The sequence below is a fragment of the Cupressus sempervirens genome, chromosome 3, assembly GCF_028749045.1.
Source record: "Cupressus sempervirens isolate cs-2001-9-10 chromosome 3, ASM2874904v1, whole genome shotgun sequence".
Lineage (NCBI taxonomy): Eukaryota > Viridiplantae > Streptophyta > Pinopsida > Cupressales > Cupressaceae > Cupressus > Cupressus sempervirens.
The window spans coordinates 511,964,852-512,036,940 of NC_143120.1; the positions used below are offsets into that span (position 1 = coordinate 511,964,852).

Here is a 72,089-nt window from a genome sequence, read left to right on the forward strand (position 1 = left end):
ATCATAAAATATATAGACCATGAAGATCAAATGCTGAAAGTTTCAAAAAATATTGTGTTTTCATTTGTTTGAAATTTAGTCAATAGTGCAATTTGTAGGGAGGATAGCCGCATCCGAAAGAAACAATGTACCCACTGCAAATATCACATAGTAATTGCACAGTTGCTGGAGGCACGGCAACATTTCCGAGTGTAGGAATATGAAGATCCCACTGTTCCCAGGAAAGATTTCTTTCGCTTCATTTTTTAAATAATTCTTTGTATATTGAGAAATGCGCATCTTTATCATTTGCGGTAACACAAAAGTTACATCAATCATATAATGGACAATGGTAAGGCAATGTGTTAGAATATCAAGATGGTAAGGCAATGTGTTAGAATATCCCCTCCCACTCTCAACTTTCAGGAAAGATTTGGGACTGTTCAAAATAAAAATCCAGGACTAGTATAGATGTATATTGATATATTAATCCGGATTTCTCTCCTATATCAAATGATAGCCTAGCGAAAATATACAGCATGAACTTGCATCTTCCGGTCAAGGGCAATCTTTACAAGCTGAAGATAAAGGAATGGCTCTATTTGTATTAACTTTAAGAAATATGTTTTCCAGTAGCACAGCGCTACTAGCAAATACATATTTCAGGCGACAGGACGTATGAGTTTTCAAACTTATGCATGAAACCGGATTGCATACTATTATAACAAACGGTATGGCTTTTTGAGCTAACATATTTTCAGTTTATTATAGTTCTCATCGGATACCAATTTCTCAACGCTAGTGTTTAAAAGTCAATAGTATCCAATCTTTCATAAAGCTAGAGGAGCAACAATTCGCAATGCTAGTGGTAGGAAATTAGAGTTTTGAAGGGGTTACTGCAGATTGTTTTTTCAGGCAACAAGCCGTCTGAATTCAAAATTATTCTCCAATAGAGTCCAAGTAGCATGCTGTTTAGAACAAATAATATAGCTTTTTGAACCAGCACATTTTCAGTTTGCCATCAGATAATTTTGCCATGCTAGTGAGAAGAACTCGAGATTGTACAGGGGTTATTAGTGGATACATATTTTCAGGCAACAAGAAACCTTAATTTTCCAACTCATTCCCTAATAGATAACTGATTAAGTGCTGTTTATAACAAACATTTGACTTCTGAACCAACACATTTTCCGTTTACCACACTTCATCAGATGCCAATTTTACAATGCAAGTGATAAGAACTCAGAATTTCCAACGTTCCATAAAGCCAGAGGAGCCAAATGAGCAAGCTAGCGTCTCTGTTGATCTTGCACATCCAGTCTTAATGATTTGAAGGAGTGAATGGAGAATTTCATTGCGAACTACTCTGTTTTATTAACCTGTTAGACATTTTAATACTATTCTATCAGTTCTGTAGGCTTACAGCCTTTTTGTATCATACCTGAATTCTTTCATAGACAGAAGCTCTATATAAAGGGGCGTTCCCACCAGGAAAGTGGTATATTTATCAAATTATACATACATTACAAACTTCTCAAATGCTTATTTTAGAATTAGAAAATTTATAAAGAAAAGTCTGAGATGTTATGAACAAATCCTTAATAAACGGCAATACTTACCTCCAACAGTGTCTTAACAGCAGTAACTAATTGCCGAAGTCAGATGTGAAATTGGAAATTTCAGGTGTGGGTGTGAAAAAGCAGCTTTAAAAATGGGAAAATTTGGGTTGTATATAATAACTGCCACTAAAACTAAAGACACCTCCTTTCCTGAGATATTTCAGAGTTCAATATATTTATCCAAGTGTGATTTGATTAGTTTCAACTTTTCGAATACCAAAATCTGACATTTTTTGTTTTTCCCTATACAAAATCATCATTTTAACTAAGCCAAGTATGCAGAAACTGATTGCAGTACATTTACACAAACAGCTTTACGTTCTGAAAGCTTTTCAATTTGGAAACACCAGTGAAAGACTAGCCGCTAAATACATAGCATCTCAAATCAAGCAACGAGAATATTTCGACAAAGTTGACATTTGAAAGACAACAGAATGCAGAGCCAAAAAAGGAAAACTTGAACCCCATATATTTTTAGCGCAGTGAAAGATACCTGAAAAACATGAGAAAGTGAATGAGATTTTTTCCTGGTACTAGAATTTGTTGTGGCTCAAATACCACTGTCAATGTATTGCTGAGCAAATATTGTGATGATGTAGCTCTCTGACTTGAAGGTTCTGTCAAAATACATTTTTAGACTTGTTTTTGTTTTTTAATTGCACAACATTTTTTCGCCACTTATTTCAGACAGAATAGAATCTTTATAGTACCAATTAAACACAACACTATTCACCCATAAAGGAAGTTAGTTAACATGCTCAAAATGCTCGCACATTGCAATTATAGCAAATGAAAATTACTTTGGGATTTCATTATGGACTAATTCAATTCTTGTCAAAGCAGAAAATTTTGATGATCTCAATAAGACACTATGTTTATTGGAAATTTACAGGTGTATTCTGTACTGCTTAAATGAAACTTCATTACTTGCTGAAAATGGATTCATACACGAAAACAAGAAGAAAACATCAAACCACAAACAAGATCAAAGCAAAGATTTTAAGCTGGAACTCAGGCGTGCAGAAATAAGCTGGAGGTGGCAGATTCTCAACTCCTATCATTCTTTTGGCCGAAGGATTTGAAAGAGATCATTATAAAGCATACTTAGCTATCTTCCCATTGTCATACTCCTCTCTGTACAAAACTATTATTCCTATAAACAACCAAACTTTCTAACACTCGTCTATTTACAATTGGGATTATGATACAAAAAAGAAACATTGAGAGTGTTATGGAAAGCACTAAAGAACTCGCAAATGTTATGGAAAACTGAATATCTTTCCGAAATTACATTGGCTGTGAGTTTGAAATGAGACAAATTGTCACAATCATCAGGGTATAACTGCTATGAAAGTAACGAAAACAACATGTTACTGACAAACCTGCTATGACAGATTCACAGATACAAAACTGACATCATGATTTGTCTGGAGATTTTGTCACTGAAAAAACTGCTCATGAAGTGAACCGCTTTCTTACAATTCATACCTCCACTTTTCAAGAGTCTGTAGGTCCACCGAAAGCTTAGTAGTTTTAGGAAACATAAGAGGCATTTGCACTCTCCTTAATGTACCTTTTTAACTTGCCTAGGTGTCTTTTCCTTGTAGCCAATCTGTAGACTCCTTTGGCTCCCCCTTCTTGGCTCTGATTTTCTTCCCCAACACCACATCTGACAACTCTCCGTAGCCATTAAAGACTTAAGTCTTCAACAGAAGGTGGCAATTGTTCGTCATCCAAAATGGATGGCTAATTTAGATAAGTCCTTACAATTGACTACTGATTGAATCTACACAAATAAGGTCATTCAAGCCCGACAGCATTCCCTCCAGTCTACACTGTGATGGTAAAATAGTCCAAATCTTTAGAGATTTTAGTTTCCCGACTTATCCTTGGAGTGCTCCCTTGTTCAAGGAAAGCTAAACCTTGCCTCCCACAATGAATGGGTATTCTTGGGTGTTGTCTTGAGACTTCTATAGCTACTTATAGACTTTGAGATGGCTTTGATTAAATCCTCTTAATGAGCTTTGTTAACCATGTCACCTTTGATTCTAGTTGTCCCTTCTCTTCTCCGCCTTAAGTAATGTCAAGTGCATTGATGGCCACGTAGCCAAAGTATGTGTCAAAAAACTTAAAACCACAAATATTTGATAACTTTACAAATTTATTAAACACTTGTTTTGATTGGCTCCCACTAGCAAACATACTTGCATCAATGGGATGCATTGATAACCTGTTGACGAGAACAAATAAAATATATAATTTGATAAAATAAAAACAAGGTATGAAATATTTAATATTTAACATGTTTTTAAGAAGTTACCTAACCAAGCTCTTTTTCTGTTGCAATGCAATCAAGCAAAATAAACAATGCAGAAGAAAAGGTTCAAAACCATTTTTGTCAACCATAACTCTAGTATTCAACATAGTTATCTTGTAGAGCTTATAAGAGGCACATCCTGTAAGAACTGACTGTATATCTTTTTAAATTGTAAACATAAGCCAATTGTAATGCCTAGGCAACCCAAATCCTCATTAATTAGGAAATAATTGAACATGTAAATACTTAATAGCATTCTTAAGACATTTTATGTCTACCAAAAACGATTCTCAAGACAAATAAATGGAGTAGCACTAGCACATAAAATACAGGATTGACTTTGGCCATTGTGGAAATTTATTCACGACACTATCATGTAAAATTGAACAGAATATAAAACAGTCAGAGCTTGATGACATTTTAATGCAGTAGCAATGTGCATGTAAAATACATGGTTAACCTCAGCCATGACTGGATTTTATTCATGCCAACATACATGATGCAAAATGGGATAGAATATTAACTATGCAAAGCTTGATGGCCATTTGGTAATCTTTGTAAATTTCATCCTAATCTCGAAGAATTTAGCACTTCTTGAAACATCTCAATCATCAACTCCCTGTCAGCATGCTGAAAAAATGCATTCAAATCTTCTCTAACATCGTGGATCTTTCCAAAATCAAACAGGTACATCAAGCATCCTTTCTTGAGTCGACTTAGCTGAAAAAGCCAGGCCTCTTGCAGCCTCTCAAGAACATTTTTTGAATCTATGTCCTCCAAAAGGCTCTCCTCGCAAGATTCTTTCAAGTCCCCAATATCATATTTATCAGCAGCTCTCAGTAAAGCTATCCTGTGGTACCAAAAGTCCTCATGTTTGATACCACCATAGATGTAGCTTAGAAGAGCCATACAAGCTTCAACAGATATGTCTTCGATGTTAATTACTGATGATTCCTTTTCTTTGAGATCATGTAAGAACATGCTCTCAAAAACAGGGGATCGAGCTGCCAAAATAGCCCGATGTGCTCTAACACTACCATTAGCAGTATTAATAGTTACATCTGTGTGAAGACCATCGTCCAACATACGGGAAAGGCATTTTAGCGCACCATTAGTTGCTTGCAGCTGCATTGCTCCCTCGTTAGGCCATATGGAACATGCATCTGCACCCTTTAATAGATATAATAAAATGTCAACAATGGAAACAAGTTCAAATTCCAGTGTCTATACATAGCTTCCATTTAGCATGAGTTTTGCACAAAGTATTGTCTTATATATTATCTACAGATCACAATCTTCTATGTATAAACACAAAAAACAAAGGCTCATCTCTTACATTTGTTGTAGCAACTTTCAGGTCTAGAAACTCCACGTCAATGACCAATCGTCCATGAAAACTACTATCTACAGGCCATACAAAGTCCTCACTGCTGCGGAGCAACTTATTATGGACTGTATCAATATAATAAAGGTTAGCTTGAGGAAAATGAATATTAAGCTCTAATCATCAATCCTAGTCATTGAGAGGGATAGTCAATGAGAAATGTGGCCATGAAAAAGATACACAGTTACACATTGTGATATTGCTATCAGGATTCAACTGTGTAGTTTTTTGAGTCAAACTCATTGACCCATGTTTCATTAATAGTGGTTCACATGAATCCATCTCTCATCACAATGAATGGAGCACTTAGCACTCATTGCATCTAGGTGATGCTCATAGAGGTGAAGCATTGGAACTTTTGGGAGGTCACTCATCCAAGTACTACTCCAACTTGAGTGTGCTTAACTACGGAGTTTCCTCCATGGTTAAACCCACTCTTCTTGCAAGCCCATTTGCAAAACCTTCAGCAAGTGTTGTGCCTTACGAACCTTCATTAAAAAGCCCCTTAACAACACTAGAGTGGGTTTTAACCATATCAATTGATGAGCTTAAGGGGCTTTCTAATGAATGGTTCATAAGACACAACACTTGCTCAAGGTTCTGCAATAAGGCTGGCAAGAAGAGTGGGTTTAACCATGGAAAAACTCTATAGTTGAGTGTGCTCAAGCTGGAGTAGTGCTAGGATGGGTTTGTGAGCACCAACTACATGCAATGAGTGCTAAGTGTTCTATTCATTCTCATGAGAGATGGGTTCATGTGAACCACTACTCGTGAGACATGGGTCAATGCATTTGACTTTTAAAACTTCAGAAAGCAATAACACTATTTGACTTCCTGTGGAAAATATCTCCTACTTATCAACAATTACATGTCCACTAATAAGAGGGTAAAATTTTAAGTACCACAGTTAGTGTCATAGAATGATATAAGGACAAGCATGAAATGAATTCAATTTTATTAATTATCAGATTAAAATAACTTCTCGTATCCAAATGGTTATCATAGAGTTTCTTTCTCTGAGTTATCCCAATTGTACAATGATCTTTTTTATGACTGGATCCGAAAAATTCCTATATATACTATAATTGCTAATGTGAAATCAAGTGTTCAGAAAGAAAAACATTAGAAAGGTTGAAATGGTGCCTGCTAGGTCTTGTGTTTTAATAATTAACACAATTGCACAGAGAGGTGGAATCTAACAGAATGTGATATGTTCACATTTGTGCTATGTTGTGATTTCATGTTTGACTGTAAATACAAAGACAAGGATTTGTTTTCCCTGTGACCAATGATGGATATGGTTCCGCATACCTGCTTGTCAAACACATAAATTATAATCCTAATGCATGTCAATTTTCAATAAGGCCTCTAATCCAAAAAGGTAATAAGGTTATTCATCGTGACTTCTGTTCAGCCTGAATCTTTCATCTTCCCATGTCCTGATTAAAAAGTAGAATTGTTAGGTCCCTGCCAACCAAAAAAATCTTTTTGTTGTAAAAGAAACGTCTTGAGTTGATAACATAACATTTCATGTTACCCACACATTGCTTCAATTTTTTATCCCTTGAGGTTTCAACCTCACTAAAAATCTTTGTAGGAAACTGACCTGTGTTAATCCATCTCTACACTCAGAAATTGATTCCTAAACAAAAAGCATGAGCTCATAAATAGAACACAAAAGAGCGTACCTGGGCCTTGACAAGATAGTTCGGGTGGACCATGGAATACAAAAAGGCAAGAGGCTAAATGCTAAAATGCAAGACCTGATACTATAGACCTAAGAGTAGTGAACACAGTTCCTGGCAGGGTTAACCTATATCAAACACTTAAACAGAACATGAAAGCCACTTGAATCAGCTAAATAAATTCAACCCTGAACATTAGAACCACCTCAACAACAAAGTTGGAGTACAGAGAGAACGAAAGACGCTATATACTCATGTCAAATGTGAGGAATTTAACTTTTGAAGTTTTCCCAAAGCTTTCAAAACTGCATGTTTTGTTGTCAAACACATTGACAGAGGAATCGTTATGTAAAAAGACAAGTGATTATTCTAGTTTTAACTTAGATAGGATTGTTCTATGATTTGTCTATAAAAATACATTTTTGCATTATGAAAATAGAATTACTATGGCTTAGCTTGTATTCAACAGTCTAATGACTACAGCATACAAGCTTTGCCTAATGCAGTCCTTGTATAGTAAATAAGTTGTCCAATCTATGAAACAAGATAATCCTTCATTGTGATTTTGATTGTGAAGATGTAGGAATTTGCAAAAGGGGATACGTATCTTACAGATGTCGTAATTATTATCATCATTGGTTATTATGTGTTTAGAATTATAGTTTGATGGGCACTTAGGAGCAATGGCCCCAATGGCATTGAGAAGCAGAGCCCCTTGCAGAAGTCAAGAAGCAGTGCCCCCAATAGGGCTGACAGGCAACACCTTGGTTGCATTCCCTATTGCGATACAGGGTGGAATTGAGGGGAGAAGCCCCACCACCAAGCACAAATTAACACCTTGAAAACCACACCACATGGGCTTTTCTGGCAAACACAATTTTCACAATTTTTTTATAAATCCTAGTGGACATGTTATAAACCAAACAAGCATTGAAAGGTAACTTTTTTTTTAAATGAACTTGAAATTATCCTTAGGTATATTAACGGACAGCAAGCCTTTATTGGGACAAATGAGAGATGTCTGGATGTCTCCTAGCCATCCTAGGGATGGAAGACGGTCCCTTAGCATATCCTACAACATTTTTGAAGCCCAGACATTTACTAGATTTGGCATGTAACAGAGACAAAGAGGGAACATTTCCTAGGTACCCCTGAAATGTCCTCTATAGGAAACAAAGATAAGATGATGGGGAACACATCCGTAGAGAGCACTACCAAATAATACTATTGGAAGTTGGCATATCAAGAAGGAACTTCAACAAGACACTTTGGCAGCCCATATTTGCTACTTTCACAACCCAAATCTCAATATGCTACACCATAAAGTCAGCTCCTAGGTGACAATATATTAATTTTAAATATTTTACTGAATATATCTTAGATACTGCAGTTCAAATAAAGCCATCTTATAGTTCAGAATTTCATCTGTAGTAATGTCCTCATTTTTGGGTTTCCAATGAACCCCATTAGTATGTTGGTACCTGATATTTTAGTTCCGTACTCTCAATGGTTATGAGGGAAAATAATTAATTTGAAATTCTCCAAAAGAGCACATTAAAAGACAACTTTGATTACTTGCTTATAAAAAGAGATCAAGTACTTTAGGAACCATTAAGGATATGTTAAATTATGAAGTGATTATAATTCATTAATTTTGTAAGTTTCTTGAGAAGATTATAAGAGGGTTGGGCTTCTCATTTTGGGATAGACAGGAGATTGAGAACATGCTATTTCTTTCTGAAGATTTTTGAGGTTTCAGCATGAGACCAAGCTTTGCCTATGGGAAAAAAGCTTGAAAAGTATTTGAAGCTGAGGACAAAAACCCTCATGCTTCATTAGAGTGCTCCCACCCAGGGATCATCAAAGTGCTGAAGGTTGGAGATAGGACAAAAACATTCATTGTCAGTACATCTTTGAGAATTCAGATTTGCTAGTTCAGTTCGGTAGGAAGCTTGTGAGCTGTGAGCTTGTATGCTAAGGTTGAAGAAAATTAGATAATTTTGTTCATGAGCTATTGAAACTTGAGACTTTTTGTTCCAGCCGTGCCCTTCATACAAATGCAAATATCACATAAGAGGAGGCTTTCCTAATTTTATTCCTAGGGATAACTTTTATTCCTCGGGCTAACATAAGACGCGGTTGATATATAATTCGATGTGGTGGGTGTTTGGGAATCATGAGTCTACTTAAACTAGCTGTGTGAAGGAGGTTGATGGTGGTGTGAACGAAAATGTACTTATCTATGCTTCCTTGGTTGTTATTTTCCAGTTTGGTTTGGGGGCGCCATTTTGGAGGTTTCCATGTGGTCTATTTGATGAAGCTGGACATGTGGAATGATGAAGTTATCAACTGGACACAACTTGGTCAGCCTATAGTAATCGCTAACACCATTATCGGCCATGAGTTGTAAGATTATTGATATTTTAACATTTGTATGCAGTTATCATATGCAGAAATACATGTGATTTCTGAACATTATATAATACCTTCAGTTGATGCTGACTGTATTCAGCTGCTTATTCAGTGTAAGGCAATTTCATATTATTCATTTGTGTCTTACATTTGAGTATGCAAGATATCAGTCAGCTGGAAAGTCTGTTGCTTGCAAGCATCAATGTATTTGTAGACTTTATTTGAGCTTATAAATGTTTAATTTAATTGCAGCAACTCCTGTGTTAGCTTGTTCTCATTGCAGAGAACTAATTTTCAGTGTAGTTGTTCTTCCTTCTATGTTTTTGTGAATGTCTTCAATGCAAGATTCAGCCTAATCAAAAATGGTACGGTAAAACAACATCCAACAGAAAACTTCGTAAAATATTTAGTTTGAAAACCTTTGAAGGATGAATGCAATGGTTTGACATATTTACTCAATGTGAAAAAAAAAAATTGTATCTTACATCAGTCCAGACTCCAAAGCAGAAAAAGAGACATAAAAAGTGAGCTTAAGGAACAAAATTCATAAGTCAAAGGAAAAGATATAAATTTTAGCTAGATAATGACGTAGCCAAATTCCTGGCTTCTAGTTCATAATTTGTACATCATACAGTAATCCTCATTACAAACATAACATATAAAGAAGATTTCTCTAGATGTTGAGAACTTATCTGGTGTACTTGAGCAGACAATAACATGAAAGTTTAATAAATTTGATGATAATTCGGAGTATTGAATGACAAGGGCATGTGCAATTATTCTAGCAGAACCTCAGTTATGGATTGAGTGTCAGTAGATTATTGAAAAATCAAAACTCTTAGCATACAATATGTAAGGCCTCAAAAGTTAGATTATATTATAGATTTGCAAGGCTCAACCATTAGATTGTAATAAGACTCGTATATACAACATCTTTAGAGTATAGAAAGCACCTTCCTAGTATTTTCTGAACACGCATCAAGAAGAACTGTCTTCTTTTTGCATTATCTAAATTAGAAGCTAGAGGAAGCGGATCAATTGACTGACACAGTCTGGGGAATTTAATTAACAAAGGGTCAATTGGTACAAGCATAAATATTCAACAGTAAAATAAGTGAAAAGTGACCAATTTTAGACCTCTAAACTGTTCTTCATAAAGCTGAGATATTTGTTAGGAAAAAGGGAAGGATCCCAACAGTTAAATAAGCTTAAAATTCCATGCTCCAGAATCTAAAATCTGGATAAGAAAAAAGTAGCCAAAAAAGAGGTAGAAGATTAAAAAATAGACATGTAGCATAGACTTGAGTTCTTCTCTTTCATAGATTTACATACCTGGTGAAGTCCAAGGCCGCCGACTTCCTCCTACATTGAAGATGCGAAGCACAAATGTTGCAATTGGTGGCTGTTCTTTTGAAATACGACCAGCCTCGGGAAAAAGGCGAACATATAAATACCTATTCCTCTCAATTGACAAGTGCCTGAAGATCAATGGCATGTTAACAGCCAGCATGTGACTAATAACTACAATACAATAAAAGTGTATCTTAAATGTAACTATTTTCAATTTATTAATCTAAATAAAGTCCCCAAATGTGTTATTATAAATGCTAAACAGAAAACATGAAGCAAACAACCAAAAAGTAAATCATAAAGCCTCCAGAATGCCAATACCATACATATCAAGTTTTCTGAAGGTGAAGCAACCAAAGTTGAAGGAAAACAAGTTATATATAGGTATATGGACTTGACATTGTGGGTACAAGTCATTTATTTTCAATCTGAAATTCATAATTCATCTTTTCAATGTCAAGATCTAGCTTCCATTTAGCAGTTTAACTTTGATTACATAGAAACAGCTGTCTTACCTGCTCATTGCAGGTTTGCTATCTTTGATGAAGGTGGATTGACCAACCTTTTCCATTCACTATTTCAGTTCCATATTTGGAAAATGCCTGTCCATTTCTACCTTCATGAGGCATTCAGCATAATGATGAAGTACTCCCCTTATTCCACCAAACATACACAACACAAAAGGGAAATAAATAGAAAATTGCAAGAACAGAAACACTTGATTTATATTATCTTCAATGAAATGACATTACAATACTTAGAAAAATAAAATGTTACAGCCACATGGGCATTTTCATTACAATAATCTGCAAGACAAAGCCACAATCTACACTTGTGGAACTCAGCCCTAAAACCCTGAGATGTTCCCCACTCTAAGGGTTATCAAACTGACTCTTGACAATTCGTTAAACACTTAGCATGCAATCAGAAATGATGCTTGAAACAATTCACCAAGTAACGGATGAAACTTGTGCAGTAAAATACCAACAATAATTTGGGAAAGAAATTGGCTGTTATCAGCAATTTGACTTGTATAAACTCTAACGGAAATAGCAATTATTGCAATGTTCATACAACAAGCAATGTAATCAAAATAATTTCTTCAATTATTAATGTGCAAAAATATTGGAACCTGGATCACCAAGAATCGCCAAAATGATGCTGGAGTTTGAATGCAAACGTCGGATCCAAATAACGCCCAGTTCCCGCTGTGTAATTAACCGTCACATCTCATATTGCAAATGTCTGAAGTGGGCGGCTGAAACTCTGTTAATATATAGTTTGCAATCCGGTTACACTGTTATCTGGAGTGATTTACGCAAGAATGCCCTTGGATATCCTTCGCTAATGATCCAGACGGTGATCGGAATGAGTGTTGGCGTGATTGCCGGTGTAAACAATTTAATCGCATAAACCTTAACTCGAATTGCGTGACAGGCCCAAATCTCTCCTTTAATCCTCCGCCAAGAAACGATTCCATCACTTGCGATTGCTTCAACCTTGCGATATTCACTGGCCCTCTAATGACGAAAATGCCATGAAGAAGGACGCCTAGCTCGGGTGAATTAAATCCTGCTTACTTGGAGGTGATTCATGGCTATTAATTACCACAAAATTTTTAGCCCTCTAACCTGTTGATCTGGATCGCAGTCTTGTCCGATACCAGTAAATTCATTTCCCTGTCTTCCCTTCAATTTCCTCTAATCCTGCAATTAGGTGATGGATAGAAATGGATTCTTTTTAATCAATCAGTAATGCAAGAATCTTCAACTCGGCCTTAGGCCACAAATTTCTGCCCCGTTGAAGTGACTGTAATATCACTTCCAGATTGCAATAATTCAGATGATATTCCACATCCTCAAAATTGCTTACCCATAGAAGTTTTCGTTCCCAAGGATAAATCTGAAAATTTGCAGACCAAATGACTACAAATTGCTCCCACTAAAATTGAAGTCGAATCCACAATACCGCTTGCTTCAAATGGGTGCCCCTTGCCCTCTATTTATTTACTTTTTGAGAAGTCGCTAGAAACTTCCAGAACAACTTATTATAATAACTTATTATAATGTATTTTATTATTAATTAACTTTATAAAATTAAATAAATAACTTTATAAAGTTAAAGTACAATCTCAGTTCGACATTAAAACAAGTAGGCCCCACTTACTAGATAATAATTTTCTAGGAGCAAAAAGGTAATCATCTGTCAACAGAATGACTCTCTCTCCCAAAATCATTTGCCTACAAGAGTCGATGATAGGCAAATCCTCGGTAAAAGTTATGTCACTTAAAAGGGGACATGACAATCCGCCCTTCCTGAAATTGCTTGTCCTCAAGCAATCTCAAAGCTGGATGCTGCAAAATTGTTTCATTTTTCCAAGTGGCATCTTCAACTGGTAGATCTTTCCATTTAACCAAATATTCTCTGATTACCCTTCTGCGGAGCTGTTTTTCCCTGCTTTCCAAAATGAATTCCGGCACTAAGATCAATTTCCCTTCATCATCCAAAGGAGGTAATACTGTAGAAGGTTTCACATTCTGTCCCAGCGCCTTTTTGAGGCGTGACACATGGAACACATTATACACATTACTATCTGCTGGAAGCTCAAGCTCATAAGCCAATTCCCCTATTCGTCTGGTCATCCTGAAAGGCCCATAATATCTAGGCTTAAGCTTTTCTGACCCACTTCTTTTAAGAGTAGATTGCCGAAAGGGCTGAAGCATGAGGTAAACCATGTCACCAACCTCAAAGCTTCTCTCAGTTCTCTTCTGATCTGCATACTGCTTATATTGATTCTGTGCTCGAGCAATGTTATCCCAAAGAGTGCTAATAATGTCTTTACTCTCTTGAATCAAATTCCCGGCACGTGGAACCCGGACATCCCCCATCAGCAAATCAATAAAGCTCGGTGCATCATACCCATATAATGCTCGAAAAGGTGTCATCTGAAATTGACATGTGAAAAGTGGTGTTGTAACAATATTCACACAAATAAATCCATCTTACCCAAGCCTTCTGCTAATCAGCCAGCCTTCCACCCACTTGTTTACTATCTCCGTCTGTCCATCAATCTGCGGGTGATAACTAGTACTGGGTGTGAGTTCAGTGCCGCATAATCGAAACACCTCCTTCCAAAAATGACTCAAGAATCTACTATCCCTGTCACTGACAATACTACGGGGTATCCCATGTAACCTGAGAACCTCTCTGAAGAATACCTCAGCTACCTGTACTGTTGTATAAGTCATGGTGATGGGGAAGAAGTGAGCATATTTCATTAGTCTATCTACCACCACATAAATGCAATTGCGTCCCTGAGAACCAACTAATACTTCAGATGCTATTAAACATATAGCTTGGAAAGAAGCTATGATAGAAGAATACCAATCGATTATGGAAAATGATGTTTGGGAAATTTCTCCTAGACCTAAAGGAAAATCTGCTATTTCTTCCAAGTGAATATATAAAATAAAACATGTTGCTAATGGTAGTATTGAAAAATATAAAGCCAGATTTGTAGCCAAAGGATTCTCTCAGAAAGAAGGGATTGACTATAAAGAAACTTTTGCTCCTATTGCAAAATACACCTCTGTAAGAGCATCAAAGGGATGGAAAGTATATTAGATGGATGTAAAAATAGCATTTCTAAATGGAAAGATTACAGAAGAAGTATATTTCAAGCAACCTGAAGGATTTGAAACTCATGATCCTAACATTTTTGTTTGCAGGCTCAAGAAAGTTCTCTATGGGCTTAAGTAGGCTCCAAGGGCTTGGTATGAAAGAATTGATAAGTATCTCACCGGCTTAGGATTCTCCAAAAATGAAGCTAATCCAAATTTATATTATAAAAGCGATAAAGATGATATGGTAATTATGATACTGTATGTTGATGATTTACTAATAACAAGTGATGATCATCTCATAGATCAATGCAAGAAAGATCTAATTAGAGAATTCGAGATGAAAGACTTGGAACTCCTTCATTACTTCCTAGGACTGGAAGTACAGCAAAATTCTGACAGCATTATACTTAATCAAGGGAAGTATACATTAGATATTTTGAAGAGATTTGGAATGTGGAATTGCAAGTCTATGTCTTCTCCAATGGAGACTAATCTACATAAACTTAAAGAAGCGGCAACAGAATCACCTTCCATAGATTCTACTCTACAGACAGATGATTGGGTCCCTTGTGTACTTGGTAAATACAAGACCTGAAATTTGCTATGTTGTTAATGCCTTAAGTCAGTTTATGTGTGAGCCAAAGGAGATTCACCTAGTTCCAGTTAAATACATTATGAGATACAAGGCACTCTTAATTTGGGGCTCAAATATGAGAAAGTTGATTTAGATTTACATGGATTCACCGACTCAGATTGGGGTGGAAGTGTTAAAGACAGAAAAAGTACTTCAAGATGTTGTTTCAATTTAGGATCAACTATGATATCTTGGATATGCAAAACGAAGTTTTCAATAACTCAAAGCTCAACAGAAGTCAAATACATTGCAACAACGATGGCTTCTCGAGAAGCAATTTGGCTAAGGAAGTTACTTGTAAGATTATTTGGGGATTATTCATTATGATAATCAGAGTTCCATCAAGTTTTCGGTGAATCCAGTTTTTCATGGCAGGTCCAAGCATATCAAAATCCTTGACCATTATGTAAGAGATATGGTAGACAGGAATACTGTAAAATTAGAATGCATTTGCACTGCAGATTAAACAGCAGACATTCTCACCAAACCTCTATCTAGAGTGAAGATAGATCACTTCAGGAAAAGACTTGGTATGGTTGAATTGTAATCCATTTGTATTCTTTAAATTATTAATAAAATAATTTTATTTGTCAGACTATTGACTGTTATGGGCTCCACCATCTGTATTCATAATTTAAGAGGTGATGATCTCTGAGATAATGAATACTTGTATAAAAGACATTATGAGAGATGACGATCCCTTAGATAATGTATTGAATAGTATAGAACTACTCTTAGATCTAGATGAGTTCAAGATCATGTGTGATATAAGCATCACAACTTGGATAAAGGAAGAATTTATTCTTCAGACTTTATCCTGTTTTCTGGTATATCTTAACTCAAGATCAAGTTGTGATGTAGGATTACCAGTTCCTATGAGTCACAACTTGGATAAATGAAGAATTTAATCATTCTTCGGATTCTATCCTGAGTGTGTTGCATTATATGCAATATTGACATCACTAGTATAAGTGATGAGTCATATCACAAGATGGTTATATGACTCAATATCATGTGTTCCATGATACTATTTTCTCACGAAGATTCAGACAGATATAGAATATCAATCTATGCTTATTCATCGAAATTGATGATACTAAATATGTTGTCTCTCAGTATGATTATCAAGTTAAGAGGGAGTGTTAAGTTTATAACAGTGGTAATCTACTGGTCTGAGAGTGCAGACCACACCTAGTCTTCTTCCTTTCTAGTATCATTTAAAGCATTAAATATATATCTTACACCTCTTGTGATGGGTGGCAATTTCTGAAGTATATTAATATTAACACCAACTTAACACATTGTGTTAGTTCTTGTCTATGGTTAATCATCTTCATTAGTCGCCAAATTCTGGGAGAGGAGTTTGAGCAGACCTAGAGAGGGTCATGTCCCTTCGAGGGACATACCCTTTGGTCATGATATTAAAGGAGGGTGTTTATTGTAGTTTGAGGACACACAATAATCACAAGTCTACTCCCTTAAGCAATAATACCAGTTCGAATTTATTGCAGAGATAAATAATATTCAGATTAGAATTAAAACTGACAACTCTTCCATACTTCAGAATATTAAGATCATATTCAGGCAAAAAGGATATTATACAAGTCTGAATTATTTAGTGCAGAATTTGCAGAAATTTTGCATATATATATATATTCTCTCATATAATAAACTTGTATCTCATATGCAATTATATATCATATATAATTATAGATAGTCATAGGTTTATCCAACTGAAGCTACCAAACATCAACACTCCCTCTTAGCTAGAGAAGATAAACATAAGACATATTATACCATTAGTAATATGGGAAAAACATATTTTAAGGACATCTTTGAGCAGAAGATCTCCACTATTTTGATATTGCATTTGATATCATGAGCATTGGTCTCCCAGAATATCGACATTCGATATTCACTAAGTACTCAAAAGTTTTGATATCTCATTTGATATCATGAGTATTGGTCTCCCAGAATATTGATATTAGATATTCACCAAGTAATCAAAAATTTTTGATATCACATATGATATCATGAGTTTGGTCTCCTAGAATAGATGATATTCACCAAATACTCAAAAGTATTCACCAAATAGTCAAAAGTGTTTGATATCACATTTGATATCATGAGTATTGGTCTCCTAGAATATCAATAATATTCACCAAATACTCTAAGTAATGGCCTTCCAGAATGTTGAGATGCAAGATATTCACCAAGTATCATGATTAATGGCCTTCCAAAACATAAAATCGGATGATATTGTTGAACTAACCACCAACGTTCCCCTTCGGGATCCGTGACATGGCTTAACCACCTTTTGTGTTCTATAAGTCTAGTGGTTGTATCGAGCATTGATAGGTCAATCTTTTGGTGCAATGACAACCCTAGTTTGTAACAAGTGGTATCAAAGCTTGGTCATAGGTTTGAATCTCCTCTAGTAATATTGAGGGGGGGATCGTTGGACTAACCACCAACATTCCCCTTCAGGATTCATGACATGGCTTAACTACCTCCTATGTTCTATAAGCTAGTGGTTGTATCAAGCATGGACAGGTTGATCTTTTGGCGCAACAGCAACCCTAGTTTGTAATAGATATTAACCAAGTACTTTGTGTAAAGGCCCTCCATAATATCAATTTGCATAACATTCACTGTGTACTCAAAAATTGTTTATAAGGTATGTGTACATGCATTCTCATAATGTTTACCATATAAACATCCACCATGAGAAGTATAATCTATCATGATTTGCATAGACATCGTAAGATATCCATCATAATAGAAAATTAAGTTATTGTAAGATCATCACTTTTCAATAACTTTTGCAAATACAAGTGACATCATTTAGAAGTCGTCACTTCCTCATGATGTACACTAGGGGTAGGCTCATTAAATCATGCAATCACACACATGATACCAAAAGTTTACATGAAGTCAAAACTCCCTCTAATTTTGATATGGTCAAGATCTTCAAGAATCAACTGAAACATATCCTCTATCCACTCCTTCAAATGAATGTGTCAGACTCCCTCTAAACATTAATCTTCTAAGCTTCTTACCTTTAACAAAGTGTCAGACTCCCTCTAAATCTGATATCAATTATTTTTCTTGCAATAACAATCTTGAAGGAAAAGATCAAGGAAAATAGCTCTTATAGTATGTATTGAAATAAAAATAAGAGAGAGTCTGCAATGAATAAATAATTATAATACTCAAGTAAAATATGTATCTACAAATCAACATCTTTAATGCAATATTTCTTGATTCATCCTCTTGATCCTTAGGTCAATACTCCCTTTGAAATTTTAAATCTGAACTATATATATCTTTTATATTTTGCACACACATTCTCCTAACAATTCTTATTTCTTTATATATATTTTAATGAGATTAGTGTAATTGGTGTATTTATCACATCAGGACCGTCTTGGGTCTTACATCAGCCAAGAGACAGGTAATTTAACTTCCTTGAGTATGTGCCTTCTGTCTTTTCTTTACTCATAATTAGCTGGTGTTCATGTGGAACAACGTTGTGTGATAATGTATGATCATCTTACCATGTATCGAACATGTTTTTACTGTCTTATTTTCCCTTCAATATTCAAGTGGGTTTGAATCCATGTATGACATTAGACCTTCCTACGGTCACTATATCATGTGACATGTTTGTCAAACGCTGCTAAAAGGATAGGGTCGGATTTCCTTGATTCATTTACTAGATTATGTCGTGTTAACATGTGCTTCTTGGGCATTCCCCTGAGATAAGTCATTCAACACCCTTAATTACCTCTTGGATGTAATATATGGCTCTCAAAATTCAAACGGATATTTGTAGATGTTAAACTCATGACCCCCCATACTCTGAACATGCATAGAAAATAAACTCACAAAGTTTTCTTTACATAGAGATCGTGCTGCTGAGGGGAAAGTTCCACAAGCGATGATGAAAGATGCTCCTCTGTGTAACTTTGGAGTGCTTGAACAGGACCGAGAAACTCTCATGAATGAATTTCTTTCCTGTCACTAACTACTCTTCAATGAAAACAATAAATCCCAATAATACCTTCTATAGCGAAGTGGTCCACCAAATGGTACGAAGAAATGCACTGATGTTAACCATAGGCCAATGAACAAAGTGGATATATATTCCATACTCCAAGTAAATGCTTTCACAGTAACTTCATTATGTGTTTCCTTCAATAGAGTCATATATTACAATTTATAAGATTGTTTTTATGACATTAAAAATGATTTCCACTGCAAATATTATGCAGACTTTCACAAATATGATGTTCAAGAATCAATACTATGACTCTCGTTCAATACATTTATCTATCCAAAAGTATGCTGACTACTGCTAAAAAACTAATTTTGATCCAAGAATAAATATAAGCCATTGGATTATAGTTTCTAATATATGCCTTATTACTAACAAGTCTAGGAATCACCTGCTCTGATACCATGTTGATTTTCAGATCTGCTGCAAATGTATTAACACTGCCATAATGTTTGGTATTTGTGTTCCAAATGGCAACATCCTCTAATTTATAATGAGCAAAGGCTAAGAGACATGTCCCTTTATGAGACATGTCTATTCGTTAATTTGATAATTAATATAATAATAGTTATATATATATATATATATATATATCATTATTATATTAATTTCTCTCATAAAATAAACTTGTACCTCATATGTAATTATATATCATATATAATTATAGATAGTCATAGGTTTATCCATTTGAAGCTACCAAACATCAACATTTTTCTTTTGATTCTTTATGGCTCAACTTTTGGAAGTCATAACGTGCACCATTCAGTCGATTGACTATCATAACCCCATTTCAAAAAAAACTCAAAGCATTCTACCAAATTGAGGTTGCAAAGCACCACTTGAGCAAAATTTGACCCCTTTTCGGAGCCTCTAAGGCCTTCAAAACTAATTTCAAACTTTTTGTGCTACCGCGACAAAAAAAAAATGAAGTATCTTTGAAACCAAATATGATCTTGCCATAAATCTTTACCAGCAGGCTTATATATCCAAATGAACCTCCAAGGAAGCAATTGGAACAATCCATGCTCAAATGAACCTACTAATGATAGTAAACTTGCCAAAAATAGTAACCCTGCCCAAAGATAGCCCTTATTGAAAAACTAGAAACTATTTTTGGGTGACGCAAGATTGTTGTTATACCCTAGATGCTCCTACATCAAACACCTAGGATAATTTGAGAAGTAACCTTATCACATCTTAGGTGTGCAAAGAAGAACCAAGGCCATCAACCTCATCTTTGATAGCCACGATAAATCTTCGACAGGCCTTCCTTCCTATTTGACTAGATACTCTTCATATTGTACTGTTGCTATAAAGATTCAATTGTGTTCTTTTTTTTAGTCAAACTCCTTGACCCATGTTTCATGAGCAGTAGTTCACATGAACCCATTTCTCATGAGAATGAATGGAAACAGTTTGCACTCATTGCATCTAGGGATGCTCACAAAAGTGAAGCACAAAAATTCCCTAGAAGGTCATCCATCCTAGTACTACTCCAACTTGAGCATTCTTTCCTCCATGGTTAAACCCACTCAGCTTGCAACCCTATTTGCCAACACAACTACAAAGAACTCTTCATGTTTCATGTTTCTTGTGCTTCTGCCAACACAACTATCCAAGATGTCTTTCATCTCCTCCATAGCAAAAGTAAGTGATGGAATATTCCATTGTGCTTCTATTATCTTATCTTCAATACTTCCTTCATGATACTATTAAGACAAATTGTCATTGATGTCAAAATAGAATGTGCAGCGATCAAAATATTTGTAAACATCTACTTCTTCAAGGATTTCTGTCAAATATATAATATAAAAGCAGCGTACACAGAATATCTGGACTTTAAACATTAGTCTAGTATATCATCTCTTCTTATTATTCAAACAACATGCTATTCTGGAAATAATGGTGAGACTGAACATTTATAACAATAATGTTATAGTAATAATGAAAGAAGCATGGAGAAATATTTAACATTGCCATTATTTGTATTAAACTCAACAACTCAACATAGATTCTTGGTTGAACTCAACAAGAGCCATTGTTTTTATTTCTCTCTAGTGGCCTGGAAATACAAAACCAATTGTCTTCAGCAGCAACTGTGAAACAGTTTTAAGCTTCCTGTCAGGCTTCCATGAAAACATTAAGACAACCTTTAATATGCTGTTATATGTAGGAAACAAAAAAAATTCTAAAACAGGGGAGTAGGTAGTTGTAGCATGCCATGTCAGTCAAAGTGCCAACTCAGAAGACCAAGTCATATTTCTTAAAACTGAAGATAGCATATCTTATTCATCTTTGGTGGCTTAAATAGAAATTTATCCATGTATAATTCTATAGATACATTTCTTTATCGGGCCTTCACATATCGGAACAATGTTTTTAATTAATTGTTTGTATTAAACATTCGATGATGTGGCTGAAGATTTATAAACTTGTTCTTGATTGGTGCAATCTGGTATGTTTTAAAGACCAGAACATGTTTTAATATTTTGTCTATGGCTTTGGTGGTGCAAATTAAGCCATGCAAAACAGAGGTTAATATGGATGTTAAAGAGAAGTTGGTAACTTTCAAACCAATCTCTCCTAGGCCTTTCAAAAGTGATGTGGGACAGAGATTGGATTTTATGCATTCTACTTTGAATAGTCACGGTGTAAAACAAGAAGTTTGAATAAGCCTGAAAGCAACTCTGTATATATATATATATATATATATATATATATATATATATATATATATATATATATATATATATATATAATGTTGCAGATTGGATATGTAAATTTGCAAAAGGTGTGAGAGATTGATGCTGAACAGAAGTATATGTTTAGAAGAAAGAATATACTGTCAGTTGCTGAAAGATATCGTGAATCTCTTTGGACAAAGCTGAGAAGTCCATAACGTTCTGGATAGGCATAAACTGCAGATAAAAAGTTCTCAACTCTTCAGGAATTATAATCTTGCTTGATGCTATTGTTTTCAAGCACACAAATGTTTGCAGTAGTTCAGTGTGTAATTCCTTTGGGCTAAACAGGATTCTCTTTGTTGATTAAAATAGCAAAGGTGATCAGATACACAGAGAAGTTCAATCTTTTCCCGATCATTCATTTCAGTTATACAGAGATATCATGTTATGTGATCTGCTTGGTGACATCAGTTTGCAGGCTTATAAATCAGTTTTTTGATAGGTTTGTTTTCAGTCCTGCCTAATTTTGCAAATGTGATATAGTGAGTTTGATCATTTTGTTAAAATACCAAATCAGTTTGAATGTTCTGAGTTAATTCTCAGGTTGATTGTTTATGTATGCAAAATTGGTGCTTGAGAAAAATTGAGTAGGTGCTCATATTTGTAGGAGTTGGGGCTCTTGAACAGGGTTTTGGAGACTTTTTGGGTTGGAGCCCTTAAAGATTGTAATTGGATTCAGATTTGTGAGGCTGGATTAGGACAGTAGACCTAGCAGCATTCTCACCGCGGTTTTTCCCATAGTAGGTTTTCACATCATATCCTTATGCATAGTGTTTTTGATCTTATGGTATTTCTCGTGTGTTTATTTGATGCTTTAATTTTACCATACTATCTGAGGTAACTGCTTATAGTTTGGGTTTCTCACTTAGAGTGTCGTTGCTATAAGTCATAAAATAACATTTACATAGCTATATCAAGAATCACAAGATATGTCATCACTGAGTGATAGAAGCAACACTTTATCCTATTGATAAACAATATATCCTACAAGATCATAATATGACTAGTCTCAATTGAATATCACACTACAATTAATTTATAAAGAAAGTAATAATATATCATTCTTATACTACGTAGTATCAATAATCATGATTTGAAGTAAGGGTTCCCAGAGTCTTTTGGGAAGAAGCATCCAAAATTTCATTCTGTGATATAATCATCCCTAATTCTTAAGGTTTATCTTAGGGGGGACATTACAATCTGTGAGTTGTAGGGTTTTCCTTTTGTGTGTTTGTCTTGTGGCCATGAGATTTAGTTGTCCCGGAAAAAATCGTGAATCGACACTTCTCAAAAAAATCGCTGATTTTTTGTTTTCCCAACAAATTTGGCGAGTTTTTTGGTTTACCAGTTTCATTTTCAGCATTTGGAGGCTTGAGGAGTGGAGAGAAGAAGGGTTCCAAGGCATTCTTAGGTGATTGCAAGCTATTGACGACAGGTTTGAGAGGATTAACTCATTGCATGCATCTTCTCATTGAATTTTGCAAAAAAAATGTATTTTTTATTAAATTTGAGCGGTATTTTAGGTCCCTGAGTTTTTCCCTGGTATTTTTGAAAAACTGGCTGATTTTTTCCCAAATAAACTTTTTGGGGCTTGGCAAGTTGTTGCCGAGTGAGAGTTTTCCAACTATGCTTTTAAGATCATTTCTCATTGTCTTTATAAATGCTATGACTGTTAATGAACCTCATGAAACTGAGGCATCATTACTTTGTTGTTATAAAAATTAATATGCCCAACGTCAATGTCCCTGACTAAATACTTGTCATAAGAAATAAGTTATTACTTTGTTTTATCTGCACCTTGTTGGTTAGCTATCTTTGACTGTCGGTATCCTGCAGCAGTCTAGATCATGTAGATGCCTTAATACTCAACTGTCTGTCCATTTGTTTCATGTGACCATCATTACTAAATCTGATCTTGCATGATCTCTGCATATTCATGGCCTGTTACTCCTTGATACTTTTTCCCACAATACTGTAGCAGCATGTATTTTAACATTACATTACTAATATGGCTCCTTGTACAGTATAAGAGATGGTATGACTATTTCTGTTGATGTGTCACAACTGGTTCTTCATAACTTTAAATGATTTGAACTTTATGTCTTTGTTCATTCTCCAAAGCTGTACTCAATTTATGGACTTTACCTCTTACAAGTTACCATGACATCCTTCGAATTGAGTTTACCTGAACTTATCCATTGTGGTTCATGTATCTGCCTTATACTTTAATGGAGTCATCAGTTCTGATCATTAAACACTATCCATTCCTCTGTTTATCTGTTCTTGAAACTCATGATTCACTTGATATGTATAGCTTTATAGCCCGGCCACCTCTTTGAAACCCTTTCAGCATTTCAAACATTATCACTCGCAATTCAAAACAAGGGAGGTAAGAAACGAAACAAGGATTATTGATGATGATGGAATCATGGAGGAGATCAATTCATTTTCTGAACGAAGGCATGTGGAGGAATGAATTTGTACAAAGGTGCAAGAATGAAGAAGAAATGCTGCTGTGAAATTTGAAATCAAAGCTTAACATTCTGGAGAAAACCAGACTTCGGCAGAGCCCAAGTGAGGTTGAAATTCTGACCTCCTTGGGGCTCAAAGAGCCCAAGCAAGGTCAGAATTCCAACCTCCTTTGGGCTCCAAGCCTACCAACCTTCTTAATCTCATCAAGTGATTGGACAAAATCGAAATGAAAAGAGGTGTTTTTGTGTACATCGAGAAAATTCTGAGTGTTGCAATGTAAAATCTCAAGGCCAAGATCAATCAAATAGAGTGCAAGGTGATGGATAAATGAATTCTAAGGTTGATGAGGTGTAATGACAAGATGAAATCGCATGAAATGAGAAAATCTGAATTAAATTGAAGGAAGAAACAAGAGAAATCAAAATGTTTAGTAAAGTTTGAATGTGGATTGATGAATTACCACAGGCATGAGCCTAAGGTAGGTTGGAATTTTGACCTCCTTGGGCTCATGAAGCCCAAGGGACACACTTGGGCTCCAGCATGGGAAGCCTAGGCACTTCGAGCTCCCCTCGTAAACCTTGGCTTCAATTTCAAATTGCAAGTCGGCCTCGTGGAGATGTAAATCATTAAAAGTAAATACAATTATTTATTGATCATGAGAGATGCATTTAGGGAAGAGTTGGCCTTTTAGGTGGAGGTAAGTGAATTCAATTTAATTTAAATTGCCAATTACAAGGCAGGACGACCTCTTCCAAATGGACATGACACTTGGCCAGAATTGCATACATAAAGGAGATCAGAATTTCACTTCAACACACCTCATTCAAATGCCAAGTGATACCAAGCAGATCAAGGAGAAGGAATGCAAAATTAGGAAGGGAACTAAAAATCAGAACATCGAGTGATTTTGATCAAATTACATGCAGGAATGAAACAAGGCAATCAAGGATTTTAGTTAATTCTGAATTAAAGAATTCTAGCAAGTACAGATCAAAAGTTATAAACTCAGAAGTATTTTGCATCAAGTATGTAAGCAGATGCAAGGCTGTGTCGTTGCATTGAAAAGGATTCATTAATATTTTGAAGGATATAAAGTTGTTTAAAATTAGAAGTAAATTTCAGCAAGTTTATAATCAGGCTAGAGATTGAAACTGATATTTTTTTGACATGGTATGCTAAAAGTTTGTTGAGATGAAATTCTGAGTTAGGAATTTTAGATTGTTTATTGGAATTTCAATTAGTTTGGTTTCAAGAATGCAGTTTAATTGGCATTCAAAAATCATTTTTTAGAAATTGTAAAGGTTTCATTTTGCAAGCTGGACGTGTTAATGATATGTCCTTGACAACTCTTCTTGTTTTGCAAAGTGAAATGGAGGAAAGACTACAAGCATAACGATTCTTTGAGGATAGAGATCGCTTTCAAGACATTCATCAAATTGGCAAGGTGGTTTGTTGTTGAAGGTCAAAATGAAGATGCAAATCCTAGTTTAAGCTCAAGCCATTGAGAGGAGTGCAAGCAGAAGGTAGCTTTCAGTATGAGGATGGTAAACAAGTAAGATGGCATGGAGCTGAGTATGTTGTTTGAAAGGATGGTTTCAAAATCAAGGGCAACTTTCACACCCCAAAGAGGAGTTCAAAAAGAAAGTGCAGCATCATTATTACATCTACAATGAAAGAGATCATCTCAAACTTGAATTTCTTTCAAGAATCCAACTTATATATTAAATCCAACTTCAGTAACCAAAATAATGAACCATGAGAGGAAGTAAATCATACGCAACTATTTATTGACTAGAGAAACCCTTGCTCAGAGGAAAAACCCTGGTGGGGATGGTACCCACAAGATAGTGTGCTAATGTAAATGTTTCATGTGAAAGGATGTGACCCTATTAGGAGCCAAACACAATGTAATCAGTACAACAGTCCTGGTTAGAGGATAGATCCCTGTTAGGAGGCCTTGAGCCCTTGTTAGAAGGTTCAAACCCTGTTAAAGGCTTGCAGGAAGACAATTGAAGCCACTATCCAAATTGCTTCAGTCAAGAAGGAAGAATAGATCTTTTGGATAACAAAACCAATATTTGAACTAATCAATACTATAACTCAATTGCCAATACAGTTCCTTTGAAGTTCCTAATCCAACATCCAACTCTACCTTTTCTCTGCTCTACTCTAATCAAATTTGCATACTCAATACATAGCTATCACATAATAACCACTATATAATATCACACTTACTCTGAAGGAAAACATCTTTCCTTTATACTTTGTCCTAATAACTAATTAGGTCGGCCTATTAAAGATTTCCCAAAGTACAATGATTACATAGGACCTCACTAAGGCACACATGCCTTCTTAAACATCAATACAATTATTACAATAGTGTTCCCACACATTACAATACAATTAACACTCCAATAAAGATCAACACATTTCACTTACAATATTAACTGTCACTAAAACACATTGCACGTTTACTATCCGCGACCTCTCCAGATTAATCCCCAAAATATGTTATCACGAACATAGCATCACAAACATATCTTCAATCATGATCCAAGATCGCTCCTCTTAATTCAACTTCACTGATAAGATACAACCAATCAACTAGCAACTATCTCTGACAAAATTTCCTACACACTAGTCTACCACCAATCTTCACCAAATGAATTGTAACTCATCCAATACTCAATATCAACATAAGCGAACATACATATAACATCTATGCTCATCCGTGTACATAATCCTAAGCTCACATAGCTTAACCTGTTTTGTGCTAACTTTGCTAATTTAATAAACCTCTGCGATGTACAAAGTCCTTGTCTTTCATGAACTCAAACATTTATATTGTCATCAATGACAAACTTGTCACCAATACAACACATCATCAGTACATCCAAGTGCCAACCATACCTGTAATCCTAAAAATCTCCCCCTTTAGCATTGATGGAAACATATGATGGAAAAACATGAATGCTTAACAATTTTTTGAATGTCTTCAACATATCTAGCTTCCTTTACAATCTCCCATCTAATTACATTTTTTGAATATCCTCAACATATACAACCTATACATGTTTTGATATCATTGTTTATCTCCCCCTTTAGGGTACATAAGGTTTTTCATTGTTACTCTTCTCCCCTTTTGACATCAATGAAAAAGGTGTGAATATGCCAAAGCATCAATCTAGAATAGCTACATTAGATCAAGCCAATCTAAAAATAATAATGCCAAGTGCCAACAGACGTTGCTATACCAAAATCATTACATAAGAGTTCTTCAATTAACTCTGCTCTCTATGACCACTCCCCCATAGGAGTAGCACCAAATATCATGTTCAGATGTATGAATTGTGCTTTGATTGTACTAAATCAAGTGGGGACATGACCACAAGAATACCTCTGAGATACTTAAAGGTGTCCTTAGCCAATGGTTTAGTAAAGATAATTGCTATTTGTTTTTTTGTGCTTATAATATTCCAATCTAATCTCCTTTTCTGCAAATTTCTCTCTCAGGAAATGATACTTAATAGCAATGTGTTTAGTCTTTGAATGTAAAACTAGATTCTTTGACATACTCACAGTACTTGTGTTATCACAATGAATAATTATAGGTTATGATAATTCAATACCAATATCCTTCAGCATTTGCTTCATCCACATAATTTGATTACAATTGTTTGTTGCGACAACATATTCTGTTTTTTTTGTGGATGTGAAATAGAACCTTGTTCCTTAGCCAAGAAACCAATCTTCCACCAAGAGAGAATGTACCACCACTCGTGCTCTTCCTATCATCAATATTACCTTCTCAATTAGCATCAGTATATGCACAGAATGTAAAATCATTAGATCTGTCATACCATAATCCAAAGTCCGATGTTCCCTTCAAATATCCGAATATCCTTTTTACTGTTGTTAGATATGTCTCTTTAGGATATGTTTGGAATCTCACAACTATTCCAATTGCATTTGCTATATTTGGCCTTGTGTATGTCAAATATTACAATCCTCCAATCATGAATTTGTATCTAGTTTGCATAGCACTGGGGGACTCATCTTTGCTTGACAATTTGCATCTAGTCACCATAGGTGTTCCAACTGGCTTACAATCTTCCAAACCAAATCTCACCAATAAATCCTTAAGATACTTAGCCTGAGATATGAAAATGCCACCTTTATTGTGTTATTTGCAATACTAAGAAATATTTCATTTCTCCAATCATAGACATCTCAAATTCATTTTTCATTTCATTAGAAAAGTTCTTTCTAGCTTCATCATTGTCTCCAAAAATAACGTCATCAACAAATACAACAATGATTAACAAACCATCCGAATTTGTCCTTAAATCAAAATTACTATTTTCATTACCTCTCTTGAACCCCAAACTCAATAATGTCTATCCAACCTTGCATACCAAGCTCTAGGCGCTTGTTTTAACCTTAGTTACCAGTTCGAGTTCGATTTGAAATATAGATTCAAAGAACCGGTTTGCTAGTATGGAAAAATTATGGAAAAGGTTTTGGGTTTGTTCATACAGAAACATGTAAAAAATATAAAAATTTATATATATATATAGTAGGAGTGGGCTTGTTGCGGGAATACCTATTCCGTAGTTCAAGTTCGACTATATATATATATGAAGCCTAGAAGCATAGAGTATCATAAAATCATATGATTTAATCATTTAAATAATGAAAACACCATAGGCTTGCCACATAAACTTTAAACATGTAACCATAGCATCATGAATCAAGATCATACCATCATATATTTCAATTTTCAAGTTCAACATCATAGATTCAAATTCAAAACATTAAAATTAAATCATGATCCATGAATCATAACAGCAAGTTCAAGTATCATTGTTTCAAGTTCAAGTTTCAACTAATCATAATGTGTAAAATTTTAATATTCATCATATTCATCTTCTTCATCATCTTCTTCTCCTCATTGTAGTCCTTCCACATTAGTTGACTCCTCAGCAATAGAGCTAAGGCCAATGGAATCAGCACCAACAACAATAGTATGGGCATTAAAATCTTCAAAGTCTTCAATTGTAAGCTAAGAAGCAAAACATCCAAGTCCGCCAACTCTGCATCTACGTCCCACCTCTTTGTCTCCCCATCTTTGTATTCTTTTGTCTTGTGCGAGAGGAGACACAAGTTGATATTCGTATGGGTTCGAATTCTTGGACTGTGGGTTCGAACCAGCCCCAAGAAAATTGAACCTGGGCCGAATCAAACCAGTATTTTGAACTGGTTCGAACCCAGGCAAGGTTTTGGGGGCAAAACCAAGTACCCAAGTAACTAAGGTTTTAACCCATTCAACGCTTTCTTCAGTTTGCATACCATTTCTTTGTCTTCAATAAGTGAAAACCGTTAGGTTGTTCAATATATACATCTTCCTCAAGTTCGCCATTCAAGAAAGCTGGCTTCACATCCATCTGATATAGCTTAGAAATTTTGTTAGATGCATAAGCCAAAAATATTTTTACTACTTCTAATCTTGCAACATGGGCAAAAGTCTCTTCAAAGTCTATACCTTCTTGTTGTCAATATCCTTTGCATTCTAACCTTGCTTTGTTCCTTACAACTTCACCTTGTTCATTCATCTTGTTCCTAAATATCCATTTAGTACCAATAACATTCTTGTCTTTAGGTCAAGCGACTAATTCCTATGTCTTGTTCTTTTCCATCTAATTAAGTTCTTCCTTCATAGCATTTATCCAAAATTGATCGTTGCATGCCTCATCAGTAGTCTTAGGTTGAACTTGTGAAATCAAACAAATTTTTTCTCTTACCTTGTTTCGTGTCATTACTCCTTTGTTTGCACTGTCAATGATCTGATCTTTGAGATGATTCCTTGCAACATACTTTGGTGTTCTTTTTTCTTCATTTGGTTCTTCTCTAGGTTTCCATCTAGGTTCTTCATCAATTTGTGCTTGTAGCTCATTATCCATTTTGAAGAATTGTTCTTGTTCTATATTTTGATTCATCATTGGTCTCTGACTCGTACTAGCCTGATTTTCCTCTGAATCATAGTCAAGTACCCTTTCTTGCACCTGCAACTTTTCATCAACCTTTACTTTTGCACTTTCAACTATTGCCCTTGGTCTCTTATTATAACATCTATATGCTTTGCTCTTAGTAGAAAAACCAAGATATATTCCTTCATCACTTCTAGGATCAAATTTCCCTATATCGTATTTTCTCTTGATATAACATTTGCTTCCAAAAAATTTGAAGTATTTCACAGTAGGTGTATGATCAAACCATAACTCATAAAGAGTCTTACATATTTGGCTGATTTTAACTCTATTCATTGTGTATATTGTCGTGGCAACTGCTTCTCTCCAATACACATGTGCTACATTACCTTCTAGCATCATCACTTTAGCTGCTCCACTCGATGTTATGTTCCTTCTTCCTGCAATCCCATTCTGTTGTGGGGTTTTAGGAGTTGAAACCTGCCTTCTAATTCCATTGTTTTAAAATTCTCCTCCTCTTATCAAACTCAAATATTTGATTCTCATACCAATTTCATTTTCTCTAGCCAGGAATATCTTAAACTTGTCAAAGGCTTCTAATTTCTCTCTTAAAAATGCAACCCACGTCATTCTTGTAAAATCATCAATAAAAAGAATGAAATACCTTTCGCCATAGAATGTCCCTGTCTTTGTAGGTCCACACAAGTCTATATGAACAATATCCAACTTCTCTGATGTAGTGAATACTTTGCTAGGAAATGAACTATTCTTCTGTTTAGCCATCACACATTCCTTGCACATCATGTTAGAGGGTTTCACAATTTTTGGTAGATCTCTTACTGCATTAGTGCTACTCACCTTGACAATATTATCAAAGTTTTTATGACAAAATCTCCTATGCCATAAGCAATTGTCATCAACTTTAGCAACAAGCAACTTATCTCAGTAGGATTAAACTGAAAAACATTACCTCTTGTTGTTGCACCTGAAAAGTATTACCTCTTGTTCTTACACCTATTCCAATCAATTTGCCATGTTTTTCCTTGAAAGTGCATTTCTTTCAAGTGTGAATTGCAAATGATATCCCTTGTCAACAAATTGTTCTACACACAAGAAGTTATGTTCCAATCCATCAACAAAATATACATCCTCAGTGTTAGTTTTAATATCAAGTGTAATAGATCCCTTTCCTTTAATAGAACATGGAGCATTATTTCCCAACTCTAACTACATCACCATCATCATTGTTAAACTCAACAAATTTGTCTTCTCACCTGTCAATATGTAAGCATCCACTATCTATCATTCAATTAGATTTATTTTTCTCAGTTTGTGATACAAGTGTTTTTGTTCCTTAATAGGCTCTCTTCCTTAATAGTAACAAATCTTATCTCATCTTCATCATCACTGTCTAAGAAATTTATTTCCTTGAATTCTATTTCATCATCACTAGCATAAAAACAATCTTTTGGAATCGTTGACTTGTAAGGCTTCCTAGGCTTAACCTTTCTTTCTCTTTTAGGACACTGATAAGAAAAATGACCAAATTCTTTGCAATGCCAACAAGCAAAAGCTTTCTTACCTTTAGGTTCAATCTTCACAATCAATGAAACAAGTTCATCAATTTTCCTTTCTTCTTCTTGCATTTCTACCCAATCTCTAGCATAATCACCACTAGTGCTTGCACTTTTAGTTAGTACCCTTTTATCATTATGTACACTAGCTTTTAAAGCAATTTCAACTCTAGGAAATTTATCCTTTAGTCTACTAGATTCAAATGCTTGCAACTTTCCAATCAAAGTTTCTCAATTAAAATCTTGCATAAATGGAATAACCTCTTCTATTGCAATCACCTTTGTATCATAAGCAAGAGTCAAAGATCTCATAATTTTGTAAAATAACTCATCTCCTGATATTGTTCCTCCAAAGCTTTTTATTCCTATAACAATCTCAGTAATCCTTTGAACATATGACCTAACAAATTCATCTTCTTGCATCTTGGCACCTTCAAGCATAGGTTTCCAATTCTGCAACCTAGCCTTTTTTGTATATGTATCACCTTCATAAAGTCTTTCTAATCTATCCCAAATTTCAAAAGCGAATTGTAAAATTTTTACCTCAACAAATTTTGTTTCTAGAAGTGCAGAGATCAATGCTTCTCTAGCATACATGTTGCACATTAAGAGTTTCTTTTCTTCATTAATATGGGAGGATAGATCCTTCTCTTCCTTTACTGTAGTTTTAGTCTTTGTAATTAACTAGTAATCAATACCCATGCAAATCAAATGAGTTCACATCATATCCTTCCAAGTGTCATAGTTGTCTCCATCAATGTTTGAACTTCCCTTCTTGAATGCTATGGATCTCTTCAAGCTGCTAAGCTTCCTAATCAAAGAGGACCTGATATTCTAATACCAATTGTTAGGAAATAAAGTCCACCCACACAACTGATAGGGGGGGAGGCGAGCTATATCAATTGTGACCAAATTAAACTTATATCCAACTTATTAAATCCAACTCCATAATGATGAACCATAACAAGAAGTAAACCCTACACAGTGACACAACAATTTGTTGACTAGGAAAACCCCTGATCAGAGGGAAAATCCCGGTGGGGGTGGTACCCACAAGATAGTGTACTAATATTAATGTTCATGTTCCTTTTGAAAGGATGTAAACCTATTAGGAGCCAAATACAATACAATCAGTACAACAGTCCTGGTTAGAAGATAGATCCTATTAGGAGACCTTGAACCCTTGTTAGAAGGTCCAAACCCTTTCAAAGGCTTGTAGGAAGATAACGAAACCCATTGTCCAAATTGCTTTAGTCAACAATCAAGAGCAGATCTTCTAGATAACAAATCCAATAGTTGAACAAACCAATACTGCAACTCAATTTCTAATATAGTTCCTTTGAAGTTCCCAATCGAACATCCAACTCTACCTCTCCTCTGCTCTAATCAAGTTTGCATCCTTAATACACAGTTATCATACAATAGCCACAATATAATATCACACTTGCTCCCAAGGAAAACATCTTTCCTTTATACCTTGTCCTAATAACTAATTAGGTTGGCCAATTAAGGCTTTCCCAAAGTACAATTTTTACATAGGACCTCAATAAGGCATACATGCCTTCTTAAGCATCAATACAATTATTACAATAGTGTTCCCATACAATACAATTCAATTAACACTTTGTCAAATAAAGATCAACACATTTCACTAACAATATTAACTACCAATAAAACATATCGCACAATTAGCATCTATGACCTCTCCAAGAATAATCTCCAAGATATGCTATTACGAACATAGCATCACGGACATGTCTTCAACCACGATCCAAGCTCGCTCATCTTAAATCAACTTCAGTAGTAAGATATAGCCAATCTACCAGCAACTATCTCTAACAGAATTTCTTGCACACTGGTTTGCTACCAGTATACACTAAATAAACTGTAACAGGTAAGCGAAAATAGATGTAGCATCTACACTCATCCGTGAGCATAATCCTAAGCCCGCATAGCTTACCTGTTTTGTGCTAATTTTGTTAATTTAATAAACCTCTATGATGTACAAAATCCCTATCTATCATGAGCTCGAACATATATGTTGTCATCAATGACAAACCTGTCACCAATACAACACATCATCAATATATTGAAGTGCCAACCAAACCTATAATCCTCACAAAAACTACCATTAAGGTGTGGACCAATAAATGATTGTCAACTTTCTCAAATGATCATCCATTTCACATTTTAAAGTTTTTGGTAGTGAGGCATATATTAATATTCCTAAGGAATAACATTCTAAGTTTGATTTCAAGGCTAACAAGTGTGTTTTTGTGGGTTATGCTGAGAACATTAAAGGTTATTATTAATGTCGATAGGCATTCTACAATGGCAGAATGGGTGGAGTGGGATGGTGTGAGCGTGTTAATGTTAACTTTTATTCTTCTAGATTAAATTTCACAACCAACTACATGTCAAAAGTTTAAATCTTATTATAAATAGAATATACTTTTAAAAATAATTTAATAAATACCACATAAAATATTTGTTTAAATTATAATATTTGGAGATATAAATCATCTATTTTTTAAGATATCAAAATAAAAAACTTAAGTTAGTAAAAAACTAAATAAATAGAAATAAAGGAAATATAAATAATTTTATATGTAGTATATTAAATTATAATTATTTTGTAGTGGATATCTTTCGGCATTTCTTTAGATAGATTTATTTAAGATATCTATACTAGTCTTTTAAATCTTGTAACAATGAAAATGTTATATTCTAAGGATATAATTCTTAAAATGTATTAGGAACTGAAAAATTGTAAATTATGTAATGTGAAGGCTAACCAAACAATGAAATTTGATATTACGATCAACAAACAAGAAAATGCACAAATAGTTACTGTAAGTGTCACACAATGTTTGGAGGAATAGTTAGGAAATACAAGAAGTTATGCATTTTCATTGTTTGGAGGAACAATTCATTTGATACGCAAACATGTTATAGTTGCATTGTCCACTGTAAAAGAAAAATATATAGTAATGCTTGAAAACAGTAGTGTAGTTAGTAAGATTATGTTTAAATTATTGGGCTTTGATGTAAACTTTTTAAAATTGGATGTGACAATCAAATGTCATTTTCTTCGTTAAAAACTCTATGTATCATGCCCACATTGAACACATGGATGTTTTGTATTACCTCATTAGAGAAATGATTGAGGGTGGTAGAGACAAGTTATAAAAAGTGGATGCTTTAGAGAATGTTGGAGATTCTCAACAAGTTGATAAACATGGAGAAGTCTGCTTGGTGTAAGGGGACCATGGTAATTGTCTCTCCATGCACTTCTTTTATTTTATTCTCAATTATATCATTGCAATGTGAATGTCAATAGAAGAATGTTAGGATTTGTGATATTAACCTTAGAATCCTAAGACTTTGTACCTTGATTTTAATATTAGAATAGTTGAATATTATTTCATATGGCTACAAGAATCACGGAAGGGGAACTTGGGCATCACACATGGAAAGGACATTTTTTAATTAAATGTGATTTTCTAGTCACTTAAAATATTATTTCCATGGTGGCATTTAGTGTGGTAGTTTAATTGGCCTATGACAATATCTCTAAGCACCTTGCACATAGCAGAAGGGAATATAAAAATTTATGGTGTTGTAAGAAACATCTCTAAAATTGTAAGACGTTAAAAAAACATTTATAACTATGTTTAAGAAGTTGGCAGCCATTTTTGGGATTAAAGCGTTGCTATTTTGTCTTTTGGTGGATTTGATTTTTTCCTCTAGTGAATTTATAAGAAAATCCTTGAAGCTTCTAGAAAGATGCCTATAACTCTTGAATAGCACACTAGGTATTTTTTGCATATAGACTACTAGGCTCCTTGTCTGAGTCCATTGTACTGCTAATAACCCTTTATGGCAATTAGAGCTTGGAGTAGGAGGTAGCACAAGTTGTATTATAGGTTGTAGTGGTAATAAAGATTTGTAACAATTTAGAAAATGGCATAGCACTTGGTGTAACTCTTTTGAAATATTTATACAAATTTTGCGTCTCTTTGCATAAAGAGTTGTTTTCCTACAAGGGTGTCTCCACGTCATATCTTTTATTGTTATTTCCATTTCATTGATGATTATTATTGTTAAGTAGTTGGATGCTTTGAGCTTGTAAAATACTTTCACTTCTTAGTTATATCATGTTTCTATAGGCAATATGATCATGTGGGAACTTTTGCAACTATCTACAAAATTCTTTGGCAAGGTGGAGTATGCAATATGTCATTTATAGGGGTTAGACACAATATGCACGCAAAGTATGTCAAAGATTCAATTCAAATGATCTGAGAGTTTGTTGCAAGCTAAGGAGGCAAGATTAGGGTTCGAATGTGGCATTCGATCCCACTAGTTCACACTTGAATTTGGATGAAGCTAAGAAGGGGATCATAGATGACTAAAGTTTAAGTACCTTGAGTTTGAGCATTAAACTATTGGTGTCTTGAATAAAATTCAAAATTAACTAGGTGAATAAGTGTGTGCTTAGGACCACTTTCGTGACTTACTAGTAAAGTCATCTCATACTCTAAATTCAACATTATACAACAAATTGTTTAGTAAGCAACTTGCCAATGTATACCACATAAACAGGGGCAATGCAAATTACAACACAAGAAGCATTAGGAGTTATGTCATGCTACAAAGAAATTAATGATCCACTAGATTCAATAGGACATATATTGAAGGCTTTGATTGATCAAATTTCCACAAAAGTTAAAATGATTAGCTAATGTGGCTCCACAAGAGGGACAATCTGGGTTATGATGAAGTGTTGGTCTAACAAGCATATTCCAAAATAATTTTCTAGATATATAAGCACAAAATGGTGACATAATCCCTTATTGAGAGCCACAATCTACTCACTATGAGCTTTTTTCGTGATTGTCAACATACATCAACATATCTTTACTACAAAAGCTAAAGAGTGTCAAATGGACTATTGTGGTAAAGTGTATTAGTCATCCACACATGACATCAAGGCAATGTGTATACAAAGGGAAAAACACATTCTTCAAGAAACACTAAGAATAGATATGGAGGAAACAATAGACTCATTACTTCCTACCCATGTGAAAGTGGGGCATTTGAATATGTGGTTTTTTAAATTATCTATGTGTGGCAATTGGAATTATAATAGTGAGGAGTGGTCAAATATATTAAAATTGAGTGATAAAAGCTAGAAGAAAACAAGCAAATTAAATTAAGCCAAATCCAAATTATAATGGCAGTGGAGCTTCTAGCTTGCACTATATCTGGGATATCAAATGAGTGCAATAGTGGAGATGCTATATATAAGCTATAGCCCTCCTATTCCAAAGTTGCATTTATAATGGTAGTAGAGATTCTAGCTCTCTCCCTATCTCAAACCTTAGCAAATAATGGCAGGTATCTTAACTTGTTACAGAAGTGGGATAACAGCTAGAAGACAAAGGAGCTTCTAGTGTATACCCTCTCTTGAACCTTATCAAAAAAGGAGTCTACAATAGTGGAAATGTTAGCTATAGCCCTCCAATTTAAATGTTTGTATAATATATGGGGGATAGAACCAGCTCCCCAAGCATACCAATAGACAGTTGTACGTGGGGTCACCCATGTGCTCTAGGTGGATGATGTCAGCATTGAAGCTTAACAAGATCAAACTGCCCATGCATAACTGATATCTCATTGGTTGATGCTACCCTTTGATTGTTGTGCCAAGATTTACTTCTACAACAACTTCAAGCACGGTTAGAAAAGATTGCTCCAAATCCCTAAGAAACGAATGTTGTTGTGCAATAAATAAATATGATGTAAAGGATGCATTGATTGACACAACTATGATGAATCATTATACCACAGAGAGTGGGCTAGTTATATGTAGTCTCCACTAAACCCCATCACATCTCTTGTCCATAGCTATTAAAATCTGCAATTAGTTGCACAAGCTGACACCAATGTTCTAAAGGCAAATGTTAACATTGAATCCTGACAACCGGACTGCCCATGCACCCACTGATATTCCAAAGGTTGATTATCTGCATTATAGGATTCACGTATCTAGGCCTTGAATCATGTTAAAATGATTAGATTTATTAAAAGATCTGAACTGTATGTATGTTCTTTCAATTTTGACTCTCACAAGATATTCCTATTGACTGATATTTCTTCTTGCAGATTGTAATCAGAATAAGGTAATTATTACTGTCAACAATTACACAAATCTAAACTAAGAATGAAGAGTTCTTATTATCATGAATGCAATGCTGAAGACAAATATAAATAATAATGGCCGAACTCTTAGAAGACTTGCACTATTTGATTTCTGTAGATCTTTCTATCTGATTGGATATATATTACTATTTGGAGACATGTCAATGAACAGAGTGGAGACATGTCCATTCATGGACGTGTCTCTCTATAACCAATGATTAGTTTCCTCAATCACACCAACCCAAATTGACATCAACACAATGTAATTATGGGTAACCTGTTATCAGTAATTTAAGCAAACATAATCAGATTCGGATCTGTAGAATATTGAAACCATTTTCTCATTAATCGGTTTACCATCGATGCATTTAAATGGCAGTAGAATTCGATCAAGTACAGATCAGTTAAATCAGTATTATACTTAAATTTTAATATTCAGATTTATTGTGGGTGATGGATCAAGACAACAGTTTGATATAAGTGTACATATACATACATCAATATACATTATGTATATTGATGTATGTGTGTGCATATAACCTTCAGATCTTTGTATTGAAGTCATCATCCATAGTTATCTGAATATTGCTATCATTTCAACACTCCCTCTTAGCTAGGGAAGATAATACTCATCCAAGTATATAACAATATCACCTTACTCGTGATATTAGTAGATATGATATGCTTAAGAAATTTAAGTCTCGTGACATTCTTCGTCAATATCCACATTATGGTATGTGCACTAACATCAAGTCTCATGATGTCTACCAAAATAAATCATGGTATATCCATGGATACAATAACCACCATGATTATCTCTTAAAGGATCATAATGATCTTCAAATGATATCAGGTCTCGTGATATCTATCAAAATGTCCAAGAGATATTAACTATCATGGCATGTCCCACAAACATCACGTCACATGATAGTAAAACAAAATATTGTAAAGTCGTCACCTTACAATGTCAAATTCAATTGTTCATTATCCGAAAGATCGTAGCCTTTCAATAATGTACACAGAGGGACCATAAAGTCATGGAGTCACACACATGATGATAAAAGATTTTTCACGGAGTCACCACATATTCTCTCACGCGTTGTAATGGCATCACACTCATGACATCCACCATGAACCATATCAGAGGGTGGATCCATCATAACTACTCCCAAAGGGTGGAACAGGGTTTCACTATAAGCTTCCCTCTAATAGAGGAGAATACAATACAGTGCATTTCAAGAAATCATTAGACTCCCTCTTACCAAGGGCTCTATTCTTCACAACTCTAAGGTAGTCTCAAAATTCACAAACTTTGCTTTGGTGAGAATATCAACCATTTGTTCTTCAGTGGTAATGTACTTCGTCTAAAAACCATCTCCATGGTCTCCTCCCTCTGAATCACTATGATAAAAGTAATCAAAGATCCACTTGGCAGATCTCCTAGCAACTCCCTTTGTTCTTATCACAACATTATTCGTAGGAGTAGTTTCTCGTATACAAATGTACTTGTCTGATTTCATAGTAACAGGAGTGAATGTAATAAATTATGGATTTATCCCTAAGCTTTGCTATACCAACATTTATGATAATGCGGCTTCTATCGGAAACTCCAAGTACATGCATCAACCTTTTGACCTTCTCATCCAAGGTTGCCTTAGACCTTTTTTCTGAATTTGATAACAACCTTAGCTCCTCATCTAAGGTTTCATCTGATAGATTATCTAATTCTAGATTGATTGCTACAGTTTCTTGGTCACCAGAAAAATCGTCTCAATGTGATTTTCTCCCTCTGAACCAATATAATCCTCAATAGTCAATTAAAGCACTTCCTCTAGCTACTCCCTCTCTTGCGGAAGCATATCTTGCTCCCAGAATGCAATTAGGTCTAAATTGTCTCCAATGACTCATGACGTATGAACCATCATTTTATACTACTGCTATAGAGAGTATCTCTCACCTAGGCATCATGATTGATGACTGATGTCCAAAGTTTCATGTGAATCTGTAACCTCAGAGATTGTGTCCAGAAAGCATAATTTAGGAGGCAGTCCTCTGATTCACCAACTTCCATAGATTATCCTGCTTCTGAAGCTACCTTGCATTTTGTTGTTGGCTTTGCTCCTTTCTTGGATCTTGCCAAAATTACTGGAGGGGCCTATGAAATCTAAATTGTTGATATCATTTGCTTTATTTTTCCTGGTATGCTTAGAAACTCAATTGTCTTAACTGATATAGCAGCAGTCTCTGGAGCTAACAAATCATCTGCCAAAAGTCTAATGACATGTTTCAGATATCTCTGAAAATTCCTCCAACGAGGCATCGCTTGCCTGGGTCCCTTCATCATTAATAGCCCCTTTTACCTTAGTATATTTTGCAATTTAGAAGTGCTAGATCCAATTGCATATGGTATATACTGAACTCTGCCATGTTGTGATTCTGTTACAAAATCCCACTCATGCCAGTTTCAACTGCATTATGTGATATGAATGCCAAAGGAGGCAATTTCATTATCTGTAACGTCACATTTTGAGACCTCCAAATCCTGAGGGCACATACTTCCCGATAACCAGGGTAGTAACATACATTGACAGACTTCAAAGATTCACATGAAAGAAGTGGTATGGTTACATCTCCACATTCTGCTATTCCACTATATTTCCCACTGTGGGTCCCTTCAGCTTTCCACTAAACTTTCTGAAAGCATCTTAACAGCCTGTAACTTGACCTTCCTAAGCTTTGTTGCATATGCTTTTCTCGGTGATGTTGCAGATGGGAAGGTCTCAGATCATTTAATCTCCTCACATCAAGTGTTGTTTACATAGTCTCCATTTTTCACTATCTATTACCCCGTAATTATCAATTTAAAGTCACATTCCAAGACATACTTGAACCAGCCTGAAAATATGTTTAGATGTCGTTAATTCTCAAGAAAATACATTATTCATCCCCTTCTTTTGATGAGATATAGAGTCTCAATCTAATGAATCAAGTGCCTAGAACAGAACTTGTGCTTAAGCCTGACATGAAATATCCCCACAAGTGTCTTCAAACTTAATGGAAGATCAAGAGGAAATTCTCTGGAATTATTCTGCTTTAGAAACATCAGCAACTTTGTTTCCAGCATTCACGGCAATCTTCGGCCACTAATCTTTGACATCAACATCGACTCCCACCTTTCTCTCACATACTTTTGTTTTATTGATGGCCATTGATAGCAGATGTAAAATCCTTAGGTGATATCATTGATAGAATTGTAGAATTATCAATGCATTCCTCATTTATAGATTGCATCATCAACATACATTGTTCCACTATCTGCAATCAAGTGCATTTGGAATGGCAATGATTATCGATACTTATGTAGAGATCATTGGAGGCTTGCGATTCATCACATATGAATCCAAGCTACAACTCTATCTGAATATCATCAGTCGTTGCTACTTGGAGACTATATGCATCACAGTCTTACACTAAACAATGTCATCAATTAAATCCTTTGATTTTATATTTGCAGCAGTGCATTTGCTTGAGAGTTTCTAAAGTACTGTAAACAGGTCCATTTCAGGAACTTTAGAAGTCATTGTATTCCATGGGACTGAGACGTCTTTGAGGACCTCCGCCAAATGTTTTATGTCTCTGTCTAGATTTCCAAATTCTGCATGCAATGTCTAGAAGAACACCAACTCTCTGATATAGCTGCTTCTCTATATTCAATGCATCTGCAGATTGCTGCTGCATTTTTTCAGATGCCCATCTTTTGATCATGCTTGTTGCTTCTTTTTCTTGAGCAAGGATCTCTCAACTTTTGGACTTCTATCTTATTCACCTCCAGAGACTGTGACTTTGAAAGCAAATTTTTATATTCATGTTTTAATCTACACTCTCAAATCTAATCGGATCTTCCTTAACAATGCTCTGATACCATGTTAAAATGATTAGATTTATTAACAGATCTGAACTGTATGTATGTTCCTTTAATTTTGACTCTCACAAGATAACTATTGACTGATATTTGTTCTTGCAAATTGTAATCAGAATAAGGTGATAATTACTTTCCACAATTATACAAATCTGAACTAAGAATGAAGAGTTCTTATTATCATGAACACAATACTGAAGATGAATATGAATAATAATGATCAAACTCTTAGAAGGCTTGCACTATTCAATTTCTGCACATCCTTCTAAGTCCAACCTAATTGGATATATATAACTATTTGGAGACATGTCAATGAATAGACATGTCTCCAAGCGAGTAGAGACATATCCATTCACAGGCGTGTCTCTCTATGACCAATGATTAGTTTCCTCAGTCACACTGATCCAAATTGATATCAACACAATGTAATTTATAGTGACTTGTTATTGGTAATTTAAGCAAACATAATCAGATTCGGATCTGTAGAATATTGAAACCATTTTCTCATTAATCGATTTACCATTGATGCATATAAATGGCAGTAGAATTCGATCAAGTGCAGATCAGTTAAATCAATATTATAATTTAAATTTAATATTCAGATTTAGTGCAGATCAGTTAAATCAATATTATACTTTAAATTTAATATTCAGATTTATTGGGGGTGATAAATCAAGACAATGGTTTGATATAAGTGTGTATATACATACATCAACATACATAATGTATATTGATGTATGTGTATGTATATAATCTTCAGATCTTTGTATTGAAGTTATCATCCATAATTATCTGAAAGTTGCTATCATTTCAGAAAAATCAGATTCAGATTCAAATCGGATCCGGATTCACAAACAATTTTGTGTCAGATTCGCACAGGATCTGACCTTGTGGGTCCTTCTGAATCCACCCACAGGGTCAAATCCGGACCATGTGCAATACAGCACAATCGACGCAGACCAGGGAGAATCTGGTGTGACTCTGCGCGTATCCCCAAGGACCCGTGGGCCAAACTTGGAATAAGTACACACGAATCCATATATAATGCATATTTATATGTTTCTATACACACACACACACACACACACACACACACATATATAGATATAGATATAGATATACATGAATCCATACAAATCATAATGGGAAAATTAAATTCACAAATCCACAAATTGGATTCTTGTACTCAAACCCATCCCCGAATCCAAATCGGCAAATTAGTTGATTATGTTATCCACACCTTGTTCCAAGAGGAATTGTTTCGTGTCTCAAGCATGAAAGTTGTTGCACTTACAATTTTGGGTCTGTCATAGAGCTATTCGTCTTCTAATGAATTGATGCAATGTGAATGATTTTTGATTGATACAAGTTCTTAGTTTAGTCTTTTGACCAAATAAAGTTGGCTAGCTATAGGTAGCTCTATTGAACTCCATGTAAATCGCCCTACATCTTGTTTATATCTAACAAGAACCCACATTTAGTTTGTGGATATCATGCACAATGTGGAAGTTGATACCATCAACAAATTTTATGTTCATTTTGAGGTTTTGGAAGTGGACAAGGTTGGCAATTATCTTGTGCAGCTTGGGTGCACATTAAGCTTTGAGGTTGAGGTGGATATGAACTATAAGTGCCACACAATGAATTTTGAGGATTATTTTAAGTGTATAGCAATATTTCAAGATGCCTCACACAGAGCTACATATGTTGTGTGGATATGACTAAGGAAGATAAAGATGAGAGCTCTAGTATCACAATACAAATGAGTGATTATATTCATCCCACCTTTGATGGTGCACTGAGTTGGTAAAGTGTGTCAGATTTTGATTCTGTGGGTGCAAAGGAATAATATATCCAAGGTGATTGCACTTTCTAGGAGCCAATGTGTTCTGATGCACTCAAAAATTACTTTGAGATGAGATAGTCACACTTGTCATACTCATAGCAAAGAAGCTAAGATGCCACCCAAAGCTAAATTCCAACATATGGCTAGGTGTAGAAAGTCAAAATTATAGAAAATGTGTCATGGAAGGAGTTGAAACTGTGTCCTCTTCATAGGTTGTAGCACCTCTCCAAATCAAGAATATTTATCATATCCAGTTTCTTTGAACATTAAACCTCAAGCAGGTCAAAGAAGTACTAGTCAAATGCTTAAAAGGGTTTGCATATGTTTCAAAGTAGCAGAAGAAGATTTGCAAAGTGGTTGCACTATTGATTCATGCCACTACATGCTACAGAGAGACGGAGCTCAATTTGAATTAAGAAAGATATTGAGTATTGTTCTAGGTACTAGGTACATATGTTGTGAAACACCTACATGATGGTGCACAAAGCACAAGCAAACATCAATTTTAAGAGACAATCCCAACACTCCTATCCACACAGGAACACAAATTGATTTGGATGGTGCACAATTAAATGAGAAGGATGATGTGGAGAAGCATACTGAAATGCAAACTTCAGTACAAAGTAAAGGGAGTAACATGCAACACCCAGATTTGAAGAACATAAGGTCACTGCTAGAAAGATGGTGGCAAGGATGTGCTACCATTGGTTACTTTTAACCTCACAGCACCATGATTGAAACTAATACGAGGCACTAAAATTTACAACTTCAACTATCCTTACCATTACTGTAATGATTAAAATGAGGTTGTCACCATCCTCTTGTCTTCAATGATTTAAATAAATACTTTCTACCAATTGGATTAGTCACACTGACCTGTTCAACATTCAAAACCTGCAAGATGCAGGGCAAGTTATTGGAGAAGATAAAGACGAGTCAAGAACATAATTAAATCTTGGAAACAAAATTCAATGATTTGATAGGAGAAACGATCCATGGTGTGAAAAAAGGCACTTTGGAGAAAGATGTCAGGGAATCATAGCAGAAATTGATACTTTCCCTGCCAAGATGATTACCACATGCCTAGAGCTCACAAATACAATCAACAGGTTTGGATGAAGATGATGCTCAACAAAAATGAAGTGACTTAATCAGATGATTAATCCTTTACAAAATCCATCCAGTACCAACCATTAAGGAATTTCAGCACGGAAACATAGAAACTTGCAGATCTGGAAAGGAAACGGTCAAGAGATCATGGAGGCAACAATGCAACAAGTCACAGATGCATGGATTCAGTTTGTGCAAGATCCCTTTCTCAACTTCCACAAATCTGTCCACCAAGGTGACCTTCTAAATCTGGCAATTAATAACCATCAGAGCTGCTGTTCATCCAGTACATGCCAATTCAATGAGCCAGCACACTTGATTAGAAACGAGGGTTGAACTTATAGAGAACAGGACCGTGCGTCTTTAGAAAATATACGAACATTCGCTTATACAATCCAAAGACTACAAAGGTTGAGCAAGAGATACAAAGCCTAGCAGTTGGAGCCATGAATAAAAGTGCCATGATCAAAGTTAGCAACTTAAGACGTTCCATCTAAGATTTTAAAGCAATTGAAAAATATTGAGGTTATGGCTCGAGAGTTCAAATAGAAAACTTGAATGAATGAGGTGACTAACATTTATAGATGATGATGCAATGATAACAAAGGCATATCTACAGATGATTCGTGCAAAGAAGGAAAGGTCAGATGTCATACTATGTAATTGAATGAAGTCTTTGACAAGAGTAGTTTGATAGTTGCACCAAGGCTTGTGCCAACTGTCCAACCAAAGTTAGAAATGGAACACAAAGGTTAAAGCTCATAATTGAGGTGGACAAACGTTGGTGCCATGATGCAACCCAAGGTATTTATTTTCCTATTAGATATATGTGCTAGTTACTATAATTAAGGTAACTGGGGACGTGTGAAATTTTTGCCACTGAAGCACATAACATGCTTAAGATTTGCGCCACATCAAGATATGTAAGGAGATAAGTAGCTTAGGGTATTGAGAATTTAGTGGATGAGACAGATTAGGACTTAACTACTATAATGGTCTCCTATGCATGTGCCTATATACACAGGGCATGTGTTGTACAAACAAGGCTGAATGGGGAAAGGGTAGATATGCAATATTTTGATATATAAAAGAATATCTCCTATTTCTGCATATATGTCTTGCAGTATTATGATATGCTGTTGCTCTCTTTACTTTTCTCCTATATGTCCATGGTGTAAGGTGCCTTTTCATATTCTGTGATGTATGCTCATTATGGAGGTTCAAGGGAACCAATCATGTGCTTTGGGTGAGCAGTCTACCAAACATAGAAATATCAGCATCAGATGGTATACAGATCCTAATTGTGTTCCATTGCATATAATCCCAGAAAAGCTCTCAACAACAATACCAAAACAATTGAAGGTTGGAAAACTTCAATATCATGTTTATAAGGAATATAATTGAGGAAATGGTTGGCCGAAGTGCAAAAGAAAAATATAGCTGCGTGAGACTCTAACAGACTTCTATGAACTCCAATAAAAACTGAAGTCCTTGTAATATATGGTTGCCAACCTGCTTTAACTCCTATAATTGATAACTACCTGCAGGAATACAGCATGAATCAGATACAATGTGAGAAAAGTCCGAAATTTTTTAAGCATTAATTCAAGTACAGACAAGCTTAAGTGTTAGAATCCATTCCACGTGCCCAAAATATTTAATGTCCACCGTATACCGAAGGCCACACAACAAAAGCATGAGATATTTACTTAAGGAGCAAATGATCAGTCCAGAGCAGCTAAGTGGTAAAAAAAGCTCAGACTTAAAGTTTTTCAAATGACTGGAACCGTGCAACTTAAGCCTGACAAAATTACATACGTTTACAGTTTAATTAACTAAAGAATCATTACACAATTGAATGGATGCAAAGGTTTCTGTTATTACCAGAAAACTATATTCCTCCTGAGATCATAAAAAATTGGGTTCCCCCTCAGAACGTTCTCATATGCAACAATCTCTAAGGTGTACATAAAAAGCAAATTCCACAAAGACGTGACTTTATTTAAACAAAGATTTCATCATCCCCTTGCAAAATTCAGAGTGGTATATCAAGACCATCAGAGTAAGTGCAAAACAACAGAACGTGTTCCCAAACAAATCTCTGAATTTGCAGCCAAAACTCATGTATATCAATCTACTTCATGAAGAGTCGGACAAAAGCATAATACAACAGGAAGAGGAAAATTAGAAAGTGGAATTTACCAGTTCCACATGCCAACTTTGAAGGGGTCGGACCTGCGAAAAGAACAGGAGCCCAAGCTGTCAATCTTCCACTGGGCAAGCCTTGCAGTAGTCTCCACTTTCGAATCTGCCATCGTTGCTCCCTCCTCAAACTCTAATCAGCTCTCAATTATCATACTTGTAAAAGCAGAAGAGGGCCTGGAATTGTCTCCCGCTGGCCCCATTGCTTACTAAAATGCACGCTCTTGAAAGTCCCTTTAAACGTCCCTTTCCTGTACATTGGTAACCACCTAGTTGGGACAGATTCTTTGAAGGCCACAAACCACTCTTTTCTTCTACACCCCAAGGACTTATTATTGTGCGATTAATTAGGATGATAATGTGTATCTGATTTATTAGGATTAATCTTTCTTTTTCATGTGTCAAATTTAATTTATTTATTAAGTCGACTCTAATGATTTACAATCTTCTTATGATTATGCTAGAAATTAGAAATTAGAGCATAAAATAAAAATAAATTCAAAACATTTATTACCATTGCTTATTTTATTGCTATGATTTTTTTATTGCTATAATTTTTTTTATTGCTATGATTTTTTTGATTGCTATAATTTTTTTTAATTTGTATTTTTCATGTTTGGATGTGAGATGAATAAATCATTCTCTAATTTTGATTTGTTGGAATTTTTCAGTCTCATAAAACTAAGGAAAGGTTTTAAAATTAAGATTTCTATGTATTAAGGAAGAGTTTTAAAATTTAAGATTTCTATGTATTAAGGATAGTATATATAAAACAAATAAACTTATACTAATTCTATTGAAATTGGATACCTCTTGTCTTACTTTTCATAAAAAATGAATTAAATTTTTTCTTTATTTTTCATGGATCAAATTTAATTAATTTATTTATTAAATAAGTGTTAGGAATTTGTAATTTTAGATTTTACTTTTCATAAAAAATGAATTAAATTTTTTCTTTATTTTTCATGGATCAAATTTAATTTATTTATTTATTAAATAAGTGTTAGGAATTTGTAATTTTAGATTTTACTATTTAAAATAAAACTAGTGGCAGTAAACTTGATAATGTTAGTATAATTATTTAATATATTAATATTTAATATTTTTAGATAGAATTTTGTAAAATAAAAAATAGTTTTTAATATAAAAATAATTATAATTAAAAAATTATCTTAGTGTATTAGTATTTTATTTAAATTGTATAACTATTCAATATGTTTTATCTATTGCATATTTTAATTATTGGTATTAGGTATACTCTTCAAAAATAGTATATAAATTTGATTAAGATCATTAAATTAAGTTTGATTTGTTTACTAATGCATGTTAAAATATCACGTTATAATAAAGTATTGATTGTTGTATAAGACTCCAAATATATTAAATTGATTTTAGAAATTAAAAAACTCAGATTTATAATTATAAGAATTAAATATAGAAATTCAAAATAAAAATACATAGATCTAATTGGTTGAAATTAAAAAAATTAATCACTACTTATGTAGAAATGATTGCAATAATATATACCTATGGCAAATACAATAATATACTATTGTTTCTATTATTCTATTAATAATACATTATATAATTTTTTTAAATATTAAATAATTAGTAGTTGCAAGGGTACCATGGGAGGGGCTATAGCTTTATTTTTAAGCACAAGAGGTCCCATGAGAAAAAAATTAGGGACTCCAGGATCATTTAGAATATTTTCTTCAAAAATAGGAGCCCCTCATTTTTAGGCCTCTAAATTGAGCAGATGAAAATAGGGTGGGGTTGGGTTTAGCCCGGCCAACTTAGGAGAAATATTTGCCACATGTCAAAAATTTGCAAAATTTATCCCCATCAAAACTAAAAATTTAGAAAGAAAATAAAGTTCTTTCTTTTTTTTAATATTTCACCAATTACATAGTCCTTGAATTTAGGAGGTGAAACTTTTAAGAGGAAATACAAAGTAAATTCATGGGAAAAATATTCCTAAAATTTCTCTACGGCCACATCTCTATTTTTATGGAAGCCCCACTCCATGGGACCCCAACCTAAGAGTCAATAAATAGGATTTATTAATGTTGGTAGGCATTCTACAATGGCAGAATGGGTGGAGTGGGATGGTGTGAACGTGTTAATATTAACATCTATTCTTTTAGGTTAAATTTGACAACCATCTACATGTCAAAAGTTTAAATCTTATTATAAATAGAATATACTAATAAAAATAATGTAATAAATACCACATAAAATATTTGTTTAAATTATAATATTTGGAGATATAAATCATCCATTTTTTAAGAAATTAAAATAAAAAGCTTAAGTTAGTAAAAAAATTAAATAAATGGAGATAAAAGAAATATAAATAATTTTAGGTGTAGTAAATTAAATTATAATAATTTTGTAGTATCTATTGGCATTTCTTTAGATAGATTTATTTAAGATATCTATACTAGTTTTGTACATTGTGAAAAAATAATTATAAATGTTAATTGAAATGAAAAAAAAATGACCCACAACTTTAATATCTCAAAGTTTTATATATTGAATTCATACATCTTTAAAATATTCATAATTACTCTCTATAAATCATTTTTAAACCAATAGGCTATTTGTGGGAGCTTTCCTAAAATTTAACTTTTGAGTGGAAAATTTGTAAGACCTCTCATTGAATTTTTGTTTTCTGATGATAGAAATCTTTAAATGGAGATTTTTAGCTGATGGGCAATTTGTGGGAGCTTCGCTTGATAATTAATTTTTTTGCGAAAAATTTTTAAGACCTCTCACTGACTTTTTGTTTTCTGATCATAATGATCTTTGAAGTAACACCATGTCCCCATGCTACTACTTAAATCAATTTTCAGCTTAATTTTAAACAGTAATGTGTTCCCGTGAAAAATAAAAATTGTCGAAAAAAGGAAAATTTAGAATCTTTTCCTACTTTTGTGGAGCAGCTATTTTTTAGTAAATGAAAATAAGATGTGGGAAAAGGGGGGGCTAGAAGCAAGCAGTGACTACTTATTGATAAAAGTGACACATGTCTTCACCACATTTTTTCATCCCCTTTTTATTTTCCTATATTTTAGTTTTCAGAATTATTTGGAAGAAAAATGATTAAAATTTGATTTTAAAATAATTTTTAGAACACTGCTTAAAATTTTGCAACAAATATTTTGATCCAGGGGGCCACAAGCTCCACAAATTGTGCCACAAAACAATGAACAGTTGTTGCTAGCAAAAATAATCTAAGCAACCGCAAGGGGACATGCTCTAAGATTTATCCTTAAAAAGGGATTAAAAAATTTAGAACTTGAATATTTTAGAAAGTCTCCATATAATTAATTTGAGTTTTCATATTTATTCTATTTTGGCTTGCATGGTGATTAGATGTAGATTCACATTCTTAAGTCACTATTTATCTAAATAAAAGAAAACAAATTGATACGTAAAAGGCCATAGCCATATTATTTATATAAATTTAAATAAAAATTTACATTGTCTCCATTCAAACAAGCACTGGTAGGAAAGAATGAAGAAGAAAACCTTCCGTCTTGTTTGAGACATTTGTGCTATAAATGTTTACAATATAAAAGGGGCATACCCTAGTTTACAGATCTATCATTACTTTACAATGATTTACTTGCATTCATTTTTGTGCCAATTCTTAGATTACATTTTCAACTTGAAAGGTTTTCCTTTTTTATGTGATTCCATCTTTGTTTCTTAAGGAAATTTGAACTCTTGATTAAATTTTGCTTGACCAAGTGCCCCTTACCTCTAAATTCATTAAGCTTTGATACAGTATCTATCTTTGTAGCTTTTGAATTTTTCTACAAAATACACACTCATTTTAGTTGTTAGCCTTCATTGGAAAATTTACTGAATAGATGAAACCTTACTATGCCTCGCTGCTGTGGAGAATTCAACTTAAGAATCAACAAATAATATCTATAGTCTTAAAAATGGAGAAGAAACAAGAGAGATCTCAAAAATAGCAGGAAGCAAGAAGATAATGAAGCTCTTCAATAATATACTAATCTCAAATAACTGAAATAAGTGCCAAAATTCATCACAATGTATAAATGTAAACATTTTCTGATAAAAGGAAATCCAAGGGACAAGGGGCATCCGTCCAACATATCAAAATGACCACTATAATTATCCTGATTAAAATTAGAGAATTTATGCCATATCTTGATCACTCTTACTTAGTTTTTCTTCTTAATTTTGACTAAAAGTTTGTACATTGATAGAATTTAAATTCGTTCTCCAAATTGCTAATTAGATTTATGTATTGAACACTCTTCTTAGGTTATAATACTTATATATTTATTTTTTCAGCTTTGAATGTTACTCTACTCTTTAGAATCTTAACCCCTATTCCAACTTTTGTTATCTTTTACATTTTATATTATAAACCGTTCATTTTTTAATTGCGATAGAGAGGTGTTTAACAAAACCATTACTACATCTTGAACTTTTAATAGGATATAACTCTAAAATCAACCTCCTCTTAATATTGTAATCTGATCTCCAATGATCCTTTATAATGTGCATAACTATCTTGGACATTACCAAATCAGAGTCAATCTGAACCAAGAGTAATAAAAATAGAACATGATTTTATTACTATATGATGATATGATACAAAACCTGAGAGAGTTGTATTTACTCAAGACAAAAGAATACCACAAATAACTAATAAGAAGAGTCAAAAGTTTGGACCAAAGAAACTATTGATAATAAAAAAACCCTCTAAATGAAACTGAAGGAGCCACCAAGCACCCAAAACGACAACCACAAAATAAGGGATCCAATGAAGCAAGAAAAAAATACCCCTAGAGAAAACTAGTTATCTAGGGCAAACCCTAATTAACCAAGAGCTAAGATAACCATGGAAGGGACAAAATACCAAAAACCCTAATCCAACCAATAGAAAGATTCATACCGACAAGACTACAAAATCCAAACAAAGGATCCTAGAAGCTAAGAGAAAGAACCAAAAAGAAGGCAGAGAACATTATATAATTTCATCAATCTTCCAATAAACCATGATCATGTCAAAGATTCATACCGACAAGACTACAAAATCCAAACAAAGGATCCTAGAAGCTAAGAGAAAGAACCAAAAAGAAGGCAGAGAACATTATATAATTTCATCAATTTTCCAATAAACCATGATCATGTCATCAACTTCCTCCAAATCCACTACCATAGCACCTAGTGTCAAGACCCATGTTGTCTTCTCCTTGTTGGATTTGAACATATTCGACAGAGAGAAATCAAGCTTGCTCAAATCATCGAAAACTACTCCAGGCTTGATGTATGACTTAAAAATGTGAAGACAATGTAGCATGTAGTGCTTGCCCCTAGTTCTCATTTTGCTGATGTTTTCGAACTCTTTTAGGTCAATTGTATATTGATGATTATTAGTAACATTATTTTGAGATTATCAAATATTGTTTCAGATTCAGTTTATTATATGATGAGATTACTTGGTACTTTATAGTTCATGTATGTATGATGATTATTACAGTGTTTGCAGTTATTAATGATGATTAGTTAGATGATTTATTATCATATGTGTTTTCTTATGGATACTTACCCCATACTTGCATGTGTATGGTGTGTGTGTGTGTGTTTGTTTTCTTTCTGTATGGTGTTTCTGATGTGGTTAAGGAAGGGAGTCGTAGTCACCTACTAGTCGAGATCTACACGATGCACCACTTCCTACCATTGTCTGGTTAGCTTAGTATATATTGTGCTTGTACATGCATAGATTTTATGTAGGTTGCAAGTACTGGGTATCGACTTCCCTAAATTGTCAGGATGAGCGTACCCTATCGCACTATCTCAATGGTAAGAGAGGGGAGATAAATTCTCAAGTCCAAATCCCAACCCTTTAAGCCATTTGTCCTAATTGAAAATTAGGAGAAGTATCTGAGTTGGGTACCCTTCGAAGATGACGGATGACGTATTTCATGATATTAACCCTTTTGGTTTGATTTTGTATGTGTTTTGCTATGATGGGTTTTCGTATTTTACTTTGTGAGTCTTTGGAGTATTTTCTATTAATTAAGCCTAATTAAAAGATTTAATTAATGGTTTAATTTAATGGAAAATTAATATGATATTTATTTTATTTTATTAATTGAGAAATTAATTAAATAAAATAATTAAATTTGAAGATAAAAGTTATAAGTTTAAATTTGGAACATGATAATATTTATTTAATTTAATAATAATATATTTAGAGTTCATTTTTAAATAAATGCTAAATAATATTATTATTTAAGTTAGTAAATATTTTATCAATTAAGTTTCAAAAATAAATTTAAAAGTGGAAAAGATATTAAAATTATTAAAAGATTCTAGATCACATGATGTGTGCATGTGATTAAAATATATTAAGATAAAACAAGTGGATTTAATAAAGTGAGTACATGAGATTTAAAAATTAATAAATTAATTTAAAAAGGAGTAAAGTGAATATTGAATAAATTAATGTGCATTATTTTAATATTTATTCACATAGGAGTATGCGAGCTCTTGGGAGTTGTCACGTTGACAACACAAGAGTTTGCACTCTAATTATGCACATGTTGTCTACACTTAGGAGTTAGCACATTATTTGAGCACATGGTGTTTGCAACATTCTAGACACCTCATCATGTTTATCTTCTTGTTGTGAAATTTATGTGCTTAGTTGTCATGCTTATCTCCTAGTTCTTTCTAGACACATTCTAGATGCATCTTAGAGGGCTTTAAATAGAGGCTCTCCTAGTGTGTATGGACAAGCTTACATGCATTCGAGAAGCTCATATGCTTCTACATGCTCATATGCTTCTACAAGCACTTCTAGTCATTTGGGGGTTTCGGTTGGTTTGATTCTTGGAGGAATGGCGAATGTTGGAGAAGGAAGAGATTTTTTCTATGGGCTTCTGAGGCATAGCAAATTAGCATCAATATCCAAGTGCACTCGTGATTTTCGCATATTCCATCTACACTCTTTCTCTTCCTATCTTCATTGCGTCTGTTATATGTGTCTGAATATACTCCATAAACAAATCTTCAATCTTGAAATTGGAATCTAGATATGTATGTTAATTTTTATTTGGTTGCAAAGAAAACATTAAGAAACCCTAGTTTTGTTTATGAAGGAAATTCATCACAAACTGCCTTGTCGCTGTCCCTTACATAGACTCGAAATCAGACATTCATAACTTTTTATCTAGATCAAATTTATTCGATCACTCTAGTCAAAATTGGCGCAACTTGGCCCTCTCCAACATATTTCAAATTCGGCTCAATCCAATCGTTCATTAGGGAGATATGGCCCTCGTACTGGGACTGTTTTATTCAATGACAGTCATTCCTCCATTTTCCATAACTAGGAGTTCTTTGTGCTTAAACTTCACAAAAATAATCTGTCAAAGCATGGAATGAATTAAAAAACTAAACCAACATAGATCTAAGACATTTATACTCAAGATTTGATCCAAATGAGAAGCCTTTTCAATACAAAAAGCGGACTATGCCCTTACGGCAACAAGCTAGGACTTTGTAGAGAATTTAATTTGGTATTGTATGAAACTTTGATAGCCTTACATCATTATGCTTTTTATTAATATTCCAAAGTATTTTCAAGATTTTTATTCCAACTTTAAATCCTCAAACCACTCTTAAATCCCATAAACCCTCTACGAGCCTTCTAGGCTTCATTTTGCCAATTATCTTATGATTATTTTAGAAATTGTTTTAAAATAAAGGAGGGATAATTCTATGTTTTATTCGAAAAGATAAATGGGTTGACTTGGAGATTAAATAAAGAATCTTATACACTTGAAATGTACTTGAAAATGAAAACTGAAACCTAATATTTGGCTTAACCATGTGATTGCGACAGCAGAATATGTGTTTGTATCTTGTTCTTTATGCTATCCATGTTTGGGGTTTGGGTGGTCTTAGAGTGTTGACCAGTTAGGATGTTTACTAGAGGCTTGGGAGTTATGCGAATGTGATGGCATGTTGGTGTTATTTGGTCTCGATTCTTTTAAAACCCAACCATGGTAATGTGATGGCATGCTCTATGAGATGTTTGTATTTACTGATTGTTATTGCTTTCCAGTCTTCTTGTATGAAGCTAAGGTGTATGTATTTGAGATACTTGACTTAACCATTTTTGAGTCATTGATCAGTTATACTTGGGTTACTTTCCAGTTGCCATGATGGGACTGAAGTGTTGATTTATTTCTTGATGTTGTCATGTTGTGACATGTTTAGACTCGACCATTTTTGGAGTCTTCGATCAGTATTACTTTGAGATACTTTTTGGTTGCTAGTTGAGATCCAATGGATATTGTGATTATCAGTGATACCTTCAGTTGCCAATAGAGAACTGTTGTGGTCATGATTATTAATGGATGCTTTTCAGTTGCTCATGGAGATTTGATTCTTTTATTGTGGATTATCTTTTGGTATTTTTTCAGCTGCTTGTATAGGACTATGGTGATTTTAAGATTTATGATTCCATGAGCTTAGGGTAGGTTATCTACTTGTAGTGTCGGGAAGTGGCTTGCAATGGGGGTCAGGGCCCTAAGTGGCTACCAGGGTAACTCATTGTAAGTTTTTTTAATAAGTGAAAATATTTACACTAAATGGGGATTAAATGAACCTAATAAGATAATTGTATGTTCTTGCCCATGCCTCGAGTGCTAGTACAAACTAGGATGGGAGTAGAGAGAACGCTTGGTTGCGACCTTGCATTTCGTAGTATGCCTCATTAGTATGAGAGGATACTAGTGGCTGCATAGGGATCATTAGGGGATCGGGGTCTATTGAGAGACTACTAGGGTAACTCTAGCATGATCTGTGCGATGACACTTTCTCGCTTGCATAGTAGGTTTCTTACATGTCTTTGTTGTGCCTCTGGGATTAGATGTCGATTTGTGTTGGAACCCTTGAGTTAGTATACTTTTAGGATTACTAGACTTAGAGAGTACTTGTGTTATGTGATTTTTTATTTTGTGTTATGTGATTTGATATCATGTTTGGGACTTGAGATTATCTCCTCAGTGCAGTGGGAGTGGACCATTTAGGTTCCACGCAGTTGGGTGGTAGTGCTTTTTCACTCTTTCCATTTGAGATCCATCTGAGACACCGTGGCTGATGCATTCCTTGTTTGCATCTATCTTCATTTTGTTCCTGGTTTATGATGATGGACACGTATCCTTATATTGATGATTAGCATATGATAGATGATGTTGTTTACTTATCTTATGCTTTATTCTTGCATATTAGATTTCTTTATGTGTATGTTGTAGCATGTTAGAATTCTTTATGCATATGTTGTAGTATGTCTTAGGAGTGACATTCCTACTATGATAATACCGATGATCTCTTCGGTGACTTGGGATGTTACACGCAGGGAATGGCTAGGGCCCACAATGGTCTAATGATGCTATTTACGGTTGGGAGGAACCACACACTTAGATTAGTTGTGTTTTATGATTTATGGCTATCTTTTACGATGGATGTTTATATCTTCTATGATGATGTATCATGTATGGAATTTGGTTTCATTTAGTTTATTTCACTTGCATCATGGATTAGAATAGGATGATGTACTTCATTTTCACACATGTATATTCTTTTAAGCTTTTCATTCCCTATGACATGTATAGTGGATGATTGAGTATTCCGAATTTAATTGTCAAGAGGCATTCTGAAACAAATGTGTAATATGGACATTGGACTTTCTATTTATTCTTTCATGTGGATGTGGTAGTAGTTAGACTTAGTATTAGTTAGATTAAATGTGACTCAACATCTTGGGATCCTTAAGAAATGTAACCTGTTATGTATGCTTACAATTGATTGTATGTTATTGTTTCCGCTACTATGTGTTTGATATGAATGGTTCATCTTTCTGTTTAAAAAAAATTGTTTGGAAAACTTAGTAAAATTTTAGGTTAATTCTTTTGGATCCCTTGGCGGGGTGTTACATAGCATCCATCCTTTGTCCTAAGCCTCTACTGTACCCCTCCACTACAAAAGAAAGTGTAGACTAGCCTCCAGTTTTGGCTAGATTTGGTTGAAGTGGTTAACATCTCTGAGATGCAGTATCAGACACCTAATTACATCTAATTGTTCCAAACTACCAAGAGGTTTAACCATATAAATTTCAGCAAAGGGAATTTCCAAGTGCCTATTAATCCCCAAAACTGCTTCTTCTAGCCCTACTAACCAAGTGGGATCGAAAATATTATAAGAGAGTTGAATGATCTCTCGTTGACCAATATGAGCTCTAAACAAGCAAGCTATGAAGGACCCAGTAATGTCACTATTGGTACACCACGTAAAGCTATAATCATTTGACCTTTCCCCTAGAGCTCTACTAACAGAAACACTAGTCATATCATCAATGGGATTTAGGAGCCTATTCCAATGCTCATGTTTTACATAGCCCATGAATGCCATAGTCCTAGCTTCTATTGCATGATACAAAGAAATGGAAGACTCCATATTGTCAACTAAGAAACAAATAGTCAAAAATGATAGACGAGTGAACATGAGACCTTAAATAGACCTGTGACTAAACTCATCCTTTGAAAAGGGCCTAGATGGTTCTAGAAAAATGATCACGAATACACCTCAATGCTAATAACCATACTAGATTATGATGACACTCTAGTAGAGGAATAAAAGGTTAGAATTTTTTTTATAATGATTCATCTTTCAATGCAATAATCTTAATTCTATATATGATAGTAATGGGGACACATAAGATAGAAATGAAAAGGGGAAAAAAATCCAAAATGGATACGAAGAGAAAAAGGAAACTTAAGCAAAAGACTATGATTTATTAAGCTTATATAGAATAGAATGAGATCTAAAGAAACTAAGTATTTTCTTAAGCTGAAATAGTTATTTCTTCACCATCCACACCCCTATTTGCCAAGAGATCTACTTCTTAGTTCCTCTCTCAATAAATATGAAGAAATCTTGTTTCTTCTAACTTATCTATAATATTTGAAACTATCTCTAATTTTGAGTTAATAATCCAATTCAATGTCATCCTTTTTCTAAGTGCATTAATGATAATTTGATATTCCCTATTGGTTTAGCTCTCTTAAGTACCCAATCTCATGTCTCTGAGCTAATGATACATGCTATCCTTGCTACTCCTAGATTTTCTCTTGAAGCTCCATCAAATTTATTTTTTCCATCCAATTGATGGTGGCTCCCATCTACAATCTTTTTTGGCTTGAAGGTTTTTCTTAGGGTAAGTTAAAGGAGGTTTGACCAAATTTATCCAATTCTTTTAAAAGGATCCTTCTTCCTTTACAACTTTTCTTAGGTGGCTATTCATAACCTTTGTTATACAAGTTTCCATTTTATTGAGAAGGGAGTGGATGTTGAGTTTCAAATTTACAAAAATACACGTTTCTTTCTTTCAAAATTTCCCATAGGAGGATAGTAGGAGAGATATTTCATAATTTACCATAAACCTTACTTTTGATTTTAGTAGGCTAGTTAATTAGATGTTGCTCTAGATTTTTTGATAGTGCAAAAGACCAATTTAACATCTTGTTGAGCCATCTCCAACAAACTTGTGTGAATGGACATTGATAAAGTAAATAATCTATTATTTTTGAGTTTTCTTTACAAAGCGAACATCTAGATGGTCCCTCGAACTTCATATCCTAAACTTGTTTGTTGTTAGTATCCTCTTTTGAGATGATGTCCCGAGGAATATTCCTGCTTTTGGTAAGCATGAAGAATCCCAACATAGCTTGAGGGGAATGCATGCTTTCTACAATTTTTGCAATGAAGTAATTAATTCATATCCTCTCTTTACACTATACTTCTCATCTTTAGATGCACCCCATATTAGTCTATCCTCTCCTTTTTGTGATTGATTTGTCTTTGATTGGGGATTTGTTCAAAGATTGTTTTTTCTTCATTTGTTACATCTATTCTTTCCAAAGATCTTTATTTCCATAGATCCTCCCCATTTACCTTTTCTAATATCTTATAGTTGGCTAACTACTTACCCCATAGGTTTACAAGGGAGTTTTTGATATTAATAGGTAAGTTAAGAGAGACTAGGGGAGGGTGCCCATCCTAAGAATCCTCCCAAAATAAAGCTTCATTGTCATTTCTTGTATCCCAGGTTAAGAATTTGATGATAAGATTTCAAAATTTCAACATAAAGTTACGTAACTTGGATCCTTTGGGTGGATTTCGAACTCTGAATATAGATTTTGGATCAGTATTGTTTAGATATTTATGATACAAAACCTTAGCCCATTTAATTTTTCTTTCTTGGTATTTTCAACAGACTAATTTTGCTCCTAATGCTTCATTATGCCAATTTAGGTTCTTGATTCCTAATCCTCCCAAATCTTTTGGTTTGCATATATTATCCCACTTATGAGCACTATTTTCTTTTCTCTACCTATCCTTTCTAGAAGAAATTCCTAAGTTTTCCTTCAAGTTTTTTATTCATACTCTTGGGTAAGGGTAAACATGACAGTATATATGTTGGGATGGTTGAGAGAACCATTTTGATTTTCAAAGTTCTTCCTACCTTGGTCAACCATCTCTGTTTCCAATTTTCCATTTTCTTTCCCATTTTTTCTATTATTCTATTCTAGGTTTTAATACTTTTCATATGTTTTACTAACTATATCCCTAGATACTTACATGGGTATACACCTTTTTTGTATCCCATTTCTCTGCATATGGCTTCCTCCATTTCCTATTCCGTATAGATGAAGAGTATATCTAATTTTTCTGCATTTATTTTTTGCCCAGATGCTTTCATGTATTTTAATATAATTTGTTTGAAGTTCCGAGGTAATGTTTTGGATAAGATTTTATATATCCTATTACTCAATGTTATTAGTCTAAAATCTCTAGGTCCTTCATAATTCATTTTTTTAGGAATAAGTGTTAAGAAGGTATGATTAATTCTTAACAGTATGGACCCAACATTCATTGTTACTTCAACTTCTTTTCAGAGATATACTCCTATGATATCCCAACATTTTTGAAAGAAACATGCTTGAAATCCATCGGGTCCTAGTGATTTATTTGGGCTCCTACTAAATAAAGCTTGTTTGATTTCCTCTAATGTAAAGGTTTGTTTAAAAATGGGTTGTCTAAATCATTGACCAAGTGGGGGATGTTTTCCAACATAACTTCTTGTGCTTTCGAATTAGAGCAATTGAAGTTGTTAAGAATAGTCTTATAACATTCTACAAATATCTTAGCTATCTTAGTGGGATCCTCTTCTTCATTCCCTTTGTTGTTTTTGAATTTTAAGATTTTGTTTACTATATAATATTAATGAGACTATTATGAAAAAATTTGTATTTTGATCCTTTGCCTATAACCAATTTTCTCTAGATTTGTGCTTCAAGTAAATTTCCTTTTTTCCTAATATAGATTCTTGTTTTTTAACATTACAATATCACTTTTCAACTTTGAACAACTACAATGTCATTTAGCTCAAATTACTTGTTATTTTTTTTCAATTGCATCTTCAAAATGATTATTTGAATAATCATCTATGATTTTTAGATTCCATTATCTACACTATTAATGGTCTTTTGATATTTTAAAAAATCTAATTTCCTATTGGCGTATTTGTTCCATTCACAAAAGCACACGACTATTAGTTTATTTTGTATGATTAATATTTCAATAACTAGAATATGTATTATTATAGGAGGGACTTAAGGGGTCATTTTGTTGTTAAAATTGGTGACGCTAGAATTTTCCAATCTGGATTTTGAACAATTATAGAATTTGAAATCTAGATTCAAGTTTTTGGACTATGGCTTTGGACCATTTGGTTCACCATGAATTCATAATGAGAATAGACATTTCCTACATTTGGTTGCACATTTATGGAAATGGAATACCACCAAAATAAACATATTTTATATTTTAAGTGCAAATGGTATATAGTATAAGTGCAAATGGTATGTAGTATAGTGTGAAATTTGTGTACAAAAAATTAGATAACACAACTAAACAAAAATTAGATAACATAACTATCTTGGAATGGAGTATCGAAATAGGTCATAGGAGAACCTTAACATAATACATGGGATTAAAATCATTTATTTTGATTTTACAATGAAAAAATTACGTAATACACAAGATGTGAAGCTTGTGTGCTATAGAAATGGAGAGTTATTGTGGAGTTGTCCTAGAATCCCCAACAACAACAACAAGAAAATTAGGAATTTGAGCTATAATAAACGTTGAATCCCATAAGAAGGTTAATCCACTTTCATAGTAGAAATCAATTCTTTTGGTCACAATTTCCACTAGCTCATTCAAGCTCTCTGTATAATACTTAGATCTATTGTAAGAATCCATAGCAATAATCTCAACCTTTTCATCATACATTTTAGAAATGAAATTCTATTGCGATTTTCTGCATATTAGAGAAATCTTCTCATAAAACTCCTAGATGAGATCTTCTACATTAGATTTGTTCACATCCTTGATGGCAATATAGAATAAACCTTTAAATAACCTTTTTTCCTACTTGACTAGATTGATCCCACTTTAGAACCGATTGAAAGCAGATTTCATCTACCTAAAGAATGTTTACAATAGAAAAGAGTGTCATTCATGTTATATATCTCAATATAAACATAGTTCCCCTTTGCCCTACATTTTTTGAGCCATATCTAGGTGACTCAGATTTGAACAAAGTGAAAATAAAATAGGTCACTTGATGTGAATTTTTTTTATTTCAATTTATTACCCAATGCTCATTTTTAGTGTGGAAACTGAGATTTTTGACATTAAGATTTTTAATGTGGAAACCCTATAGAGGGAAAAAACCATCTATGGCTGACAACCCAAAATTTTCACTCTTTTGAAGTGAGCTTTACTAGGAGCCAACATTGTTAAAGGTTTATGTACACATTGTTAATTGTGGCCTCGTTAGAGGATTTTAACCAAAAGATTATCTAGACCTTGTCACTCCTTGATCATGTCTAAAGAGTGGCCTACTCTAAAGGACTTATAAACACCACTGATCAATGTTACCATATAGGATTTCATAGACTTGTTAGGTCCACTCAGTTATAGATTTTCCTGTTATAATGGTAAGAAAGTAACAATACAAATTATATGTTAGGTTTAGCACTACCTTGTTTTTTCAAAACTCTTTTCTGCTTGATCTTCTTCTAATCTCTTACTAGTTGATTCACACCTTCTCACTTTCACTTTTTTCTTAGCTTTGTTTTGATCTTCTCTTTTCTCTAGTTGGTTCACCTTGCTTCTTTGAGCTTCAACAACTTCAATAATTTACATCCATTCAACATTCAACTAGTAACGAAAACTTGTTCTAGCTACTCCTTAAATAGTAGTCTCTTTGCTTCCAGATTCTTCCAGATTTGTCACTTAACCACAACCATTGATCTCAGATTCATTGTATGCAGTCAGTTAAAAAATAGAACTATCATAGAACTTAGTTATTATCCTTATCCTTCTTCAATCTCCATCATTAGATCTTCATGGTATTTTTTCAACCATAGATCTTGTAACAAACCTTAACTCACACCTTTGAGCTTCTCAAACATTCTTTAATTTTACCAAAATCTAACCTCATATTCCATCTTTACAAGCTTGTTCTTCTTGTAGATAATCCATGAATATGAAATTTCACTTGGGTAAAACATCACTCGGTCAATACTAAACTTACTTGGTTAACACTGAACTTTAACTTGCATAGCCAACTACTTAGTGACAAATATAGTCACTTAGTGAACACGATCTTCCTTCTTTCACCTTGTCACTCAGAATAGCTTGTGTAGCTCATTAAATTACAATATTACATGATTATAAAATAATCAAACCGACATTACAATATCACTGTCCAACTCATTCAAGTGCCATCGAATACCATTCTTATCAACTCTGCCATCAAAATACTTTCTTCAAATCCTCTTCATCAATAAAATGATAGAGCACTCTATTGAGTTAGCATTATGTCTAGCCAACTAAGATTGTCATTTACAACATAACAACTGATATGAGGGTCAGTGCAAGAAGTTGGGTCTCACTTTTGGCCAAAAAGTGGAAGTGTTTTTCCTATTTTTGAAATTTTATGTCAATTGATGTCAAAATTTGAGGTATTTAGAAATTGAATATAAAAAACTCCAGAAATAAAATTTTTAGTGTTTGGAATCTAGTTTTTGAATATGTAATTTATTTGTGTACCCATATGATAGATTATTTTTTTGGTATAGATCTTTAAAAACCACTTTTTCAAAATGCCTATTTCAGGACCATACCATGCTCGTGTACGGACACCATAATTTGACACAAATAAATGAATTTTTGCAAATCCTTTTAAAGAGAGTTACCTAATACACCTAAGATTGATGACAATATTTTTCCTTAATTTTTTATTGAATAATTTTATTCCTATTAATTATTAATTGGCTATAAAGGTAAATTTTAAAACCTCTCACGTAAGAACCATATAATTTGATCAAAATCTCACTTTTTTCAAAAAAAACAAATTTAACATCAAAAGAATTATATGTCGATTGATGACATATAAATTAATTTAAGAAAAATTATAAAATAAAAAAGTTATTAAAGTTTTAGTGAATGTCAGTTTTTAACGTTTAGGAGATAGTTTTGACTAATAAATAATGGAAAAATAGCAAATAAACTAATAACACTATAAAATTTACATTTTTGGAATCAAAACAGTAAGACCTATAATGGATTTTTGTCTCATCAAAAAATTCAATGGGGACGACTATAAAAAAATTACGACAATACCAGAAATTGTCGATTAAATGCCTTAGAAAAAAAAAAAGATCATAAAGGCATGGCTTGGCTTGGTCAAACCAAGCCTATGTCATTCCTTTCCCCAAGGCAAAACCCCATGCAAAAGTTAGGTGCCATACCAAATTCCCACTCATGTCTCAAGAATCGAGCACCCGATTTGTAATTCAAAAATCGAGTGCCTAATTGCTTTCAATCGTTGTACCTGATTATTTAGGAATCAAGTACCCATTTCTAATGTACCCATTGGGCCCCAAAAGCTGCCCTGCAAACCGAGTTTCAATGATTGAAATGATTGAATAACAATTTCGATCTGCAATAGCGAATTTTGTCATGCTTATTCTATTTTCTTGTCCTCTTATACAATTTGCAACCTACTGATTCAAATTCAAAATTGGTGCAAACATGGAATCAAAACAACGAAGAAAGAAGAAAGAAAAAGTTCTAACAGATGAGGAGATTGCAGCAAATAAAGAGAATGAAGCACGACATCAACGAGAGAGAAGACAAAGAATTAGAGACTTGAACAATGTTTCAAAGGAGAAAGACATTGAGGATACCATGATGGATGAAGAGGTCAAAGAAGAGAACCCAATACAAGAAAATTCAAGTGCACATTCTAATCATGCATTCAATATAGGTGTGTCTCCAAACCCTCAAATTTTCTCTCGTGATGAAATTGGTGATTTTTTAGAAGTAGGTTAGGATTTAAATGATTTAGATTTTCTTCATGAGAAGCAATTATCAAATGATCATGCAAAAAAAACTCCAATTGAAATGCATGCCCCAAAAGAAATACTAAGAAAATTTGAAAATGGAATTCAAATCCCAAATAACAGTGAAAATAGTAAAGTGTCTGAAAATAAAAATTGCATGAATGTAGACATAGAAACACCAACTACTGAACAAACATGTCAGAATGATAGTAAAGTGTCTGAACATAATTTTCATATTCCTAATGATGTGTTAGATAATCTTGAGGAATTGGTTTCATGGAGACAAATTAGGACACATGCTAATAGATTGTATAGGCATTTTTTTTATAATAAGAAATTTGGGTTTCAATGTCAGTTAATGTTGCAACTAATTAAAATGTCTAAAATGTGAAAAGTAATGAGAAGGTTAGGAATGTATGCAAAACCCAAGAATAAAAATAAGTCTTTAAAAAAAGTTGTATCCACTATTGCTAGTGCCTTTGATGTTATTAGAAGGAGAAGTCGGTCTAAAGATAAGAATGCAACACGACGAGAAATAACAACAGCTTTAGTTAACAAATCAACATCTGACAAAAGATTGATTAGCAACATAAGTCGATATCTTAATGTGAATTGTAAGACTTTAGAAAGAGTTGTAAAGAGAAGGGTTAACTTTGAATGCGATCCAACAAATATTTTATGGACTTCTAGTGGTAGACTCTCGAGATGTGATATGAAACTTAATAGTGAAGTCAAAAGTTTGATTGAAATTTTTTGGCATGATAATACAAGAGTATTACCTAATTCAAGAGATGTTCTTAAATTGAGAATTGGGTCAAAAATACGTGATCCACATCCTAAACACCTTTTGGACATGACTCAAACGGAATTGTTTAAAAAATTTGTAGATGGTAAGGTATTAAATATTACCATTAGTCAAAGATCTTTTGAAAAGTGTAAACAATAGTATGTAAGGATTAACAAGGAAAGAATCACATGTTGTAAAACTCATATTCAATTTCGTTACCATTATGATGTATTTCGATCTATACGTGGTAGCATGCATAGTAAAGAAATGTTGGAGGAATGTGGTATAAAAAGACCACCTCAAACTATAAAAGATTTCATATTAGGTTTGTTTTGTAAGCCACCTAATGATCAATACTTTCTTTTCAATGCATGTCTTTCTGGTACATGTGATATGTGTGTCAATCTTTCTTTGTTAGATGAATGTTTGCATGAAAATGCTTTGACTACTTTTGGACAACAATTATTTGAGCTAAAAAGATTCAAAACTATTGAATATCCATTGAAGGATGGGAAGATTGGAAGAAGGTGTGATCTAGTTACAAATAAAGTTAGTTGTCATGCACTTATGGATGAGTTTAAGAGTGTGATCATACCAAAATATGTTAAACACTCTCAATATTCTAGATGGCGTGATGGATAATTTTGCATATGTAAGAATACATTTCCAATTGGTACTATACTTTCAGTTGTTGACTTTGCAGAGAACTACATGCTTGCATTGCAAGAAGAGGTACAACCACAATATTACAATTCAATGCAAGTAACAATTTATGTTCATATAGTTTAAAGGCATGAACCTGATAGTACAAAGGAGGATCGAAAAATATTGAGAGAGTACCATTTTTATATAAGTGATAATAAACTCCATTCATCTAAGTTTTTCCAATATTATTTCAAGGTCTTTTATGATAATTTAAAAGAGAGACAAATTCAAATGACACAACATTGGATATGGTCAAATAATTGTACAGGACAATTCAAGAATGCTAGAATGTTCTATTGGTTGAGTAGGACACATAGGCAAACTAACATCCAACCTGTGTGGAGTTTTTTTGAAGTTGGACATGGTAAAGGAGAACATGATGGTGTTGGTGCATGTGTGAAGAGAGCCTTTAGTAGAGAGCAATTAAAATTTGAGGAAAAAGCTAAATTCAAAAATGCACATGAGATTGTCGAATGGTGTAACAAATATTTATACATGGGATCAAGTCAGAACTCTACAATCAAATGTTTCTTCTACCTAGTTGAAGAAAATAATATCCCTTCAAGATATGATTGTGATACAATTAGTGGGTCAGCTAAATGGCATTCATTTAGGAGTTCAGATTCTAACACTTGGACTATATGGACTAGAGAGCTTGCTTGTTTTTGTCAATTTTGTCTTGTAGGTGAATGGGAAGAATGTGAGAATACATAATGGGTTGAAGATTGGCAAAAAATATCATTAGCAGCTACTGACATGCATTTTGAAGATGATATAGTAAATGAAGGCTAGAATGTTACTTTTGCATCAGAAGACTATGATTGTATTTCAGACTTCATAGAACCTGGTATGCACAATTTAATTAGATTTTTATTGATCTTATGCTTCAATTTATATAATTTTCATATGTACACTCATGTGATTAAAGTTTTTTTGTACTTTATTGTATCTTGTAGGACATGTTTATGTTGTTATTGCACCTAGTGATAATGATGAATAGACTGAGTATTGGCTAGCTAGATGTGTGGAACCTAAGAAAAAATTGACATGTCATCAAGTAGACGATGATGGTTTTGAATATCCAATTGGTTCTGTCATTGTAGTTGGCACTTGGCTACGTAGATAACTAACAAGAAGCAATGGTTTTCCAGCATTTGAAGACTACCAAACCGAAAAGAAGATTTTACACTATTCTCATTTGGTTGTGGCAACAAATATCAAATTAGAAAGATACAAAGGGAGACCCACCAATAAGGTATTATGGACAATTTCAATGGACGAGCACAAGACAATCATAGATGCATTGCAAAAGAGAGAGGATGTGGATGGTACAGTGGGTTGACTACATTTAAATCAAACACATGTAAGTTTTTTCATTATTGTATTATTTTTATATATATGTACTTATATAATTTAATTACATGCATGCTTGTGTTGTCAATACCAATTTAGAGAACTTATATATACCTCTTATTCAGATCTCAATTACAACTTATGCAAATTTAAATGTTAAAGTGGATCGAACATCAACATCTTGTGCAATTTCACATAGTAAGTACATACAAATTACACATATATTTACATAGTTTAGATACCTCATATTAATTTATGTGTTTATTAACATGTGTTTTAGTTTTACAATTTTATTTTATAGGACCTCATTTGAAGAGATGTGTTGAACCAATTTTATATTTTGAGTTCACTTCTATAAATATATCATTGACATTGTCTTACATATATTGTGAAATATGTTGTACAAACTAATTTTAGAATGAGATTTTACTTCTATTTGAAAGTTAAAGGTATGCACTTGATAAATTATAAATTAGTTGTCAATTTAAGTAATGACCTCCTATTTTGTTCCATTACTTTTACATTCAAGCATGTTTAAATTAATGTTTGTTTGAAGTTCCAAATTACTATTGATTGTAATATTAAAAACAAGTCACTTGTACATGATAATTTAAAGATCATTACTCATTGTATTGATTATATGTTATTGTTATGTTGATAATTTACATGTATGTTTAACCATGTTAACCATGTTTAGTGAGAGGGAGGGAAGGATGAAGACAGTGAGAGAGTCCAAGAGGTTTCCAAGAGGTTTCTAAGAGGTTTTGATGGATTATAAGCATTCCTAACGGGTCTTAAGGGGAGATGGGGAGTCCTACCAAGTCATAATGTGTGTTATAGGTTAAATAATAGGTCTTAATATATCTTAGTAGGGTGAAACGGCCTTATTAGGTAATAATGAGTCTTACATTACCAAATGACACATAAGGACCTCTTATGATACATTTCCAGGTATTTTTATCCATATATATGTTAAGGGGACCTAGGGAGTCCTACTAGTTCATTATGTTTGTTATAGGTTATAATAAGTATTGATATAATTACTAGCACATAATAGGTATTGTTAGTTAATAATGAGTCTTACATTACCAAACAACACATTAAGATCACTTATGATACATTTTTAGATACGTTATCCATACATGTGTGTCTTAAGGGGACATAGGAGTCCTAATAGGTCATTATGTCTGTTATGTATGTTTGTTATAGGTTATAATAGGTATTGATATAATTACTAGCACATAATAGGTATTGTTAGTTAATAATGAGTCTTACATTACCAAACAACACATTAAGATCACTTATGATACATTTTTAGGTATGTTATCCATACATGTGTGTCTTAAGGGGACATAGGAGTCCTAATAGGTCATTATGTATGTTATAGATTGTTATAGGTATTGATAGGTATTGTTAGGTAATAATGAGTCTTACATTACCAAACAACACATTAAGATCACTTATGATACATTGTTAGGTACGTTATCCATACATTCTTTAATCTAGTAGGTCAATTTTATTTGTATGAATCTCAAAGCATAAATTTGATGTGATATTTATCCAATAATATTTTTTTATATTGGTACTAATGCTCTATAAATAGTTAAAATTATTGTTCATCTAGCATATATACTTACAAAATGTGTCATATGTTCATGAATAAAATATGTTAGAATAAAGAAAATGGTTTGAATACTTAAAACATGATGAAACATAATAATATATACTACATACACAAGCATGATAAGAAGTCATGAAAAAATAGTGCATGGTCTAACATACATCATAACATGATCTATGAAGTTAAAAAATACATATATAATACAGTTTTAACTGTCCTAACACAAAGTGTATACATCATAAACAATATACATCATAAAAACACAATCTACAAGTGCCAACAAGACCTAATCTATTTGATCAAATGTCCTCTTTACTCCACGCGAAGAGGACTCAGATAGATCGTCATGTGTAATATGAGTCATCTTGTCATGTGGGACACCCTGTGAGGTAGATGGATCACCCTGTGTAACATGAGGCACGTCTCATCATGTACATGCTTAATTGAAATGGGTTTCAAAATCTAGCTTGCAAATAAATTAAATATTCACAACATAATAAAATAAATACCACATGAAATGGGTGTCCCTCAGTAATGGGAGGAGGCGCTTGAAAACTACCAAATGTAGCAGTGGTGAGGTCCTGTAATTTACAATACATACATATTTATAATTTGATTTTAGAGCATAATGAACTATACATTATGTACATAAATCACAATTCTGACCTCAAAAGACAATGTAGGTACCTCCATCTGGCTAAGTCCTATGCTCTCAGCAACACTCATGGTGACATAGTCCTAAAATTGTGGATACATAAATGTTTAGTCAAAATTATATATACATGAATAATTACAAAGTATGCAAACTAAAAAGTACATAATTTGTACACTACATTTTTGATACACTATAAATTTAACATGTATATATATGATACCTGAGTAGTAGCCAATGTCACATATGTGTCTATAGGTATGCTAGCACGATGATCATAAGATGGAGTCAAAAATAGACTATATCGAGGCCTGTATGGATGAGTATGATATGGCTCCTATTCATAAAATCAAAACACATAAAATATATATGTACATGTAAGTCAAAATTGTTTAGATTATAAGTTAATAACAATTTACATACATAAAAATAGTACAAATTATTTGTCTTCAGTCAAAAGTTCATACCGTATGTATTTGAGGTTGTGCCTCAGTGGTAACTAGAGCAGGGCTTTATTAACATCAAACTGTGTAGCTCTGGACAATCTCTACAAAATTAGATAAAAAGAACATATGAGCACATGTTATTAAATTTGAGTTCGAATGTACATTTTTACAGTGTAATTCAAAGTGCATACCGTATAAGGGACGCTAACGTCTGTAGGTCTCAAAAAAAGAGTATACTGCCTCCTAGGAGGAATAATATCATCCATCCTCTGTTATTTCAAAAGTAAAAATTAATATGGTTAATACAATTACACATGTATGTAGAAAGTAAATAATTGTGTACTTTATATTTAAATTAAAATTAAAATTTTACTTGCTGCTCTTGACTCTCTCTAGGCTCTCCGTGCTGCATGAGGTCAAAAAGTGATGACAAATCTATCTTGTCACTACCATCACCATGGGCAACGTATACGTCATCATCAAAATCAGCACCCTCAGCATAATGGTCATCATGCACTGCACCAGCATCACTCTGGGGGCCTGTGCATATGCCTCCACAACTAGTACAAATATGTCCAAGCGGAGGAGCATGTGTCGCCTGCGTCCACTGCTATACTAAATTGCCTGAAAGGGCACTCAAATGGGTAAAAGAAGATGAAACTTCTCAATGATGGTTAGGAGCAGGCACAACAGGCTCAGGAAGAGGTACACAGGGTTGAGCTCACCTGTGGTTTCTCATTCTATCACTCAACTTTGCCCCATGCCTATCCTGAGGCATCCCTCCACCAACCCCCTGAAATGCTTTCATATCAAAATAATTGGGTTTCACACCCAATTCAAACTCAGCCCATAGCTTCCTAAGGAAGTACATGGGCACCTCATGGTTAGTGTGTGGTGGATGGTCAAATACCATCCACCACCGCTCCCAAAAATGTGCTACTATACGTGGATGTGTACACCACCTAATGGAAATGTGAGGCTTCTTCTCATTAATTTCCTCACTCGTCTTAGGGTTTACAAAATAACTTTTAAAATTCCCTTTACCTATATTGAGGTTATGAATATGTTTGTATGATAAGCCGTCGGAATAGAAGGCACACATGCTTTCTCTCCATGATCTAAATGAATCAATGTCAGAATCTAAATGATGTATGGAGTGAATCACGCCTTACATGCTATCTGCAAGATGTAGTAGGTGAGGAGGGGGGTGGGTCTCACGTCAGATAGCCTCTATATCATGCATGATGTTGTTAAGGTTACGCCTCATGCTCTCACGAAGCTCATCTGCGATGGGTGGTGGAGGTGGGGGTGGAGGTGGAGGTGGAGGTGGAGATGGAGGGGGCAGAGGTAGGGGGAGGGGGTGGGGGTGGGTCCATCAAATATAATCTTCATATATGTTTAAACAACATAAAAAATGACAAAATTACTATTTAATAAAATTTAAATCTAAAATATCAACTAGATATAAATGCACATATCTTTATTAAAATCATATCAATTAAATAAATAAAGTTAAACAGTTAAGTCAAATTGAACATTAAATACTAAATTTAAGTCTAATCATAAAATAATACTCCAAATTTTTTTATCTAGGTTAGTTCAAGGTTTCTTTTCTTAAAACAGGAGCCACCTAGCTAATTTTTCTTTCATGTACACTTATTTTGTGACACTGGAGGATTGTATTCTCATTATGGATTATATGTTCATCTCAGGATCAAACAAAGTTAAGATTATGGCAAGGTTATGGTTTACAATTTTGTTATGTTTACGGTTTTCATGATGGCTAAGCTTAAGATTATTATAATGTTACGGTCCTTTAATGTTAGGGAACTTACCTAGGATTATGGTTTTAGTTAGAATTATATTTAGGTTT

The 72,089-nt window shown here is 33.9% G+C and overlaps 1 protein-coding gene across 3 annotated transcripts; it reads right to left on the reverse strand.

Annotated features, from left to right (window-relative positions):
- Positions 1 to 4,249: 4,249 nt before the first annotated feature.
- On the reverse strand, positions 4,250 to 47,463 carry LOC149567422 (BTB/POZ domain-containing protein At1g21780-like). Of its 3 annotated transcripts, none has more exons than XM_089820603.1 (4): positions 47,119 to 47,463; positions 10,729 to 10,874; positions 5,252 to 5,367; positions 4,250 to 5,085 (listed from the first exon to the last, which is right to left on the reverse strand). In XM_089820603.1, the coding sequence occupies exons 1-4, from the start codon at positions 47,229 to 47,231 to the stop codon at positions 4,480 to 4,482; spliced, it is 981 nt and encodes a 326-aa protein (XP_089676729.1). In that variant the 5' UTR covers positions 47,232 to 47,463; the 3' UTR covers positions 4,250 to 4,479. The 3 variants fall into 3 exon arrangements, with proteins under 3 accessions (XP_089676729.1, XP_089676731.1, XP_089676730.1); XM_089820605.1 differs by having other exon boundaries at positions 47,152 to 47,356; XM_089820604.1 differs by lacking the exon at positions 47,119 to 47,463 and adding an exon at positions 46,801 to 47,052.
- Positions 47,464 to 72,089: the final 24,626 nt, after the last annotated feature.

What these genes read in the sequence shown, in the direction of transcription:
- LOC149567422 (XM_089820603.1), bottom strand. Translation starts at nt 47,231, where the DNA reads ATGGCAGATTCGAAAGTGGAGACTACTGCAAGGCTTGCCCAGTGGAAG. An exon ending in AAAGTTGGCATGTGGAACTG is followed by an intron (nt 10,875 to 47,118) that starts GTAAATTCCACT and finishes ATTGATCTTCAG; the next exon opens with GCACTTGTCAATTGAGAGGA. An exon ending in GCGGCCTTGGACTTCACCAG is followed by an intron (nt 5,368 to 10,728) that starts GTATGTAAATCT and finishes ATATTGATACAG; the next exon opens with TCCATAATAAGTTGCTCCGC.